General features: G+C 45.7%; 1 protein-coding gene across 2 annotated transcripts; it reads right to left on the bottom strand.

Moving 5' to 3' along the window:
• Positions 1-31,172: 31,172 nt before the first annotated feature.
• Positions 31,173-56,079, bottom strand: DUSP10 (dual specificity phosphatase 10). 2 transcript variants are annotated; one of them, XM_058801889.1, is made up of 4 exons: positions 56,031-56,079; positions 53,646-54,491; positions 36,377-36,754; positions 31,173-33,362 (listed from the first exon to the last, which is right to left on the bottom strand). In XM_058801889.1, the coding sequence occupies exons 2-4, from the start codon at positions 54,445-54,447 to the stop codon at positions 33,097-33,099; spliced, it is 1,446 nt and encodes a 481-aa protein (XP_058657872.1). In that variant the 5' UTR covers positions 54,448-54,491; positions 56,031-56,079; the 3' UTR covers positions 31,173-33,096. The 2 variants fall into 2 exon arrangements, with proteins under 2 accessions (XP_058657872.1, XP_058657873.1); XM_058801890.1 differs by lacking the exon at positions 56,031-56,079 and having other exon boundaries at positions 53,646-54,779.
• Positions 56,080-71,894: the final 15,815 nt, after the last annotated feature.

The following is a 71,894-nucleotide window of genomic DNA, read 5'->3' as shown; positions in this document are numbered from 1 at the left end:
CTTGAGTGAAAATCGTTCCTTTAGCAGGAATTGCGCTACAACAGACAGTATCTTAAAAACAAATAAAACTAATTCTTGGTTTCACATCTAGTCAAACATTAAGGAGGTTAAGAAACAAATCAGTCTTGCATCCCTAGGCTAACAGAGACGTTGTGCTTTATTCCTTTTCATAGCTCCCTCCCCAAACCCCAGGTTTTCTGGAGGTTTTTGGTTGGTTTGTTGGGTCTTTTGCTGGCTTGGGTTTTTTTGCCTTTTAGCCCTATTTCAGTAGAAAACTCCTTCTTCTCCATAATCCTCCTTGCTTACAGTTAATCCTTTTAACATTCTCTGGATCCTCCCAGCACTACCCTATCCTATTTCTCTTTCTACTTCAAATTCAGGAGCAAGCGCGTGATCCTCACTCTTTCCCCTCTCCCTGCTGACAGTTCCTGAAATGTTTTTCCTCTCAATGGATCCAGTGCTTTCAGCTTCCCAAAGTCCCCACCACACATGGAATTCAGAATCTCAAAGTGGTCTGGATTCAAAGGGACTGTAAAGATCATCCAGTTACAACCCTCTGCCATGGGTAGGGACACCTTACACCAGACCAGGCTGCTCAAAGCTCATTCTGACCTTGAACACATCCAGGGATGGGACATCCACAGCTTCTCTAGGCAACCTTTGGCAGTGCCTTACCATCCTCACAGTTCAGAATTTCTTCCTAATATCCAATCCAAACCTACTCTCTTTCAGTTTGAAGCCATCCCCCCTTGTCCTATCAGTACTTTTCCTTGTAAAAGGCCGCTCTCCAGCAGATCCTTACAGGCACTGGAGGGTGCTATATGGCTTCCCTCCAGCTTTCTCTTTTCCTGTCCACCCCAACCCACCTGCCCTCGTTTACTGAAGGCCATAACATTTTTATTGAGCATTTTGAGTTGCCAACCAGCCTGGGCAGTGTCTAGCAGTCTGTGTTGGAGGAGATAGAGCACAGCTTGGCATTGGATGCAGTGAGGGTGCCTGAAGGAGCCATGCAGTGGGAATGCTTGGCCAACCAGATCAGGAGCAGGGCACACCAAGCCGAGTACATCACTGGGCTTGTGGAGCCAAAACACAACTGGCTTCTAGAGAAGCTTAAATGCCTGCTGGAGAGCTGATAGGCTGGAGCTGGTAGTGCTAATGGCAGGCCTTAAAATACACCCCCCTGGGAATCCAGACTGCATGGCACAATCGTTAGGACTTCTCATTTCCAATGGAGTCATAAGGTGTTTAATCTATAAAACATGAGATTATATCTGATCTCATGAAAGTTTTCAAAGAAATCTTCTGGCAGTTCCAGCTGTTACTAAAGTGCTTCAGATTGGGTTTCATACAGAATTTAAGAGTAGAAATACACAAACAAGCTCCAGCCCTTCCAAGGGAAAAGGCACCTGCAGTGTCCTGTGATAAATGCTGTCCTTCAGCAGTCTGAGCTTCTCCTTCAGTTCCTGCACATACAATACAAGCTGGGACTGGGGACTGTGGAAATATAACACAAAGCAAATTTTGGAAAGGTTAGGAAGGGGCAGGTAGAGTTTTGCACCCCAGCTTCCCCACAGCTGGTAACATTGGAAGCAGCCAAGCAGATTCCCCACTTCCCTGTAGCTCACTGGAGAGCATAATGAGGAGCTGAAATAATGAAACCATTGGGCACATGTGAGCTTAAAAAAATACCTCTTAGCCTGCTCAATCAAGCGGTATTTTAGGCACTGGGATACAAAAACTTGGCCCTGTTTCCAGTTCTGCCACCCATCTGCTGTCTGAAGTTGTGACTTCTTTCCCCACTAGTGACATTTCTCTTCTCTCTTGAAAGCCCTCAAGTGCTGATAACAGCATGCATTGAGAGCTATGTACTGATAACTGGAACAAGAGAAGGAAAGAAAGAGAGAGAAAAAGAAAGAAAAGGAAGGAGAGAAAGAGGAAAGAAGTGGCGGAAGGAAGTGGCGGAAGGAAGGAAGGAAGGAAGTGGCGGAAGGAAGTGGCGGAAGGAAGTGGCGGAAGGAAGTGGCGGAAGGAAGTGGCGGAAGGAAGGAAGTGGCGGAAGGAAGGAAGGAAGTGGCGGAAGGAAGGAAGGAAGTGGCGGAAGGAAGTGGCGGAAGGAAGTGGCGGAAGGAAGTGGCGGAAGGAAGTGGCGGAAGGAAGGAAGGAAGTGGCGGAAGGAAGTGGCGGAAGGAAGTGGCGGAAGGAAGTGGCGGAAGGAAGTGGCGGAAGGAAGGAAGGAAGTGGCGGAAGGAAGGAAGGAAGTGGCGGAAGGAAGGAAGGAAGGAAGGAAGGAAGGAAGGAAGGAAGGAAGGAAGGAAGGAAGGAAGGAAGTGGCGGAAGGAAGTGGCGGAAGGAAGTGGCGGAAGGAAGTGGCGGAAGGAAGTGGCGGAAGGAAGGAAGGAAGGAAGGAAGGAAGGAAGGAAGGAAGGAAGGAAGGAAGGAAGGAAGGAAGGAAGGAAGGAAGGAAGGAAGGAAGGAAGGAAGGAAGGAAGGAAGGAAGGAAGGAAGGAAGTGGCAGAAGGAAGGAAGGAAGGAAGTGGCGGAAGGAAGGAAGTGGCGGAAGGAAGGAAGTGGCGGAAGGAAGGAAGTGGCGGAAGGAAGTGGCGGAAGGAAGGAAGGAAGGAAGGAAGTGGCGGAAGGAAGGAAGGAAGTGGCGGAAGGAAGGAAGGAAGTGGCGGAAGGAAGTGGCGGAAGGAAGTGGCGGAAGGAAGTGGCGGAAGGAAGTGGCGGAAGGAAGGAAGGAAGTGGCGGAAGGAAGGAAGGAAGTGGCGGAAGGAAGGAAGGAAGGAAGGAAGGAAGGAAGGAAGGAAGGAAGGAAGGAAGGAAGGAAGGAAGGAAGGAAGGAAGGAAGGAAGGAAGGAAGGAAGGAAGGAAGGAAGGAAGGAAGGAAGGAAGGAAGTGGCGGAAGGAAGTGGCGGAAGGATGGAAGGAAGGACGTGGCGGAAGGAAGTGGCGGAAGGAAGTGTCGGAAGGAAGGAAGTGGCGGAAGGAAGTGGCGGAAGGAAGTGGCGGAAGGAAGTGGCGGAAGGAAGTGGCGGAAGGAAGGAAGGAAGGAAGGAAGGAAGTGGCGGAAGGAAGGAAGTGGCGGAAGGAAGGAAGTGGCGGAAGGAAGGAAGGAAGGAAGGAAGGAAGGAAGGAAGGAAGGAAGGAAGGAAGGAAGGAAGGAAGGAAGGAAGGAAGGAAGGAAGGAAGGAAGGAAGGAAGGAAGGAAGGAAGGAAGGAAGGAAGGAAGGAAGGAAGGAAGTGGCGGAAGGAAGGAAGGAAGTGGCGGAAGGAAGTGGCGGAAGGAAGTGGCGGAAGGAAGGAAGTGGCGGAAGGAAGGAAGTGGCGGAAGGAAGTGGCGGAAGGAAGTGGCGGAAGGAAGGAAGGAAGTGGCGGAAGGAAGGAAGGAAGGAAGGAAGGAAGTGGCGGAAGGAAGGAAGTGGCGGAAGGAAGGAAGTGGCGGAAGGAAGTGGCGGAAGGAAGTGGCGGAAGGAAGTGGCGGAAGGAAGTGGCGGAAGGAAGGAAGGAAGGAAGGAAGGAAGGAAGGAAGGAAGGAAGGAAGGAAGGAAGGAAGGAAGGAAGGAAGTGGCGGAAGGAAGGAAGGAAGGAAGGAAGGAAGGAAGGAAGGAAGGAAGGAAGGAAGGAAGGAAGGAAGGAAGGAAGGAAGGAAGGAAGGAAGGAAGGAAGGAAGGAAGGAAGGAAGGAAGGAAGGAAGGAAGTGGCGAGTGGCGGAAGGAAGTGGCGGAAGGAAGGAAGTGGCGGAAGGAAGTGGCGGAAGGAAGTGGCGGAAGGAAGTGGCGGAAGGAAGTGGCGGAAGGAAGTGGCGGAAGGAAGGAAGTGGCGGAAGGAAGGAAGTGGCGGAAGGAAGGAAGGAAGTGGCGGAAGGAAGTGGCGGAAGGAAGGAAGGGGCGGAAGGAAGTGGCGGAAGGAAGTGGCGAAAGTGGCGGAAGTGGCGGAAGTGGCGGAAGTGGCGGAAGGAAGGAAGGAAGTAGTGGAAGGAAGGAAGGAAGGAAGGAAGGAAGGAAGGAAGGAAGGGGCGGAAGGAAGGAAGTGGCGGAAGGAAGGAAGGAAGGGGCGGAAGGAAGGAAGGGGCGGAAGTGGCGGAAGTGGCGGAAGTGGCGGAAGTGGCGGAAGTGGCGGAAGTGGCGGAAGGAAGGAAGGAAGGAAGGAAGGAAGGAAGGAAGGAAGGAAATTCTTTCATTAGTATTTTGCCCTGTTGCTTTTAAGGCAGCCTCATCTTGAAAAAGATGCAAAAAGCCTGAAGCAAAATTGTTGCCTTAATCTGCAGCTAAAATATTTAGTGGGCAAAACCTCCAGCTGTTTCAGGAATGATTGCTGCTAACATCTCAGGGAAATCTAAAACAGTCCACCTCAAAAATACAAATTTTTAATCATTTGGGCCTCAGGCAATGCAGTCTAGAAAATTTGTAGCAGGAGCTGACAGAAAATGTCATGCTGCTCTGTGTAGGGAGAACAACTAAAAATAAAGTAATATCAAAGCTGAGACTACTGCGTCATGCTTTTTGGACATTGTTTTGATCCTCCAGTGCACCAAAAGTAAGGCTCATAAATTATAGATGTTATTGTGAGCAGCATGTAAATACCACAAGACACAAACAGGTTATTAGAAAGAAAGCAAGGAATAAAGATGGAAAAACATTGAGACAGCAGAGGGAAGCCTGTAAAATCTGTTCTTGGCTACAACTGCGTATACAGAGAGGTTTTAATTGGAAGAAGTGGCTTTTTTTGTCAAATAGAGTGCTGTGTTGTCATTGACATCCCACCAACAAATACAAATGCATGAGTCAATGCTCTGAAAAAATGCAGGGCAGATTAATGTGTCATTATCTCCTACAGACCTCCAAAATCATGCAAGTGATCAGAGAAGATGAGATCTTGAGGCCTCCCTCTCTAACACAGCTTTCTCCTTCTCCTTTCTCCTAGCATCATGACCATCCTTCCAGCACTGGGATCTTGTTTCAGAGGTGTCAAACTGCCACAACAAAATTATGGCCATATTGTTTACATTATCAGCAACACTTTCAACCATTTCCTGGCTCAAGGAGGCTGTATCTTGGGGCTCAATCTAGCACGTAGCAAGGAGAAGGAAAATCAAACCAGAAACCAAGTGTGAGACTTTGGTATATATGAGTGCTTTGACTCCCCATTTTGACCACAAAGGGACAGCTCAAACTGCTGATCTAAATCTACTTCCTGCCATTTCACAAAGCTAAAAGTATTTAGGAGTGACAGGAAAAAAAGGCACATAAAATTATAAGCTATCATTATTTAATAGCATTTTACTAAATAGCCTAATGATGAAGAGCCCACTTTTTTTAAAAAAAAATAAATTCTAAAAGCCCTTGGCTTCAAGAGAAATGAGCAACTGTTCTCTTGAAACAATGTCAAAACCCCAAGCTGTCACACAGGGCCAACTGCAGATGTTTTTAGCTAATAATACAAATTTAAATCTAAAAGAACAGATGATTAAAAAACAGAAATTTAATTTAGCCTTAAATAAAGGTGATTCAATTTTTCTGAGGATGCTAAAAAAGGAAAGCAATGCAGAAACTCTACATATATCTGTAAAATTAAGAAAATACAGCAGTAGTTGATAGATATTTCTCTGCTACAGAAATAGGTAAGAGAGCACCAGCTCCTATTATATGGTGATGAAATATGGTATCATATGGTGATGAAATACCCTCTGTTATAAAAATAACAGGCGAAGGTTAATGAAAGCTAATGTGGATTCAAGTTTTAAAAATAGTTGTCCAAAGAGTTGTTTAGATCACTGAAGCTGAATCTTAAGACCTTTGAAGATCCAGGAGAGGGCAAGAACAGTTTTATTGTACCAGAAAGGCACAGTTTTGACCAAGACAAGAGGATGGCTGGTGTGGGACTGGAACTGAGGTCACATCTCTTACCTTTCTGCAATAACTTCCCTCCTGGACCAAAGGACGATGACAGTACCGACCCACGTGGCTCTGGACCTCAGCAGATATCAGATCTCCAGCAGGCAATACAGGATCACTTCCAAACACAGGTGGGCTTTTGTGGCATTCTGAACAAATGGTCCTCACCCAGTGTTATCACTTTTTGTCAGCTGAAGCACAAACAAAATCACTCTTGATCCAGGGTTACAAATGACAGAGAGATCTGAGGATGAGGGAGGAAGCAGGACAGGCAGTGATGGCTGCTGGTCTGAACTGCTGGTGAGCCAAGAACCATCCCCTGCACTGGGAGAGGTGACTGAATGGCTCTGTACCCCTGAGGGAGGGACCAGCCCATGCTCACAGGGAACCAGCAACTACTAAAGAAGGCTTATGTGGATTGCATTTTTCAATCCACTGTGACTTACTGTGATCAGCATAATCAAAGCATGCAAACAGGGGAATATCAAGAAGCCAAATAGCCTCTCATTTGGCTCTGCTGCAGCTACTGCTGTGCTGCATTCTGCTATCCACATGCCTAGAAAGCAGTCAGAAAACTGTGACAGGTTCAGTGGATAATGAAAACAGTTAAAGCTGGAGGGATGTACACAACTTAGTCTGGAGCATTTGTGGGGAAAAAAACCAAAACATTACAAATGTTTTCCTCACAGTTTAATCACCAGTTTTCACAACTGTCATAACTAATGGCTCTTACATTCAGCAAACAAAAGTATAGTGGGAATCAACTGATGGAAGATGAATCTAGGCCAATTCATCCTAGAAATAAAAGGCATAGCAAGAGTGGAATGACTGATCATTAGGATCATGTATCTGATACCTTGTGATGGATCTTCAGCTGAGGAAAAAAACCTTTTCATTAAAAAGCTAGGCTCTAGACCAGTTCTGAAGTATACTTTGTGTTATAGTTAAATCTGGGCAATTTTTCTGACCTTTGCAACACCTTTGCTTCTGTATTATCCCATGACCTCACGGTAGCTCCACATGGATAGATGTTTGTACATCTGTTATATTGATTGCTGAAAGAGTTGCTTCTTGGAAGTAGAAGACATACACCTGAAAGCCAGGCTATATATTAACCCATCTCTAACCTATGATATTCCTCAGTGTGATGATGAAAAGACTAATTTGGTTTTCGAACTTGAGAAAATGCTGTAGATATTTATCAAACCTTATCCATAATCGCCACTGTCCATCAGTGTGGTCATTCTGAGGAATGGGTGGATAAACTACCTTTCAGGAGAAAAAGGGCTCACCACCAGCCTGCTCTAAGTGGACTGATTCTGAGAAAGGTACAGGGAAATGAGGATCATTTTGCAATTCCAGACAGGCAGAGCCCAGATTCAGGTTATAGTCGAGAACTATAAACTCACCAAAAGAAACCAAGCAGGTGAGCATCTATCTCCAAAAGTGCCACAAAAGGGTGTTGACAAGACAGTGTTGTCTCATTGCTATGGATTTGTCCATGGCAAATTTTTCCATACCTCTGTCCATGGCAGACCATGTCCCAGCCACAGTTTGCCCCTCTTTGGTCTGATTCTCCGCTGAAATAACTCAGCAGAGCATTTGCCTTTGGGTTGCTGCAGAAAATAGGAGGCTAAAGCTACCATGTTGTAGTGTGACGCAACATCCCACTTCAGTTATCCCAGTTCCTTTCCCAGGTGTGCCAATACCTTCTCCCTTCCCCTCCCCTTGCCTCCTGCTGAGAGCTGTCTGCTGTCTGTCAATCTTGGCATTCTAGAAAGGGCGTCTGTGATTGGCCAAGTTCAAAAGATGCCTCTCAGCCCTAGGGGACATTGGCTTATCCAAGTGTCACTTGCCCCCTGAGCCTTCCCCCCTCCTACCTGGTTGGTGGCACACCTACCCCTTCCCTCCCCCTCTCCCCAGGCTTAAAAGACACGGGACCACGTGGTTTGGTATTCTGTTGGAGCTGTTACAACATTCAGATGTCTGTGTGCCTGGAATAAAGCTCTGGATCAAACCCTCCAGCAGAATCCATCTCCTTTTCCCTTCACCATCACCTAAAGCCTTTCCACCAGAGGTAAAACTGAGTTCCTGCATGCCTGGACCTGTCCCAAGTGCCAGCTGCCACATCCAGCCAGCCAAAGGTGTCTCTGAGGTGAAACACCACAGCTGCTGCTTTTGGTCCAGCAGCAAGGGTCAGACGAGCCCAGGCACATTCCATCCGGTGATATTGGGATCATATTCCAATACTACCATATAATTGTAATCAGTAAAAAGAAATAAAAAATTCAGGATTATTAGTTACTTCTAAAGGGTTAATTGGAGATCTTAAAAATCAAGGTTTTGCGGGCAGGAGGAACAATCTAGAAAAGACAACTTGTGGCTTTATTTCTATGTGTGGAAGGGAGAGCAGTGTCTTTAAGGGCTGCCAGTTTAACAAGGATGTGCTCACTTATATGCACAACTCACTGCTACCATGGGTCAGGTATGGGCAGTGTGAATGGCAAGGGCAGAGATTTCATGTACACACTCAGCCTACAGCACAAAAGTCTCCTTGGACACTGCAAGCAAAGGGGAAGGGACAGTGGGTAAGTAATCACTGATCTCTTCTTGCACTATTAATTCAAGAGCACACATTATGTTGTTTTTTTTTCTTAATGAACTGTATCTATTTTCTGTTCCCACATATGTTGTTTCTTCTTTTAGCAGGTTGAATTCCTGTCATTCAATCACTGGGAGGGATTTGCCAGGATAGACCCAGCAGACATTTCTGTAGTCTGAAGAGGGAGAAGATCAGGATTCCAATCCCCATTTTATAGTGCTTCTGCTATTTTCAGAGACAAGAAACAGCTATATGATTTTCTAAGATCACTGCAAAGAGAACTCTGCTCCAAATTTTTGTGGAGTCTGCCCTGTTCAGGCTGCAAAATATGCCTTGTATATCCTCTGATAGTTCAAGTGAATTAAGTCCCGTTTTACAAATGGAAAATACAGCAGTCAGCAAAAAGGATGAAGCATGCATTTTTATATAAAGCTTAATTTAATGTCCTTTGAAACCAACGCAAAGCACTGCATTGACGTCAGAGAGCTCTCAGTCAGATTCATACCACTGTAAATGTAAATTCAATCTTTCCAGTAGTAGAACTCATGTAATAAACCCCATTTTTGATGTACTGAACAGTGCCATCAGGCTCCCCTTTGATCATCCATCAGCAATCTCCTTCTATGGAGATGATCTTTAAAGCGCATTATGAAGGAGGAAAGCATCATCGGCCTCAATTTACAAGTAAGAAAGAAGAGGCAGGAGGAGACAAAATGATTAGCAAAGCTGGCTACTATGTCAGTACATAAATGAGAACATAGCACATGCTTCCCGGCACCAAAATGGGCTCTTCTAAAATAAGTAACACAGATAAGAGGATCTAATTTACTACTGATATGTTAAACAATCCTTTCTCTTTATCTTCCTAAGCAGACCTTTCTGCAGAAATGAGCTCCAAAAGCTTCCAACAAATTCCAGTTGGTATCGAGGTCAAAAACCCCCCAACCAAGCAAAATGAACCAAGAAAAAGGGACTCTCCCCAAGTCATAAACAAAAATGAAACAGTTCAGAGTCCTTGTAAAATAAAAATGAAAAATTCAATTTTTTAGTTGAAAATTTCCATATTGCTTTGGTCAGGTTTGACTCTGTGCTGGCCTTATACAGGTCACAGGTGCAAAAAGGACAAAAGTTTGGTCCATTTTTAGTTTTAGGTGAAGCAAACACATGATTAACCCATTCTTTGGAAGTCAGATTCATTCAAATAAAGCCCTTATCTAATATTTTATGCACTATTTCCCCTGCTCAGAACCTACAGCACTGTCTTGCACCACTGACAGTGACTAGCAAGTAGCTTGATTTCCCTAGATTCCAATGGACAGCATGAAGATAGCAGTATCATATTGCTTGCCAGAGATCCTCATCATTTATGCAGAGAAAAGCTTGAGTAATTAACCTGTCTTTATTTAAGCACAGAAGAGGGAAGGAAAGCGGAGATACACAGGCACTCCAAAAGAGACTCTGTAAGGAAGTGTTATTTTTAATATAAAAGATTGGCTCACAGCGCAGTGTTCAAAGTCAGAAGGACTTAAAAAACGCCTTCTATTTCTGTGAGCAGAGCAGTCACAGTCAGGAGAGCTGGAGCCTACTGCTGCTCAAGCACCAACAGCAAGCCTGTTTATGTAAGCTGGCAAGCATTAGTGTACACAAAATCACAGTTTGTAAACAGGCAGGGAATGCTGTGGTGCCAGGGACACACGCATGCACATCCTCCAGCTCCTCTCCAGAATGAGTGGGAATTGCTGTGCACTGAACTACCTGAACTTGGCATTCAGAGGCGCCTCCACAAGTCAAATCCAAAGCTGCCAGATAAATGTTCCCTTGGATGTGTCCCTGCACATTGGAGTGACATCTCCTGGCAGGTTCAGTTAGACTCAAGTGCTGGCTATTACCTATGTCCTCCCCCTACAGCACCACAGCTCCTGTCCTTCCCCCTCTCCCAGGCCAGGGAGGAGAACGGCTGCCTCCTCGCAGCGAGCTGTGCTTGAGGCAGGATCAGTCAAGGCGCTTTCATATCCCAATCAAATTAGCCGCTGGGTTAATTAATATCTCTCTTTTCTTGTTTGGTGGGCAGATGTACCCCTTGTGGAATCTCCCTTGCTGGGGGATGGAGGCAGTGCCCCAAGCCCTCCCTGCTGCCCTGCCAGGCTCTGCAAGGGGACACAGGGCACTGCCATACAGATACCCAAACAGCAGTGCCTTTTTCCATGTTGCAGGACATATAGCACATGGCCAAGCCACTCCTACAGTCCCATCCCCCCCACATCTCCAGCAATCTGTTTCTCTAGGGTGCTGTTATGTTTATACCTAAAATCCAGTCCCTTTCCTTAGCTATTTCCTCTTCATCTAGATGACCACAAGCAATAGGATTCCTCTGTGTCAGAGGAAAACCTTCCTTTAGATTTTTTGTGCCTTGCCCCAAAGGGGGTCTCAGATGGCTCAGAGACCTGGCTGACAGCTTCACTGGCATGAAACACATGAGGATTTTTATGCAGCTGGCATCTGAGATAACACTGTCTGTTTGGACCTAAGGAGGTTCAAAATCTTAAACTGTTTTAAAAGAGGTTGTTCAGATGCAGCTAGTGGACTAACAAAGTCTGGGGAGCAGGCCTATGACCTTTTCTTGCTGGGTGGTGGTGATGGGGCCTGTTCACAGCTCACAGATGAACAATTCCTACATTAAGACAAAAAATTATAAAGGGCATCTGTATTTGCAGCAGTGCTTTCATAAGAACTGCCTGGAGCAATACTAGGATTGCGTCTCCACAGAATTTAGTAATCATCCATAAAATACATATGTTTCTCCCCTGGGACTCATTGAGAGAGCTGGGGGGAGATGCGGCTGAGCCTGCCCTTCTTGGTGGTAGGTGGGAAAGGGAACTTTGCCTACTGGAAAGGCTTGGGAATCACTGCCAGAGCAGGCTGTGATTTAATACTAGGAAAAACTGTATCCCCTCAGTAAATGTACTTGGACTAGATTTTATATAAGCAAACTCAGAAAAGCCTTACTCATTCTTATGTCACTAATCCAGGCACCTCATAATTTGCAGAGGGTGGGGGAAGGAGAGGAAAATCGACACACTGCTGCTTGCCAGCCACAACACAGCACTGATTTCCCACTGCTTGGATTTCATTCATTTTCTGTAAGACAACAGCAGAGTATTTACTAATACACAGGGAGCCACACACACCCCCTGCAGGCATTTATTGCCTTTGCTCATCAATAACTGCTGTGTCTAACTGGACATCTGTGCTCAGGCAGGTGGGGGGGCACAGTTTTCATGACATGCCTCATTTTAATGGTCATAATGAAATGAAAGCATGCCAGTGGCTGCTCTTAAGAGACATCATCCCTCTAATTTCTGTATTGTTGAAGCTCAAACATTTTACAGATCAGAATGTAGTGTCTTAATGTATCCTAGAGACAAGTCAATCTTCCTCTGCACCCCTGTGCCTTCCCAGCTCTTGCCAAGGCAGCAGAGTCATTATCTCCTCCGCTTTTCTATCCTTCCCTCTTCAAACAACACACTTCAGAGGCACTGAGTAATTCAGGCACCAGTCCTCAGGGCTGCCTCCTTACCCGCTGTGAGAACGTCCTTCTGAAGAAGAGCAGACAAATTCAGAGTGTCTTTAAGGAAGTAAGACAGCCTGAGTGCACGAAATGTAGGGTTTCTTGATCAGCAGCAGCACACATGGACCAAGCCCCACATACCTCAACACACACCAGACCAGCAGAATCCCACTCAGGGACTTGGTAAGCTTCAGCTTCATGAAGCAATGGATGTGTTTTTATCAACCACTGGCAGGACCCAAAAACTCTCTCTGCATGAGCAGAAAAGTAATCAGTTGCTAAAACCTTTCCCAGGGACCACATTACCCTCAGACACAATGACCTCATCATGCTGGTTGCTGGCTTTGTGGCTCTCCTTAACAACTCTTGCTTCTCTCACTACTCTTCCCTAGGAATGCTGCATTTCTCACACACAGGCATGTAATTGTCAAGGCCAAATCTTGACATCCGCTCTGTCCAAAGTTATTGCTCCACAAGCACACCACCATGTCATGAAAAAGTCCCAGCACCCACAAATCTGTCTCATTCCTCCTTAGGCCCTTCAAGACTTTAGGACCACAGACAGCAGGAAGGAACTGAGCAAATATATCCACCAAGCAAGCCAAAACAGAAATATTCACCAAAAAGTTTCCAAATGTTCTCACCTTTGGAAACCTTGGTATCAAGCTGGACACTTACCAGTTGTGGAAATTAAAAGAAAATGTCCTGACCTTTCTGCTCTATCACTTCTTGTTTGGTCAAATGGTCTCCCTGCCTCTTCAGCAGGGAGCAGTCACCAACCAAATTTTGTTTTAGTGACTTTCACACAGAGCTCCCTCTAACCAGCATCTGCCTCACCCATGCAGGGTGGGAAACGCCTGTACATGTCCTGTTCACAGCAGCACTTTCACACAACACCCACAGCATTCCAGCTGGAAACAGCAGAACCTCCTCCCTCCAAGGAAAGGGGAAGAGGAATGTGAGAACTCCTCACTCTCAGGTCATATCCTGTTGTAACCCTCCAGAAAAACCCAGTGTAAGTTCAGGGGAGTTCACCCTGCATATTTACCTGTTTGGTCTCCACTAAGCAGGGGAAGATGTGGACTTGGGATCATGAGAACCTGAAGGATGGTGACAAATGCTCCCAGCTCTGCCCAGCCACAGCCAGAAAAAGAACAAGTGGAAGAGGAAAAAGTCACTTTGGACATCCTCTTGTTTTTTGGTGTATGATCAAACTCCCAAACCCAGCCCCAGTAAGTCACCCACTCCTGTCTGTCAGGAATGTTTCACCACAGCTGCTGCTTTAGCCACAATGAATGCATGAACACTGACACCAAGTTTCATGAGCTTTAGCTGTGCTATGATTCACACTTTCCTGCAATTATTGTAATTTAATGATATTGTTATATTTTGATCCTATCTAGTTAGATAAGACAGGGCCTTATGATGAGACTGTACCTCACACCAGTCGATGACTATTTAGTTTTAAGTGACATCCAGCATTTTAATCCACATTTAATTTCAGCTTTACTCCAAGCTCATATCACACTTCTAATGAAAGGCTGGATTCTGGTCTGCCTTTGGGGCTCCCGGTCTGTTGGCCTGGGGCACACAGACCCCTGGGAGCAGAGGCAGCACAGGAGCCACATCTCACCATTCTTTGTCACTGGGGTTGAAGAAAGGAGTGTCTGCAAACTTGGCAGGGGACAGCAAGCTGAGGACATGGTGACACAGACTTCAGTAACTCTCCATTAGCACCTCATATGTGCATAAAACAGCGTCTCATCCTCACTGCACACCCCCCTTTGCGAGGGAAGCCATCAGGAATGTCAGGATCTCTTGGGAAAACCCACCATTATGTTAGGATGAACTAGGACATTTCTCACAGTATCTGGTGCAGACATTTTCGGGCAAGGTACAGACGTCCTAGACCCAAGGCTGTTTCCAAGTCACCGTTTAAGCTCTGCATAACAATTCCATCAACCCATCATTTCCTCTGGTGGAAACTTTCATTCCCAACTGCCCACTTCCACTCTTTCCAATCAGTTAGAAAATGCTATTTCTTGAGCAATCTCAGCCATAACCTATGTCCTCGTAACCAAGTCCCCCCTTCATTATTAACAAGGGACAGATGTGCAGAGAGAATCGTGGTCCTGCTTATTATCCAGAAAGCTACTTATTCTTGAAATGTCTTATTCTTTAAATTGCCTCTTTTGAGGTATTTAATTTAATTTTTTTCACCCCAGCTTTTATGCTACAAAGAAACAGTCTTCTGTCCTGCCTGGCAGCAATTACTATGGCCCAAGTTTGCTTCAGGATTTATGAAAAGGCTTCTATAGATTCTGGCAGCAGATTTATTTGTTATTTTTATGGAATACTCATAGACTGCAAGTGATCACTGCAAGAGTGTTACTGCTAAGGAACTTCCTTCAGGCTGGCAGCAGCTCAGTTTCCCTGCCCATGCACACAGACCAGGAACAGCAATGCTTTTAAACTGAAACTGTGAAGACTGAGCTGTCAATCATCAAATTCCTTACAAATAAAAAAAAAAAAAAAAAAGAAGAAGAAAAGAAGGAGGAAAAAAAAAAAAGCATAATTGAATAGAGGACTGCAAGTTCCAGCCCCCATCTGGGATTTAGTGATGATTAAATCCATGCACTGCTGGCACATTTTTCATATGCCACAGGTATCTCTCAGCTTTTGGGAAAGTACCTGGCTGGACTGGATCTGAGAAGTGACCTGACAATACAGAGGGACTTACCCTGTCACCCTTCTGCCAGGCCACACAGTCAACAGGAGACCCAGAGTTAACACTCAAACTCAACACCAGATTGGTTCCATAAGGACAAATTTAAGACTATGCTGTCCACTAGGGAGGAAGGAGACCACAGAATAAAGATGCTTCAGAAATGAATTTGTCAGGTCAGAGTAGCTTAGAAGTCAGGCATAAGTTTTATTTCTTTCTGATTAGAAGTTAATTTAAGTTGTTCATTGGAATTTCAAAATCCTGTGTTGCCATCAGGACTGTAATGCATTAAGTATATAAAAGCCTCAACACAATTAAGGTTAAAAATGCTGTAAAGTATGTTAATAAAATAATTACATTAAATAATTAACTCTTTATTTGTGTTCAGAAAGAAATCCTTTAAAGGCTTACTGAATAAAATTAAATAATAGAAATAAAGTTAGTCAATCAGCCAGCTAGGAGGACAGAAAACAGGCTGGCAAAGTGCTTGTGGAGGATTATTTCTGTGGCATTCAACCTCAGCGTCAGGTAAGGAGAAGTTGATGAAGGAAGAAAGCTGAGAAAGTGCATAATAAACAGGATGAACTTCCAGTAGTGGGAAAAATACATTGTCAGTGGATTGAGGTGGGTCAGATTGTGAGCATGACTGATGCTCACCACCAGCCATGAAGTCAGTGACTACAGGAAAATGATAAAAAGCTGGTGCTAAACATGGCAAGGCTTAAAATCTGGATTTATTAGTAGCCACTTTCAAATAGACAAACAGATTTTTGCTCAAACTGCCAACATTAGTGAGTAATTTTGAAGGCATGGGTACAGAGAGGCAAATGTATTTTGTAATAACTCCAACACTGTGATTTTGATAACTGGATTGGAATTTGAACTTTCACTGATTTATTTTCTGGGTTATAGTGGGGCTGATAAGGAAGAAGAAAGGGCCACCTTTTCTGAGAAATATTGCATCCTGCCTGGAACAGGATAAGCAAGTGGTCAAAACATAATAGGGGGGAAAAGGGGAAAGGAGAAAGATCCTCATCTCAGAATTTCCATTTATAGCACACAGGACCTGGGGAGAAGAGCAAGAGGAACCAGATGTGTGGAAAGTGAATAAAAACTTACAGGTCCTTGAGAGCTTCAGGTTCAGGCAGCACCTGCAGGGCTTTTGAGATCAGACATTTGAGAGGGTTTCACTTTGCAGAAGCTTAGAAACTTTGGGGACGTTCGCCCCAAAGCAGTAAAAACAAAAATCAAACATTTCAAAAAAGGTTAAAAATTTACTCAAACTGCTAATTGCAAGGATTCTTTTGAGTAAATTAGGTTGCTTAAAAGCTGTGATGACAGGTCCATAAAAATTTTGCTAGCAACTTCCAAAAAATGCCACAAATCTCTACAAAATAATTCAGAGGAACCAACCTTACTATCGTCCATGAAAACCAAAACTGCACATACAAGACATAAAATTCTGAAATTTTAATAAAGAAAAGTTGCTGAAAAGTTATTTAAAATAATACTTTTTACCTCATCAGTGGAATTATCTGCGTGAAATGAAACCAATGTCTTTGATACCTGCCCTGCAGAAAAGGGGTAGATGCTTTTATAAGAAATAAAAGGTAAATTACCAACTAAATAATATATATCTCTGAATTACCAAAATGTTAAAATCCCTTTGAACCATAATTAGCTTGCTTCTAACTCAACCTTAGATGGCAGGTTTTCACAGGATAATGGTCTTATGATAATTATGAACCATTTTTCTCTTTCCAGCACATTTTGGGCTGATTTTCTCACAGTGTGTTGTGGGTCTTTCTACTAGCTTTTACTGCTTGTTCTTTACCACAGAGAAAACTTCCACATGTTGCTTTCTTCCCTTACTGACTGTGTTATCAAGCATCCTTTAATTCAGCACCAACCACCCCTGGTGAATACTTAAACCCCTTTGCTTCATCTCTGAATGTTCATGCTCTAATAAAAAGCATTCCCATCCCAACACCTCATGCAGCACATCGGGCATTTTCAGGGTGAATCCAGAGAGCTGCACCACGGCAGGAGTGGAAATAGACGATCTTTAACAGCCCTTCCAACCCAACCTGTTCTGTGGTTCCATTAATTGCTCCTAAGGCCTCAGGTTCTCTTGAAGGACTTCCAACCTGCCTTCTTGCACCCACACTTTCTGCAAGCAGAAATGAGCCCCGAGATGTATACTATGGTAGTAGAGATGAAATGCTGAGAGTGAGAATTAAGACCATGCTTTACCACATAAATGCCTGCCTGCTTATCCAGAAAGAGAAGCAGAAACAAGAAAACCTCTACTGGCATGGGTGTAAGGTGACATTCCCAGATCAGGGAGACCAGCCCCAGCTGTCACTGCTGCCCTGGCTGGTGGCCAGCCCTGAGTCAGGAGTTGTTTCAGGAGTTCACATCCCTCAGAGTGTGGGCACAGCATTGCTACAACCACAGCAGCATCACTGGCCTGTTGTTTGCTTTTGATACTGGCTTGGAGTTGACAGTTTCCATGGCCTCCAGCTGGGCCAGATCCTCACAGGGATACCAGCAGGGAATGTCCAGCTCAAACTCAGTCTCAGCTCAACTGCAAATCAGAAGTTCACTTGTCAAGACTGCAAACACAAAACTTCCATAAGTCCTTCTCTTACACTTTCAGGGAATCAAGTGAAGGATTTTCCCAGTAAGCACAGCTGAGTGCTTCTAGTCTGAGTGCTCCCCCAGAGAGGATCAGACAAGCATTAGGAAGGAAGAAAAAAAATACCTGCATAAAGTTTGTTTTTAGAAACCATCATCTAGAAGGGAAGCTTCACTTCCCTCAAAGTCTGGCAGGCTGAAGAGACTGAAGTTTTGTTTGGGAAAGCCTGAAACTCTGTGGAGTCCCTGTAAGTCAATATTTTTTTAGATCTCTTATGAACATGAGAATACATCATGGTTTTCTATAAAGAGAATTTCACCTTCATGTTAAGACCCAATTCAGAGATATGAGTCTATTTGTACCCCTTTTGCTGCCAGACAGTCTTGGTAGAACTGCCATCATCCTCCAGGCAAGGCACAGAAGCCTTGCAAGTGCTGTCCACCACTGACACAGACATTTTCCCATTTTCCTTTCCCACCCATAGCCCCATGAAATCTGATTTAGCAGCAGCACAATTGCAGAGTCCATGCTGTGGGGTGAATTGACTGAAGACAATTCAACACCGGAGACCCTTTCTGTGTTTTCGCTCTCACCATGGCCAGGCTGGGCACTTCACACAAGCGAAACCTTGAATTCCTCTGGAAGAGCAGCAACCATATTTCAGGATGTCAGCACACCACTCTGACATCCTTTACAGACCTGGATCACACTCATGGCACCAGTGCTCCTGCTGGTGACCCACACCAGCCCCTAGCCAGGCACCTCCACACCCTCAAGGGACGTCGGAGACTGTGAAACAACCAAGGCAGGCAGACAAAGCTTCCCTCTCTCACATTTACTATTTGGGATTATGATCCATTGGGAAATGTAAGCATACCTTATTGGAAGAAACACCATAGTTTCAAAAACCACCTACACCAAGCCATTTAAAAAAACTGTTCCTTCCCAGATGACCAAAAAGTTTTGAGGAAAGCCAAAACTTGTTGGTCACTTCTTTTGACCAACAACTTGATTTCATTTTAGACGTGCATTCAGAAGATGAAGCCCTTTTAGGGGGTGAGCAATTGAACAGTTTCATTACTACAAATGTTAAAGTGACATGTTCTGACCTTATCAAAAGGTTCTTTCCAATTATTTTCTAAACAAAACTCTTAAGAGAATTATGCATTCTATGCAATTTCTTGCTGTTAATGAAATTAATAATTTTCCTAATGAAATTGAAATTATTTTAATCTTCCTCATGAATAAAATCCAAACATCTTATTCCAAGCACCCTTATCAGTTCAAGTTAAAAGAGAATTACCTAAGAATACAATGGAAATAGATTAAATCAGCTTCAGATGTTCATAAAGGGGTGCTTAGCCTTGGCACCTACCCAGCATGGAAAATTTTAACCTCAATAGCTCAGGTTTAGTCAAATTACGAGGAACAGACACCTGAGCCTTCTCATGGTAAGTGCAAGGAAGCCACAGTGAGACAGAGTGAGCAGGGCAATGACAAAGTGCCAAGTCCCTTCGTGAGGAAAAAGAATTTAACCTTTATGGCAAAAGGGCTGCAGGGGAGACAAGATGGACCTCAGGTAGGACAATCTGCCAGTGGCTGGGCATCCAGACTTGTCTCCCAGCATTAGGATGCCTGTTGGACCCAACCATCTTTCAGCCAGTGGGCCCCAAGCCCATCCTGGGAAGGTGAGGATCCACCAGGTTCTCAGACCTTGAATGGACACACAATTACTCCACTGCCTTCTCCAGGTGCCTGATCTCAGCCCAGCTGTCACCACTGCCCAGAGCAGGGACTAAGGGGGACTTCTGGCCACGCAGAAACTCTCTGCCTCTCTGGTCACTGTTTCCATCTCTCTGAACCAGGCCAATATCATAAACAAATGAGTGAAGCAAAAGTAGTGGGGTTTGCTCCAGCCCAGCTCCTAGGACTCATTTCTATCCCTGGTCTATCCTAGGACTCATTTCTGTCCCTGGTCAGCACCTCACCTCAAGAGCTCCTGCTATCAGCTGCCAGAGGTGGCTTTCCCAAATCCCCACCATTTAAGAGAGATCTGTCACTATCCCTCAAATCTGGGTGATGGGGACTCTCACTTCTGTGCCAAATTTTCCCTGTCCGTGCCTTCCTCTGTTTCTTTTCAGCAAGGTGATTATGTCTTTTCCACCCTTCAATCATTAAAAGCCCGTTTATTTTTTTTTCACTTTAAGGGTGAAAAAGGAAGCAAAGAGAAACACCATCTCCAGCTGAAACAGAAAGGAGAATTTCAATAGGCAAACCATCATTATTCTATGGTGTGTAGCCTGGAATGCTACCGGAGGCACCTGGCAGAGAGAAACGTAGCATAGGAGAGGTTGAAGAAGCAATAATACTATAGTAAACTTCCTTTGGATGTTAGGTTGATCCAGAAACCCTTTTGCCGAGTTTCCCCATATGTGACCCTTACTCTGACAGATTGCACCAAGCCATGGTTCCTCCGCTTCCTCATGTACAATGTACAGTCACCCCAGCAAAAGCAGGGCAAAGGAACCAAGAGTTTATTTACTTAATTCCCCAGTGGTTTGTCCAGCCACATCCAGCCCAGCCACCTCAGGAACTCAGCTGGGAGGGCAGTTAGGTTGGGTGGTTTTCAAGACGCTCTTGGCAAGGTGGTGAATGGAGAAGGGCTCAGCTCTGCAGGTGCCCATCTTGAGATGTGCTGGCACTGACCAAGTGGTCTCAGCCAGCTATCAGCACTCAGTGACACATCCCACCTCAGCAGTGTGCTGTAGGATGCTGCTAGCTCTGCAGCCTTCAAAGCCAATACAACATGCACAACTAAAATGAAGGAAAAAAGATGAGGAAAAAACTCACACCTTCAACAGGCATTATTAGCCCGTCTCCAAAGCAAATCTCCTGCCTGCATATTTAGCAACCTGCACACCACCCTCCGAGCCACGGGACATGCCAGGGCAATGGGTCACCCCTCGCCAGTGGCAGTTAATGGTCAGACTCAGTCTCAGAGGACTTTCCCAACCTCAGTCATTCTGTGATTATCTGAGCGCCTGCACTGCAGCACCTGCCAAAGCAGCGCTCTTGCTCAGCCTAAGGTCAGGGTTGCACAGACATGTGTGCACCCTGGCAGCCTCCTGAAACACCACAGAACCCCTCATGCCCTGGGTCATCTCTGCCGTGGATGGTCAGCCCAGCCAAGCTGAAGCCCCTTTGGGGCTGTGCTGGAAGCCAGTCTTTTCCAAATACGTCAAAAACAGAAGGCCAGGGCTGGATGCAGGTTTGCTGAGATCAGGGCTATTCTGGTGCAGACAGGCTATGTGCTGCTGATAGGGAGGATTAATGAGCCAGGCTGCTCATCCATTGCAATTAGAAACAACACTATGACTATTTTGGTGCCATTTCTCTGCTGAGCAATCAAACAGCTTATCAGTTCCTTCTATATCTGCATGTAATCACAGCTTTGTTAAATATAGGAGGGTAGCAGCCACATATAGACGCTGCTCTGCCCCTGGAGCTAAGGTGTGGGGGACCACTTGCTAATGCTCATACAGCACTAGAGAGAAAGTGAGAAAGGGGTTTGGTGAGTGGCACTAATAAGTGCCACTGTGGTGAATGGCATGGTGAATGGGGAATGGCACTAACAGTGTCACTTTGTGGCAGCTAAAGTTCCTCTGGCATTTTCAGTGCTCACAGGACAGCTGGACACAAGGAGCACCTAATTTGCTCCAGCTGCAAGAAGGCCCCAAGTGTCTGAAGCTGTAGCTAATCACCACATTTATCAGCATAAGAAATGGTTTTGTGACATTAGTAAAGGAAGAGGGATTCTAGCTCCTGGGCTCTGTCCCTCACTCTGACCATGGAGATCCCTCTCATCTGCCCCAGCTGCAGAATGGGAGAAACAGCACCTCTCTAAAGGATGAAATCTTGTCTCCTGCTTCCATGTGGTTATTTACAAGTGTGGGTGATACTTCAAGGCAGAGAGGACTTCTAAACAAACCAACTCCTTTCTTATGTCCAACATACTATGTTTCATACATCTCATATGGAGCAGTAAATGTTTCATCTGCCTAGATTCCCTGACAAATTATATTACATACATATTTGTGACTGTGCATCCAATCGTCAATATGCTTCAAAATTCAGGGTAGGAAATGGACTCTTCAAACTTCCTGAGATTGTTACTGTTGCTACACGCATCAGAGTTCAGCTAAGGTATCTGGAAGAAACAGCTCACCCAGGGCACTTGAGTTTCCATCCCAGGTACTGTCACAGATCCCAGCCCAGAAAAGCTAAGCCCAGAGGAGTTTCTCCAACAGAATGCACTCCAGCAGGCGAACAGCCAGACTCCACACCACACCATGTCCTGATGGTCACCACAGTCCTCACCACTCAAGAGGCACAGCTGAAAACTGAGGAGGAAAATAATCCATCAGTGTGCCCCTCAGCACCTGTTTGCCTCACACTGGAAACGAGTCCCTACAAGCTACTGTCAGTAACTGCAAAAGTTCAGTCACAGGTGTTAAAAGGTTACAAGACAGAGCAAAACACTGAGGCAGATGCACAACACTGCATCAGTGCTATATGCCTTTAAAGAGCTTCCAAATGGGTACTAGCAGGGCAAAGCTTGGTTCAGGACAGCCAGACCTTGTTCAGATCTCTGAAAAATATGAACAGCTCCTTAGCCACCTGCCAGTATCTGTTTTTCATACCAGAATCCTCTTCCATCACCCCAACAGATTTTAACAACCAACATGCTCTCATTGAAGCTGCTGCCAATGCCTCCGAGTAGACATTCCGTACCTGCATGTGTCCTGGACCAGAGAGAGATTCTACAACCCAGCAGCCCTCTACCCAGAGTCCCTGCACCACAAACAAACCTGTGCCCATCTTTATAGCAACTTACTATGCTCTACAGTGTGATCTTCTTTAAATGCTCCACGGGTGTCTGCCAGAAGTGCAACTCGATATGAAGCTTACAAGTGCCAGACAGCTCCTTCATCCCTCCATGACAAATAAATCTTCAGGATAAATCCATGCTCTCCAATGTCACTTCTTATATATAGACAATCAAAGAAACTAAGGTACAGAAGTGGGAAGACAAGGCATATGAGTCAAATTATATTTAACCTCTCATTTAGCGATTAATCTAACAGAAATAGCTTGCTACATTTTTAATTTTACTCTCTGGTTCACATTAAAGTTTTTTCAAGCATTTCTGTACTGTGCTGAACTCTTCTCCTCCAAGATACAGCCATTCTTATCCTCAGGAATAAACCTTTAGGTTATTTTTCCTTGCCAATGAAATTAACCCAGCCCTGAAGTAGGAGCTCACAGGCTCCTGGCTCAGTGTGACAAACTCCCGTCACATCCCGAGAAGACACTGAACAGACGGGCATCTCACAGGGCAGGATTTAAGCCAGACTGGATCCAGCCAAATTCAACAGGACCTCAAACAGCTTCCAAGGCCAGGGAATGCATCTCTACATACTGCAGGATACAGGATACTGACTCCATAAAGATGCAAAGAGCAGGGCAGCTCAGTCACCAAGTCAGCAGTAGGGCTCCTGACTGCTCCTTGGGTAAGTTCTGCTACTGTTCCTCACTCCAGCTCACCTGAGAGGCTTGGCCAGCACTAAATAGAGATGCTCAGCAGGTGATTGAAATACTCAGTTTTGCCATCCCAACAGTGCCCCTTGTTTCTAATAAGGAGGCAGTTGCAAGCTGGAATTGCTGCAGGACATCTTGAGCTCTGGGTTCCCAGGAAGAGTTGCCGCCTGATAATGACCAAGTCACACCAGAAGTCCATCAAGATCATTGCAAAAATTCACCCTGCTGCAATGCCTTAAAAATGACTGACTTTAAGTTGCTTTCCTTCAGTCTGAGGAATCACAAGACTGAAAAAGATGCAGAAGACAGCTAAAGCAAGACAAGAAAGGAGCTTGCTCCTCCAGCTCATGCTCCACTGGGACAAGGGCCAAACAGAAGGAGTGGAGACAGCAGAGGCCAGAAAACCCCTCAGCAAAAGGAGCTCTGGACTGAGCAGAGGGATTAATACTGCACCCAGCAGTGGGAGGATGATGGGGGCTGGAGCACCGAGGATCACTCTTGGGAACACAACAGGACCTGAACTCTGTTTCCAGCAGCTGTATACTCACTGGGAAAAAAAATGGCCATGATTATCAGCTACTGATCTCAGCCTGGCCCAAACCATTTGAAATCTGCGTATCAGTAACACCTCTGTGGTACCTACAGGAACAGCAGACAAACAGGCCACAGGAAAGCAGATACCTGCTAAGGAGCCAGCCCTCAACTACTAATTATCTCTCTTTGATTTCCTCCTTAGCTCAGTCGAGACAGAGCAGGCTTTATTTCAGTTCTCCCTACTGAATCAGCATCTTCAATTCCCAGAGGCTTTTTTGTCCTCCTTGCTGAATCAGCATCTTTATTTTCCAGAGACCTTCCTGCTGCTTAGAGCACACATGCCAGGAGTCAGCTTCACCAGGGCTAAGCAGGACTGGAGGGCAAAACACCTCCTATCTGCCTTTTCCCACACCCCTTGTGGCTCCTCAGCCTTGCAAGCTCCTGCCTATGCTTTTGAACACACCTCCCTGCAAGGAGTCCTTGGCAGAGCTTGTGACTATAAGACACCAATGCAATTCCCACACATTTGCTTCAGCTCAAAACACTCCGAGTCTGTATCTGTCAAGAGGGTAGGGACCTTTCATATGTCTTTTTCCAAAGGATGCTGGCACATCTGTGAAAGATAAAGCCATAGGAAGCCTCAGAAAAACATCTGCCAAGACAAGAAGGGGGACTCTGTTATCCCCAGTGTGATCAAGAAGAATAAAGCATATGAGCTGCTTAGCGTGGAAAGTAAAACAATCTCTTGGCTCTGGAAGTCCAACCCTAAAGTCAGGATAGCTTTCAAGATGGACTAATTGAACAGTTTCAGCTTTAACAGAGCTTTATAGCAGATCTCACACATGGCTGGGTGTCGGGAGTTTAGTTCAAGCATGGCTTAAAGAAAAAGGCCACGAAGCCATGCAACTGAGAGAAAAGTAACAGGTAGCTGTGAAGCAGTTTCAAAGCAGTTTCCAGCCTGACTTCTATAAACAATTAGTCTCTCTCAGGCATCATTGTATAAACAATAAGGTTCTCAGGCAGTCTTCCCATAACAAATGTAACATCCTCTCTGGGAAAAGATGGCACCCTGGAAACAGATGTGGAAGTTTTGGGAGCCGTTCATATCACAGTGGGAACACTGGTTTTGTTTTATGTAAACAATCAACGGTATTGTAAAACAAAAGGAGTGGTTAGAGTTTTCTCTGTTAGCCTATCATAAAGCTGTATTTTGGAATATGCATGAAGTTCGTTAACACTGTTATTTAAAGTGACTGATCGATCAATAAATTCGGAGTTTGATGCACAATGGTCGTTCTCCCCCTCACTTCAACAAATTGGTGACACCCGGATGTGATAGCGGACACCACGACGATCACGGCCACCACGGGATTGCGAACACCAAAGGATAAGTGAGGACTGGTTCAGGCTCCGAAGCAGCGGAAGCGGCAATAAGCGCGAAATTAAAGCGGAGGAAAAAAGAAAACCGCCGATACGCGCTGTGCCCTGGTCACCATATAGATGGGACCAGCTGATACGTGCGGCATAGTCTGGGAAAACGCTGCTAGGTGAAAGTGCGCACTTAAAAAGAGGTATGGAAAGACAAGACGCATATGAACTTTTTATTATGTTTTTGCAAAAAAGGCAAATTAAGGGAATAGACTTACGGAAGGAATTGCAAGGTCTTTTGGCTTATGGTCTGGAACGGGGAATCTTTGTGAATCCCCACACAGTTCACGAGTTAACGGAATTGCGTGAATTCGGTGATTTATTGTCAGAGGCTGCTTTAGAGAGTGGTAAAACTGCCAAGAAGCTAAGCAGGCCATGGCGAGTGATATATGGTGCACTGTTTTACTGTCTCTCTGAGTGCAAGACAGCGGCCGCAGCTCGTGGCGCTTCCGAGTCTGTGCTACTCCGAACTCGGCACGGGCGCTCTGCCATGGGGAGCAGCCGCGGTGAGCGACCGCCTAAAATGCTGCGCTATAGCGGCGGGAGCGGAGGCAGCGGCAGGGAGAGCGGAGCCGCCGCCGTGGGAGCCGAGGCGCGCCGCCCCGGGAGAGAGCGAAGCCACCGCGGGGGGAGAGCGAAGCCGCCACGGGGGGAGCCACGGGTGCAGCGGTGCCTGCAGCGGAGTCAGCCTGCCGGCGAGTAAACAAAGAGCCCAGCGCAGGGGGGGGTTTTCGCCCGCTCCGACACACGCGCCGCGGGACTGGAGCGCTTTTTGCAGCGGGAGCATTTCTCCCTCCCCCTATAGCCGGCAAAAGCTTCAGTTTAAGACCTAACAGCCTAATGGATGTAACTTTTGTCAACAAAAGGAAATGATCCCTGTTGAAATTAAGAAACAAGTGATGGTAAACAAGGAAAGTTAAAGGCACTTTAGTTCTTCCTGGCAGAGACTGAAACAGGAATCAGCGTACTGTATGCATGGGTCAAATTTCGGCCGGTTTGGCTTGGCATTGGTTATGCTGTCTTGAAATCACCTGTATTGGCAGAGACTTTAACATCAGAAGCCCAGATGGCTCAGTCAGTGGAATATCAGACTCTAGAATTATATTTTGAAAAGTTTAAAAATGTTAAGATATGTTAGTCTGATTGTATGAGTGAGATGTTGTGAGTGTGCTTTTTGATATAGAAATGCTATAGCAAACACGTGAACAAAGTTATTTTAGCTTAATATTTTAGAATCAGGCCTGTAACTAAGTTATAGTAAATGCTATATTTTATGTCTATAGTAAGTTTTATCTGTTATTAAGTAGTTTAAGTTAAATTAAATGCTAAATACTATTAAGGTTAAGTTTGTTAAGTTTATTTTCTGTTAAGTTCGAGGTCTGTTAAGGTTAAATCATATTAGGTTTAAGATAAGTTAGATTCTGTTAAGTTTGATCTTACATTATTTACAAATAAGTCTAAAATCAGTTAAATTTTGTTATAATTTTGTTAGAATTAAGAGATTTTACATGTAAGTTCTGTTGATTTAAAATTCTATTAAGTTTAGGTAAAGATAAGTTTAAGTAATGTTAAGTTCTATTAAGTTTAAATATTTTAAGTTTAAGTATTTTAAGTATAAGTGCTATTAAGTTTAAGTGATGTTAGATAGATTTATGCTTTTACGATAGGTGTTTGTTTTATGACTTGTGTTCAAAGTGTTGTTGTGAACATCAGAGAAACCTTGCTAGCTGAAAATACTATTTAGTTATTAGAATTGCCTATTCTTATGTTGCAAAGAGTGTAGCACAGTTAGCCCATAGAATTTTGAAGCCAGTTAAGTTCTATTAATTTGAAAATAAGTCTGCTAAGTTAAGTATTTTAAGTGCTTCAAGTGCATACTACTTTCTCACCACTCCAAATCAACAAAGGACTGAGAATCGCCCAGCTGATGCCATTTCAGCCAAATGACTAAAGGATTACAGACTATAAAACTGATTTTGAACATTTTTGAGAAACCCAGGGAAGAGGTGGATGTGAAAATCTCAAGGACAGAAAGGATCGTTTTCAGACTTGCCATTCACCTCCTCTCCAGGTTCACATAAATGAAAACAGCTAACGGCTTTCTTTTCTTAGTCCAATTACCACCTACCGTGCAATGCCTGATAAGGCCGGACATTGTGGCTCAGCTGGGGGTGGTTTTAACCCTTTGGGATAAAACGCTGTTGCCGGACGACCGGGGAACTGATTGACATTATTGAATCATTATCATCTTTCCATATAAAAGGACCGGCAAAAGAGAACTGCCTTGAATGTCACAGCCCACATTGTGCTGCTTGGGTTGCACTGTGTTGTGGAGGTTGTGATGAGACCTTTTGGGTGGATCAGTTGTCACTTTTTCGTTTATGGTGTGATACCTGTAATCATAGACATAACTGGGAACATAATTGGGAGTGGGCTCTACCGAACGAAACAGGACTAAACACTGCCTCAGCTTTAGGTCTTTATGAATCACATGAGCAGAAAATCTTGGCTTATTATCGGTGGGAGGTACAGTGTATTTTGAAAAGGGTTAAAGGTTAAAAACTGATAAGAAAAAAAAGGTCAAAGTAAAAACAGAAAAATGAGGTTTACTTTTGTTATATTGCTAGGTGTAGTAGTAGCTGAAGAATTAAGGGTAATACAGTTTAATCAACCTAGAGATAATGTATGAATAACACTTGCTAGACAGATTAATCAGTCGTCGCTTTGTCTCAGCATTGCCAGTATCGTCTCCTCAAGAATTCTGCAGTCTTATTAATAATCGTGCTTTATGTATGCACAATATGGTAAATATTAAATTGCCTGCACAGAAAGGGTATACTGCCAGTCAGAGTGATGGCTACCGTCAATGTCTGTTAATTCAATCACTTAATACTCCTTTGCATTCTCCACCTGAGGAGTTGGAGCTTTTTGGAAGTGCAAATGCTAGCATGACCAGCACTTCCAACAGTGGATGGTTTAGCTTTGATTATTCTAATCCTCAAAAGATGAATCCATATAAACAAACATGGGCTACTCTAGATTCAGCTCTAAAGCCAAACATAGTGTCTAAACAACTCTACAGCCATTGTAAAGGCTCTAGCATCATGACACCTAAGAAATTACCTACAGGAATATTTCTGGTTTGTGGAGATAGAGCCTGGAATGGAATACCAGCCCAACCTCAGGGTGGACCTTGTTATTTAGGCAAGTTATCACCATTCCACCCTAATATATTTGTGTTAATGCAATTAAGTCATAAGACAAGCAGGCAAGGGCGCAGCTTACATGACTTGGACTGTAGTCCAGTGGGGGATCCATGGTTCTGGAGTAGATTTAAACAAGTGATGGTTTCAGCTTTCCTACCATGGGGTGCTGCAAGCAAAGCATTGACTCTGGCAAAACAAATAGGGTGTTGGGCTGAAGGTGAATTAAATAGAACTTCACAGATATTAGATATGTTAACTTCAGATGTACAAAGTGTTAATCACGCTGTTCTACAAAATAGAGCTGCTATAGATTTCTTATTATTAGCTCAAGGCCATGGGTGTGAAGAGTTTGAAGGAATGTGTTGCATGAATTTATCTGATCATTCTGTATCTATTCATGCTAAGATAAAAGAGCTACGGCTAGGGCTTAATAAGCTTAAGGAAGAAGAAGGATTAGGTATTGATGAGTGGCTTAAAAGTTTAGGATTGGGACCATGGCTAAGAAACCTTGTAAAATATGCTATAGGGATATTAGGTGTACTCTTATTGCTTTTGCTTATCTTGCCTTGTTTCTGTAGCTGTATCCAAAAGATGGTTAGTAGGATGATAGAGAAAATGTGGCAAACTAACCTCCTTTCTTTTAAAGAAAAAGATGGGGGAAATGTCGGGAGTTTAGTTCAAGCATGGCTTAAAGAAAAAGGCCACGAAGCCATGCAACTGAGAGAAAAGTAACAGGTAGCTGTGAAGCAGTTTCAAAGCAGTTTCCAGCCTGACTTCTATAAACAATTAGTCTCTCTCAGGCATCATTGTATAAACAATAAGGTTCTCAGGCAGTCTTCCCATAACAAATGTAACATCCTCTCTGGGAAAAGATGGCACCCTGGAAACAGATGTGGAAGTTTTGGGAGCCGTTCATATCACAGTGGGAACACTGGTTTTGTTTTATGTAAACAATCAACGGTATTGTAAAACAAAAGGAGTGGTTAGAGTTTTCTCTGTTAGCCTATCATAAAGCTGTATTTTGGAATATGCATGAAGTTCGTTAACACTGTTATTTAAAGTGACTGATCGATCAATAAATTCGGAGTTTGATGCACAATGGTCGTTCTCCCCCTCACTTCAACAGCTGGGTCACCATTTGTAAAGAGAAAGTAAATTCCCAACAACAAGCAGCACTTGCTCACAATGTCTGCCTTGCTTTGTAAGATGGATCTCAGGGAGCCACTCACAGGACCTGGGCAATATTCTCAGAAACAAGAACTCAGAGGAGAAATGGAAAATTAGTTATTAAGGAATCAATTTTCCAGAACCGTGCCTATTTTAGCGCACTTCACACAAGAGCACAATGCTGATGGCCAAGCAGGGAAAAGCAGGTCTTGGTCTCACTGACACTCATGTGTGAATAAAAGGCTATGTGAATAAATGGAGTGATTTTCCCTTTTTTTTAACCATGCCTTATCTTGGAGTGGCTGAGGAGGGTGTCACAGCCATCTGTAAGAGCAGGGGATGGGTGATCAAGCCTCAGTTCTGTCCTTAAAGTCATAAATACCTTTCTGGTGTTCCTGTGCCACAGCAATAACAATACCTGTTTAAACCCTATCACAATTCTGGCCCCCATCCCTTTAGCCTTGCTTCCTCCCAGAAATGAAGTCAGATCTTCTATTTTTTTCTGGGTAGGAGCATGTAGTGCTCAGGCAGAGGCTTTTGACTGACACGCAGGCGCATATTTGCAGTGCATCGTACTGGGTAACAGAAAAGGATCCAAAATGTGCACACAGGCAGGACTCCTCAAACCCTTACCACATTTCTCCTGCCCTTAGCATAAAGATGCTATGTGATCATTTACTAGCTTCAGTAAATTCTGCCTTGTTAAAAAAATCAGCATTACCCTCCAACCTGTTCCCTGGTGAAGCAGTTCTCAGGCTGCCATTTCCCAGCACTGCCTTCACTGGGACACAACCCTCCAGAGGTCCCCTCCAAGGAATGGTCTGCACAGAGGGGTCTGATCAGCCCACCTCCACCATCAACAAACTCACAGCAAACTCTGCTCACTCACAGCCTTACATTACCCTGCTCCACATTTCCAAGACCATCACACTAGAGAATAAAACCAGGCACTGCTCCTCAGGGTGACAAGAACAAGCTGACAGGGCTCCTGCACCAGAAACTCCAGCTCCACACCCATGCATGGAGCAGCAGCAGCCAAACTGCTGAGCCTGACTGAGGCAAACACATCAAATCCTCTGCTACGACGGAACTCACTCAAGGCTGCAAGAGCTACTCATTGGCTCAAATAAGAATTAAACACCAGTACTTACATGGCTGCAAACTACATCCTAATGCACTCAGCATGCAGTGGCTGAGGCTGAACCAAAGAGAGGATGTTGTGAGTCGTGTTGGTGCAGCACAACCTTCCTCCCTGTCAAAGTGCTCGAACAAGAAAAGCAGTAACGTGGAAGATGACTTTGAATCAAGTCCTCCTTCCCTTCACGCTGGGTCCCAAGAATGCAGCTTGCACACCTCTGGTGAATAACACAGTGTTTATGGCCACAAACAGGCTGCAAGGATCAACTTTTCAGCCAGCCCCCAGCCCTGTTGCTTCTGCTTTTGGTTCTCTGGTAAGAAAGGTTTTCTAACCTCCTCCCTCCTACCTAACCAGGGGCACCTGCAGCTCATGGACAGCTGGAAGAGGTTGGGCCCAAACATGGGGAAAGGGGGGAGGGAGGGAAGGAGACCAGCTTTGCTAAGGGACTTCCTTCCTTCCCAAAGCAAAGGCTCCCAACCAGCAAATGGCACCCTCTCTGTCCAGCCACACTCTCCCTTGGCTCCAGGAGCAGTCACAGTTCAAGAAGTTTTGCTTCCTGGGCAACTATCGCTGCCAAGGATGTTTTCAACAAAAGGACCAATAATAATCATAGAAAAGAAAAAAAAAATTAAAATTCAACTCCAGTAGAAAAATAATTTAATAAAGGGATAAGTTTCAAGAAAGTATCAGTATAGTAACAATATTTTAAGTAAAATGTCCACAAAAATATACATGTCTAATGTGACTATACATTAAGTTTTCCAACAGATCCTTTTACACTTGGTTCAGTCCATGTAGGTTTTCATCTAGGAAAAGCCTTTACTGCTATCCGCCTTCCTGGGACAGATCAGTTTGCACAACAGAATCACATGGAAAACGTTTTCTAACTCCTTTAAGGGTCATACAAATAAACTTTAAGAGGTGGTAACAATCCAGAACAGATCAGGTCATACCATATCATTAAAAAAAAGTGAGTACAAACAAGGAAAGTGAGAGTCAGCTGCCCAAGGGACACAGGCAGAAACATCAGCCCTACAATACACACCACACAACACTGACACAGCTGGAAAAGGAGGGGCATGAAGGGAAGAAGGGCAAGAGGGAGGGGGAAATCCCAGGAGGACAATTCCCAGGAATTGTGGAACTGCTAAACAAGGGAGTTATAGAGAAGCCAGGGAAAAGCACATGTGACCAACATATGTCTAAAAACTGGACAATTTTGTAACATAGAAGATAAGCTAACTACAGGAATATGAAAAGGAATCAGTGGAGATTGTTTATTTCTTATTTTTCCAAATGGCTACTGAGCTGTAGAAATAACAGGTCTGTTCCAAAAAGCCCTTACCAATAGTGCTAATTCAGCCGAACCAGAAAGAAAAACCTGGTTACAGAGAGATGGAAGAGTACAGCAGAAAGTAAAGAAAACATGTTCCACCAGCAGAGGACAGGAACGCAACACTGAAGGGGAGATGCCAAACAAGAGAGATCAATGTTGTCAATGGGAGAGGTACAATGCCACAAAAAAACAAACCAAAGGGAACAAAACAAAAACCCCATCCCATAAAAGAAAATGGAAAATGGCTAAAGAAATAAAAGGACACACACTTTCCAAAAGATTTTTTGTTTTATAATCAAATTTCTTTTACATAGACAACTGAAACACACCAATATTTTGTGCGAAAAATATTTTTAAATAAACTTTGCTTGTTCTACATTTTTGTACATTCTGATATACATATGTAACAAGGTTTATGGCACTGTAACCAGGATCAAAATCATACAAAGGAAAGAAATAATTGCTCGCATTTATCCTTTCTGAATCAAGCTGGCTGCTGTTGCACTATTAGACTTTAAAAATTATTACCTTATTATTAGTGGGCAGCCAACTCTTAATTGGTTTGAGCACTCAAAACAAACCCCAAATTATTATTGCACAAGAAGCCAGTGAAGGCATATGGCATAGAATGATCGAAGTCCCTTACTGTTAAAATTTAACACCCCAAAATAGAAAAATAGAACTGGAACATGAAACACGCCAAATAAACTTTGTTTTCTTCTTTAGTTTGAGTCAGGAGTGTGAAAAGTGCCTTGCAGACTTTTAAGCTGCTCTGATTTCCTTTGCATCAGTGAGCATTTTGCACGGTCTTTGCAGAACGAAAGCCCGTCTGTTTCAGGGAGGTTTTTTCTGCTTTGTTTTGGCTATTTGTGTTTCATCTTCAACTTAGGTTTCTTCAGTCTATGAACCTGCACAGACTACTTAGCCATAAACTCTACAAGTAGCCGGAGAGGAGGGAAAAATAAAACTTAAAAGGAAAAAAGCCCAACATTTCTTCTTCCTGTTGTTTTTATTTTAAAAAGTACTCTTTTTGCTCTGAAGCCTCCCTGCTGTGACGGTGTCTGAGAAGGAAATCACAACAGCATCCCAAACCCAGCAAAGTTCTTGGATCTTTTAAAAACCTTTCGTTACAAAAAAGGTTTTTATTCACAAAAAGTTTGCCACAAAACTCCCCTTTGAAAGCTAAAAAGAAAACCCCACAACCATCCATCACTGCCCCAAATCAGGTGAAGAACAGGTTCCACCTCCTCGCAGCGTGGCCATCACACGACGGTCTCGACACCGATCAGCTTTGGTGTGAGGATTCGCGGGGTGACTCCATTGTTCAGGTCTTCTTCGAACTCCAGTAACTGCCCCATAAAGTTAAGGTTGGGGGAAATGATTGGTCGTTTTCCTTTGACAAATTTATAGGCATCTGTCATGGTCATGCGTGTGTGCTTCATTAGGTACGCAATAACGATGGTGGCAGATCGGGAGACACCGGCCTGGCAGTGGATGAGGAGACCTTTTCCACACTGATGAGCTTCCTCTGCAAACAAGACAGACAAAAGAAAGTAAGATTTCTGCCCCTTTGTAAATCAGAACAAGCTCAGTGCAATTAAGAGTAACTTAATGTGAAAAGTTTCTTGATTTGGAACTTTTCATGGTGTCTCTTCCCCTTCCCATCCAGCATATCTTCCCCCAAGGTTTCAGAGCTACTGAATGTGAAACCCCCAGTCCACTCTGACACTGAAAATCCTCACATCCATTCTCTGCTCTTTATTAGTGGAACCATGCATTGAGAGATGCTGCTTCACTGCCAGGGAGCATTTTGTGAGGAGGGCAAGGTCCATGATGAGGCATCTCAGGCTTCATTTCCACCTCAGTTGCAACACCACTGCGTTATGTCAGCAGCTCAACCTCCCTGTTTTTCAGAGCGGGGAGCCACTTCTAGAAACCAGCTATTTTCAGATTCAATTCATAACAATACATGTGTTTCAACGCCCTTTCCTCTGAAGCTTTACAAAAGTACTCTTGAAATGAGCTTCAGTGGGTGTCTCTGCAAAAGGAGGAGCTGGATAGACACACACACACCATTAAGATTCATCACTTACAGGGAGGCACCCTGGCCAGCATTTAGGGGGGATAGAGTCCTTCTAATCACATGCTAACAGGACATGAGAGAGGACAGTCACTACCATACCATCCTCATCTGCCACAGCTTGCTGTTAAAACAGGAGATGGAACTTCCAGGAAGTCACACTTCCAACTACTTCTTTTATTTCAATCCACAGGAGGAACATGAATTTAGTTTGCAGGTTTTGGCACGAATCCAACCCCACCAAGAGTGCAGTTCAACCCACCCCACATGTTCAACCTGTACTGTGAGAGCATAAATGAAGCCAACTTCCCTCTAGACATTTTTGCCAGTTAGTATTTCAGAAAGCTGAAACTCTCTAACGCATTTTGACACACATTCCCAGAGATGATTTCACTTCCTATGGCTTTAGTCTTAGCTAAACCTGGGGTTGGTTGTGGTTTTTTGAAGACATATTTAAAGAAACATAGGCTAACAATCCACAGTTTAAACATTTCCAAATCTTCTCAAATGCAATTTAAAGTTTACCCTGAGGAAGGGAAAGTTTTGTCCGGTTACTTACCCAGCTTGTTAATTTGAGAGGGAAGAAAAATTCTCAATGGAGATATATTTGTTTATTAAAACAAAGACAGACCCTCAAGATGTAATTATTAAAAAGGAAGTAAAATGGGTTTTGAAAGGCTTTCTAAATCTTTCCAGAGCAAAGCTGCTTTCTCTGCTCTTGGTAAGGTCACAAGCCAAACACTATCTTTCAGTGGTTTTGAGAACTCCAATCCTGCAATTCAAGGGATGAGGGGAGCAGAAATCTCTCTCTTGTACCTCAGAAAGACCTCAATGGAGCTTCACAGTCTCTTTACCTTAGCTTAGCCTATTGCATCTCCTCACCTTGTTCAACTTGAAGTTTAAGGTTTTACTGGATTTCTTGATACAGCTGTTTTCCTAGAGGATCAAAGGAAGGTTTCCTTTTTTCTGCCCTTCACCCAAACAAGTGTTGACCTTCCCAGGCACACAGTACCCAGCAGCTTGGGAAGCTGACAGCACTACTGGTACTGCTGGGACTGGGTTAAGAACACAAGGGAAAATTTGAGTTAGAGATCCTTCAGTACTTCACACTGTAGAAGACAAGCCCAAAGGCTCAGTGTGGTAAGATTCACCTGAACTGCAGCATAAGCAGTGATTTCTCTATTCGCTCCACTAAAGCAGTGTGGCTGCAGAGCACAGGCACCAGCACACCGTGACACCCTGCCAGACACAGACAGGCAAGGCTGAGGAGCCCTCTGCCTTGAGCTGCCAGCCCTGCCCAGCACACTGCAGGGGCAGATGGGCTCACAGAGACCTGCTGAGCCTGGCCCTCCTCCCTGCTCCCACAGCTGGGGCCCAATCCCTGCTGAGCCTGAGTGCACCTGAGCGCAGAGCCAGCACAAAGGAGGGCAGGGAGGAACATGGCTCTGCACCTCCCTGCCATTATGGGGTCAGTCAAGGACCTACACTGTGCTGCTCACACAAACACAATTCTTCCTTTGTCTAGTACTCCTCCATCAAGCCTGAAGTATTGGTAAAGGAATTAGCTCAGTCTCAGCACAAGAAAATAGAATTTTATGTCAGTGGTTCCCTTGGCATATTTCAGAAAACCTCTTAGGACACATACTTGTGCTAGCAAAGCACCTTTACTATGCCACAAAAGCAGTGTCCACAAAGACATCTAGAGGGGCAAGGAAAGGTCCTCAAAAGCTTTCAGTACCACATGCTGAAGCCCTCTCTGACCAGCCCTGCTTGAAGTGGCCATCTGGCTTTAGCCTAGCTGAGCATGGCGCCAAACTTGGCTGAGGGCTGTGCTGTGCTGATTGTAATGAGGTCCAGAACAACACTGCTGGGTCACTTCTTCAGCAATCTCCACAACAAGCGATGTGTCTGTGGTGACCTCTCTCACACAGCCTACAGGGTTTAGAGGCTTATTAATGCAAGTTTTCATCACTATCCGCTCAACCACGCATACACGCATACACTCTGAAGCTACAAATCTAATGGTGGAACAAGCCAAGTGTGAAAGTTTGTCAGTTTTCTCATTGAGTTAGCAAAGACTGAGAGACCATTAAGAACAGTCACTACGAAAAACTGGCTGAAAGCCACTGTGTGGAAACTAGGAATTCAAAGGAATCAAAAAGAGGGGATGACAAAAGTCTCAATTTTTTTGAGTTTCCTGAATTTAGAAGCCTGGAGGTAGGCGTTACTATCACTGGATAAAAACTGTAACCTCAGGCTATTTAACCAGATGGGCCAGAGATGAGAAAGGACAGAAATATGACGTGCCCAGCATTTCTGACAACCCAAACTAAAGGAAATGTGGCCTTAACCAGCCTTCAGAGTTGCTGGCAAAGCATAAAGTTCACTCTCAATTGTTATAACGGGTAAAAATAATAACAATGAAAAAACAAACAGAAGTATTTCCAGGGAAGGGTAATTACCAATGAACTCAAAAGCCTCTTCAAAATACTGCCTGAGATTCTGCTTGTTGCTGTCAGTGGCTGGGAGCCGCTTGTAGTTGAACATGCCTTTCTCATAATGGTACAGGGGCAGGTGAGTGGTCACGTTGATGACGTAGCCGATGTTCATCCTCTGCATTTTCTCCAAGTCCTGAGCGTCGTGCTCGTTTCCGAGGAAAAGGAAAGGCAGGATGGGGGTGAGCTCAGCGTTCTCAATGTCTGGCGTGGTGGGGATGGACTGAGGTAGCACGGGGGGCACGGCGGAGGCACCGCCCCCTCCTCCCCCCTCGGGGCACTCCTGCAGCTGGAGGGAGTTGTCACAGAGGTTTTCATGGTTCTGCCTGAAACCGCTGAGTCCTCCTGGGAAGAGAGATCAAGCAGATACATTGGTTAGATACCCCAAGATTCCTTCAGAGCACACAGTGGGGCCACAAGGACTGGAGCTGGTTCTGCTGTCCCCATCACTGCTGTAACAGTGCCACTGGGCTGTCGACAGCAAGGGTGGCATGAATCAGCAGCAGGCATTGTCCTTCCTCTGTGCGGTGGATGGTGCCAAGGAACAACAGGGCTCACAGACAAACATGCCTCTGTGCAACACCAGCCTGCTGGGGCTGCCTCACCTACCAGCCCATGCGACAAGGAAGGTGTTCCAAGAAAGAAACTTGACCAAAACTAAGGGGCCAAGGGGGCTATCAGCACACTAGAGCAGAGCAGCAAGCCAGATGGGACAGTCTTAGCTTTACCTATCCTTTAGCAGGACTGCAGGGCATCCCTCCCACCCAAAAGCTCTGAGGGGGATGGGAGCAGCTCACCCCAGCATCGCTGCAGGGAACAGCATGTACCCGTCTGTGCGCCCAAACAAAAGAAAACCACTCCTTGTAACCTAACAGCAACTGAGGTGCTTGCTTAACATGTGGCAAACAGCTCTCCTTCTGCTGCCCCAGCCACCTGAAAATATCTAGCAAGAGTTATTTTTAGGACATTAAAATGGATTGGGAAATGGATCTGAGGGGGGAGGGAGAAGTCAGTTTTTCAGTGAAAGAAGCTCATGCCTTCCCTGTTCTATTGCTGGCTTTTTCAATAACCATTACCCTCCCCTTACTTTTTTCTTTTTTTTTTTTTTTTTGAGGAGGGTGGCTTCACAGAGCTGGAGCAAGCAAAGTGGACCTTCTTTCTACACCTCATTCTGCCCTGACATCAGCAGCAGGCTTCCCACCTGCTCAGTTTCCATGGCGATCCCACAAAGCACACAATGACATCAGCTGGCATGACATCAGCTCTTTGAGTGCAAACAATACAAGAACTACTACTTTGTGCAAGGCCTTTGGTAGGAGGCAGCAGCGTTCCTGGGAGTCACTGATGTAATGCTAACAGGTGGCTCCTCTGAAAGAAAAAGGCAGAAAGAGGAGAAACGCAGGGATGTGTTCCCCACCTCACACACGTTGCTGTTGTACCGGGATGCCTGAAGTCATGCTCAGCATCAACACGAGCCAAGTGCTCAGGCTCAATTGCACTTTGTTAACTGCAAGCCAAAAAAAACCCAGGAGAGGGGAGAGCGACTCTGAAGTTACTAGAAAGAGCCTCACTAGCCAAAATAAATGCAGAATGTCACCCTCCCAATAATGTTATTCAAAAAGAAAAAAAAATAAAGAGAGAAGCTACTTGTCTTTTCCATGCTCTTTCACAGTGATCCAGTGAAGGCATTAAAGTGAAGCAAAATATGCCTCCACTCAGGCTCTGGATCAGACACAGCAAAGGGTTTCAATGCCTACTGTTGAGGGCCGCAATTCAAATGTCCAATTCAAGTGTCTGTGACATGCTCAGGGTGGGACCCACCCAGGCCCATTTCGGTGCCCTGTGCTGCATTTCAAGGGCACAAGGCACTCAGACTAGTTACAACCATCTGCACTCCTGTAATGAAAGTGTCCTTTTCCACATCCAAACTCGTGTCCTTCACGCACTGCTAGCAACGTCATTTCCCCGAAATCCTTGAAATGCCTACAAAATGCAAAATATTTCCCCTGTCTCAAAAATGTGCTTGTCTTCAGCTATTTCTGCTGGTTATAGTACACAGAGCAAACAGATTTGCCTTAAAGATCTCTATTATTTAAGTTGTTATAACAGGGGATCAGGCTAGAAAGAAGAGCAAGGACAAAAACTAGAGCTCAACTGCACCACCTGGCCTCAACAGGGCCTGAAAAGTCTTCTCAGTCCACTCAGGAAAATAAACAAGATGATGGTCCCCAAGCTGAAGATGTTTGAAGTCTCATCTAAACCAACAGCCCCAGCCTACAGTCTAGGCTAAAGACTAAACCCTAACCCACATTCCCATCTTTCTTAATGGGCAAGCAATCCATTCAACTTGAATACTCCTGTTTAAACAATAGCTAAGCATGCTGGGATTCCCAAGAAATCCCCTGAAAAAGATTTTTTTTAGTGACCCCAGAGCCAATGCTCATTTTCCACCTCTCCTGCTGACCTCTGGGAATAAGCAGCCATAGGTGGAGGTAGAACCCCACTGGTTCCTCACTGAGGTGGGGACACACTGATGGTGTGGCAGACACCATCTCACTTCACCAGCTGTCTTGTAAGACACAGCAGAACATCAGGGCAAAGGATGGGAAGGGACCCCAAATACAACATACAGAAGATGCCCCAACAAGTGGAGTAGCCAGACATATAATACCTTCATTCACAATTTTTTTACAGACATTTACAGACATTTGCCAGTGTCACCATTCCTAATGTCAATTCACATCCCCCACTCATCTCCTCATGTGAGAGGAGAGTTAAAAAGTCAGTTCAAACAATATTTAAAGCAACCCTCAGAGCAAATGTTCCTGAAAGAACACATTACTGGGGAGAGGATTACTAACCTGAACTGGCTCAGACATGCCAGCCTGGGGAGGACTGGACAAGAACACTGGTACCCAGGAAATGATGCAGCAAGATGCAGTCATGGCAGCAAGCTGAACTCTAATCGAAGAGCAGGAGCTTAGCTTGTATCTGTGCTGCCATATGAGTCATGAAGGTCCCAAAATGGACCCAGACACCCCCTGAGTGTTGTTCCATTCTCAACACACACCATCCTTGTACAAACTGATTTATAAGGCACTAGAGTAATTTAAGTGGCACTCAAGCACGTATAATGCTCAGGCTTTTCTTAAGTTTGAGACTACCTCCCAAAACAGGTCCAAGCAAAGTTAATAATGATCAGTCCGAAAGAGAGGAGTGGATTTTCCACACGAAGATAAATACAACATACAAAGTATTCAAATGCATCTGCTGCTATTTCGGTTCATTTCAAGTCTTCATTTAGGGAGAGTAGAAAAGGTGGGAGAGAAGAGGCTGTTCCCACACCAGAGGCCAACACAAATCTCTTGCAAGCCTGGTCTAAGAGTTGATTCACTAAACTCAGTAAGGTGCAAGACACCAGTGCTACTGACCACAACTCCAGATCACAAGGAAGCTCAAGGCATGGATGCAGAGACACAGCTTGGGGTTGTAACAAAAACTGTTTTGTGATTGACCCTGCCCAAGCCTTTCCAAACCTGGGGAATGAAGGAAGCACTACAGAGGGCAGTAACAGCACCTGTGGCCAAGAAGCACAACTTAGCAGAAGCCTCTTACTAGCACAAAAGCTGCATTTTAAAAGCAGCTTTTCAGATGCTGTTTGCAATATGGGAAAAGCCTTCATCATATAGAGACAACCCAAGTAGAGAGGAACCATAATATATCCACCAAGAAAGCCCATGGGAATGCCTGGCAGTCTGTTGGAACCACAGCCACAGAGTCTGGACTCAGGAGTGTAGCCACCTTCAGTGACCAACCAAAATGCCAGCAGGCAGATGAGCCACTGATGGATGTCCATTTCAACACTGCCCTGCCTGCAGCCCATCTCCCCTGGCTTTAAGCACTCCACAGAGCTTGTAATGACTAAAGCATGAGCAAGTATGCCCAGCCAGTGGGATGCAGTCTCTGCATGGGCACGGACAACATCCCAAGTGCCTTTGCTCTGTTCCAGAACGGCTGCTGGGCAGGTGTTCAGAGGGTTGAACCTAACCAAACTCAAACAGAGATGGACATACAAGGACACTCAGCACTCTGGGCAACCCAGGGTATTTCTTCCATGAGGAAATCAATCAGTGAAGTGGAATCTTTGCTGGCAGATGGCCTCACATGGCATTTAGCAGAATACAACAGAACACCAAGGGCTCTTTGCTCACCACTGATGCAAGACCCAAGTTGCAGAACCCTTCTTGCAGTTGTAACTGCATGACATTTTCCAACATCCTGCCCTGCCAGAACAGTTAATAAGTGACAACAGACTTTGGAGTGTCTGAGACCTCAAAAATTTTGGAGAAGTTTAAGTCAGCACCTGACGTGCTCCAGCTATTCCCACTCATTTGTTCAAATTCTCTGCAGTCATCTGCCCATAAACATCTCACTTAATGCTCCTCAAACTCTCCCATCAGGCAGCACCCAAGCAGCAGCTGCACACAGATTTTCCAGCTCCAAAGCCACCCAGGACCCCAGGGCTCACACCAGCACTGCGAGACCAGGTGAGCAGCTGAACAGCAGCCAAAGAAGCTCTGAACAAATTAAAAAAGACAAGAATCATGGGTCTGACAATAAATTCATGCTTAACACAGTGTCTGTCACTTGCCATCAGAAAAGGGCAAATACGATGCAAAACAAGCACAAAAGGTACAGTAAGAATGAGGCAGCCAGCTTTTTATGAGAGACTATGGCCTTGAAATAGCATCATCTTCAAAGAAATCCAGAGAAACAAATTTATAAAAGTGGATTGGCTGGTTGGGGATTTGCTTGTTTGAGGGGATTTTTTTGTGTTTGTACCACAGAAGCTTTTTAGTTTAGGGGTTTTGTTGTTTGCTGTTCAAGAATATTGAGAATTTAAGTACAAGGAGTACAGTAACACCTGGCCTCCTCCTCTGTCTCTCCTTCAGCCACCACTGCTGCACTCTGGCTGCATTACTATATGCAAACTAGGATTTGGGTTCACAATATGCTTTGGCACATTTGCAATATGTTTCCTATCTGGAAACAGGTTCTTGCCCCAAAGTTAAGGAAGTAAATGACCTTGTTTCCAGTGGGAGAGCTTAGAGAGAGGCAGCTACAGTCAAATACCCTCACCACAAAGCAACACCTTTGCATTACCTCATCGGTGCGGATATACTTTGTTCTGACCGTGGCAGGTACTGGGTGTTCCCGCTCCCTCTGCAAACAGGAACATACTTTTATACATGACAGACTGCAGATGTGGGAGCCACATTTAGACTAAGCACGTGGTCTTAGGAGACAACCAGACCTTTTATATGGTTTTCAAAGCTGTCCAGGCAGATTTCTGGATCTGCTCATCCTTGATTACAATACCACAAAGCTATCTTGGAAAAAAAAGGGGGGCAAAAAAAAGAAAAGCAATGCACACACAAGCACAAGAAGAACAGAAATCCCAGGACACTGGGAAGTATCAGTGAAAGAGATGTTCAATCTGTAAATTCCCCCCCTCTCGTGTTGCTGGGCTCTTGTGGGGTGCACACCAGAGAATCTGGTGTTACCACAGTTCTGGTCACCACAAACTTTAGTTGCTCAGTAGTGAAGCCAAGCTTTAAAACATCCACTCAGCATGTGCCCTGTCAGTACCATCACAGCAAACCCTGCGGCTGTGTTTGAGTGAATTTAGGGCTGAAATGTCACAGGGAGCATTTGGGGTGCAGGACAGAGACACTCAGACAATTGGTGTGTATCTGTTTAAGACAATGCTTTGAATTTGTGCAATACAGCCTGTTCCTTTAAACCTGTGACCTCATTTATTTACAATACTGCAGAAAAGCACTGCCAGAAGCAACAGCTGATGACAGTCTCATGTATTTTTCCACTAAGACAACAATTAAACTGCTCCTGTGTTATTAATGAACAGATGACTTTGTGTCAAGTTGATTCAAAGCACAGGATGCCTCAAGGTTAAGCAAACATGACTCCAGCACGTAAAAATAGAAGTTAGGTATTGTCCAGATGCTTCGCCCATCCAGTGCTCTCCTCTCTCCTCAGCCTCCTGAGCAGGAGGGCCCAGGTCTCACAGCCAGCCCCACCATGCTCCCAGTAGTGTGGAGGTGTGGAGAGGTCCTGCTGCAGGGTGGCACACTGGTCCTGCTGAGCCACCCCCACTGCAATGCCACCATGCGGCCTGCTCCTGGGCCATGGGCCTTCCACCAAGGCAGATGCTGCTGTACAGGTTGAAGCAGAATTCTGCCATTATAGGCCCAATCCACTCCTAGGATATGGTCAACAACCTAGACCATCTCTTCACACCACCAACACAGCTAGGGCTGCAGGTGTAGGTGTGCTGAGCACCAAGGAAACTGTCAGGGAGGGCATGGAGGCACAGGGGTTGCATCCATTGGGCACAGGGCCTAAGGCCACCTTGCAGTTGTAGATGCAGCCATCACAACTGGCTCACAGATGTTGCTGGAGTGATTTTAGCCATAACAAAGATGGTTCCTGGTGTGTACTGGGGATTATGCTCTGTCCATCCTGAGGCACTGAAAGAAGGGATGCTCAGATCTCAGAACAACACAAGACACCCACTTTCCTTGCCCAAGCAGGGCTCTGCTTCCCAAACTTCTTCTACAGCAACAGGGCCAATCCAAGCAGATCACTGTAGGAGTGTTCCTACTCTCCAAGCAGATGGCCATCTCCTCACCACAGCTACAGCTGAGCAGTGCTCAAGGCTTGCCCTCACTGCTGTAGCAACTTTGACATGGCTGGAAATACTGTATTTGCCCACACTGCAGGAAGAACAACTCCCTTATATCCACAGGGGTGGGGACCTATTGGACCACACTCAGCCAGGTGACATTAGTGAACTGCTCACCTGCCTGTGGGATGTTCAAGGAAACCCTGTCGTGGGGCTTTCCCCGTCACGCACACAGCATTCAGCAACAGATGTGCTGCAAAAGATTAAGCTTTGAGCAAACATAAAAAAGTAAAAGTAAACAGCACACACAAAGAACAGCTTCCACCTCGATACACTCAATCTAATCTAGTCTCTCCCTTGAACTGAGCTGCCAACAGCACTTCAAAAAAAAAGCAAAACTTCACATTCCAAAGAACTTGCAAGGTCAGTTTTTTTCCGTGTGAGAACTATCCTGAGAGGTCAGTTTGTACACAAATTCTGGCCTAGAGGAATCGCGAGGACATCCTTGACACAATGGCTTTGAGGTCCCTTTAGAAGTCAAGAGTGCAACGCCAGATAAAGAGGAAAGGTTCCCCCTCAGCATCAAGGGACATGCACACATGTTTGCATGTTATTTCTAATTTTATCTCACTATGGTTCTCACCCCTCGTCACAGCACATCCTCTCTCACTGGCTTTTGAGGTCCCTGGCCTCATCCACTTTTATTTTTTTCCTCTGACACCATCACAGCAAAGCTGGCTCTACCAGGGTCACATCCTGGGGAGGCAGGCAAGAAGCCATCCAAAACCCCACTCCCTGCCAGACTGTGCCAGAGTTGCTGGCTCTGTCCAGCTCCATTCTAGTCTCCTCCCATCCCACCACCACCCATTTTCAACCACACCATCACCCCCCAGGAGCCTCCCACACCTCAACACATGACTTGCTTTTTTCCACCATCAGCTTTCACCTCTTCACTTTTCCTCTTCTCGTGACTACTAGATCATCTAAATCCATTCCAATTAGAAAAAAACAGTCTTTCTTCCTTGACCTGCCACTAGAAAACCTTTCTTGGATTTCAGTTTAACTCTTCTTCATACTTTTTTTGTCTTAAATTCAGGGGTTTTTCTCAGACCCTGAACACCCAAGCAAACCCACATATCCCATCCATATCACCCCTTTACCTGTCAGCTTTTCCAAGAGATGCTACTAACCTTTGGACTCATCAGCCTGTCCAGAAGCCATCCTGAATAATTTGGGACCCCCTCTCTGTATTCAAGACCGTGGTTCCAACTTGTAACTGGAAATCTGCCCTGTGTTACGGGAGTGCTGAGTCTGCTTATTTCAAAATAAAAACTCAAGTATTCACAGGAAAATAAGCTAGCTTTCTTCAAACCACTGTGTTATCCTTGGGGAGCGGTCAGGAAGGTGAAAGAGAAGGCCTGATCTGAATTTTGGTACAAGGATTAAACCATACAAGAATGTAAATAGGAATAAGGCAGTAAACCCCACATCCCAAACACACTATGGTGACAACTCCGCAGCCACCAAGGAGGACTGGACGTGCCCTCCCTGGAGGGCAAGCGTTTATAGCAGAAACTCAAAATTAGTCACATTACAAATTCTCATGGCAAAAGTATGTGTTCCCATGGGGATGCAGGCTAACATGAAGTCCAATTAAATAATCACTGGAAATGTCAGCATAAACCCTGAAAGAACACATACTTCTACTGTGAAATGCTCCAACTGGAAATCATATTAACAAAAAGGTCATCAAGAAATGCTAAAGCTATGTACAAAAGAGGCAGGGGAAGTGAGGGAGGAGGGAACAGAAACTATTTTAATGCAATACAATACCACAAATGGTTTTATATTGACAAAGAGCTATGGGTCTGTTTTCCCAGACAGAGGTAGAGCTGAGCAGATTTGCCCAAAACAGCAAGTTTCATTTGTTTTTTAATCGATTATCAGTTCCCTCCCCAACCATGACCATATGCACCTCTCAAGCAAGAGGCCTGGACAGAGCCAGCCCAGGAGCAGGACACGGGCAGCTGTGGCTCAGCACGTCTGAGGAGGCAGAAGGGTCCCAGCACTGTGTCAGACACACACAATCCTGGATGCGTAGGAGCAGACCTTTCTGTTTAATCCAAGCGCTTTAGAGAACACTGACATTTTCATGCTTCAGCCACCCATTTATTCTCTTTCCCCTTTTAAGGGCAACCTCTCCAGGACAGTTTCTTTCTAAAGAGAGAGCAGGCTGCTTTGTTTCTCCTGAGAATAACACAGGCTCTTTTCCAGTCCAAGCCACTGCTCCTCTACATCAGAAACACCAGCACCATGCACATTAATATGAAAGGAAAACAGGGTGCTGATATAGCACACTCTCATTTGGGAGTACCATCCATTCCTGATGAATTTAAACTCTTTTTAGACTGAAAAGTTTCTACCTTTTTATCTAGAAATAACAATATCTGGCTCTGATTTGACATTTTCTAGCAAGGTATTGCAAAACACATTAAGGAAAAACAAGGAAAGCAAAGGATGGTTTCTTGACATATCTCAGTGCCACAGAGTCCAAATTAAAAGCAGCACACTACTGGAACTAGCATGGTGTATGCTAGCCCCCACTTTGGCAAAAGCTTCAGGGCCAGCTCGGCTGGCACATACATCCCAGTCTAAATGGTCAAGGAACCAAGGGTAGCCCCCAAAAACCCCACAGGCAAAGAGAAAGTTGACCAAGATTGCATCCATATTCTTCAGACTCAAGGCAAAAAGGAAGCAGGGAGAGGGTGAAGAGAAAAAGGCATATTAACAGAATCCAGAGCTAAACAGCAACAAAACAAGTAATATTTCCAGCTAGATGAAAATCAATCCTTGTGTCCAAATAAAATAACTCCTTGTCTCCACTAATATTTCCCAGGAAACATAAGAACTCTGTTGTCCCCCAACAGTGATGATGCTCTGCCTTCCTGGACTAACACATATGAATTTAAGAATAATTTCATTGTAAACAATCAGAGTGGTTGTGTACCTAAAATATGCCAGCAAATTTTAAGCAGCAGCAAAAGTCTTATTTTTAGCTCTCATCCACTGGACAGACAGATTCCCATTACCTTAACAGAAAACAAGAATAATTAAGAGCCCAGCATCAACATAGTGCAAGTCAACTGCTCCAACAGCAGCTTTTGCTTTAAAGCATTAGTGTTCAACTGCTTACATAAGGCTTAATATCACATTTTGGCATAATGAACTGGAGACAATCAATTTGACTGGTATGACAGAAGCTTGCAAGTTTTCTTCTATTTTCTTTAGGCCATTGTAAGAAAAAAAATATATATGATAACTATGTGTGGACAAAGAGTAACATTTGTTCTTTTTATTACCTTTAATTAGAAGCAGCTCTTCTCTGTTGCAGTGAATCAAGTGGGAATTTATCCAGACAGCCTGTAGACTTTTTAAAGCTAGGGCATAGTAAAGGAGTTGGAAACAAATGTGTTCACATCTCTATTATTATTCTCTTAATTTATATTTTCCAATTTACTCCTTCAAAGCCCTGATCTTGTAAGCAGGGTGTTGCATGCACACAAAGCAGCACTTAACCCTGGCAGGAGCAGTGGTTCCCAAACCCTCCCACCCAGTAGGAGCATTTCTGTCCTCCAGCAGCAGATTGACAGATTTACATTCCCTCCTGACCCCACCATGCCCAGACCCTCCGGTGGGCACAGCCCAAGGCAGAAGCTCCCACGGCAGGAGCTGTGGGTGGCTGTACCTGGGCTGACAAAGGGTGGCACTGCTCCAGGCAGCAGCAATCAGAAGCTCGTTCCTTCACGTCAGAGGGATGAGGTGGCACCCAGACCTACAAGGTCCCGGTTGCTCCCTGCAGATTGCCCAGTTTAGGTCTCTCTGCACACACTCTCCTGGGACAGGCTCACTGAAACCAAGTGCCAGGAGATCAGAAGCTTGTGCCCCTTCCGGATCCCACTCTTTTTACTGGGAGCAGAGCATTCCTTTGAAAAGGAGGCAATTCCCTCACCCAAGCAGAGAAACACATGAAGATGAACCTCTATTTAAAAAAAAAAAAATCCAGGAGGCAAATCAGAGCCTAAAATTTGCAAAATTATGTGCAAAAATGCACAATCAAGGGAAGAAAGAGGGTGCTCCGAAATCCATCTCCCACTTTCTGCAGCAGGCAGCTGTGCTGTCCCAGGGCACCACTGCGACTGTGGATGGAGCCAGGGTCAAACACACTTAACACCAATGGCAACGAGAGAGATAAGCTCTGTGTAACAAATGGCACAAAGGGCATTAAAAAAAAAAAAAAAAAAAAAACGAAAAAAACAAAACCCAAATCAAACCAACCACAACAAACCAAAAAAAACCCACATCCAAATCAGATGAAAATAACTTCTCTACACCTCATGGCAAGTTTGTTGTGTTGGCTTAATCAGGGCTCCCCTGGCCACAAGACTGCCCTGCTATCTAGGCCCAGATTTATCCCTCTAGTCCAGTTCCTCCCTTCTTGTACCACATGGCGGACAGACTTGCTTCTCCATCTCTTCCCCTTTCCTTCCAGTCCCCAAAATGCTGCTCTAGAACTAGGTCAGAGACCACCTCTGGGTAGAACACAGGTCCATGGGGAATCAACATCTTTCTAAGCAGCAGAGGACACACCAAAAACAACCTTCAGAGTGCTCCCAGATGTGAGGCTGCCTTCACCATAGACACTGATTGAAGCAAAGAGTTTCCTGTACTAAAAAGTCACAAGATATTTAAACAAAATGAAATAACAAAACTCCCAAGCTCCACTATTGAACCACAGAGCATTCATCAACACACTGTGCAGAGACCATGAGCACCCCTGAATCTCCCAGCTGCAGAAACACGTCCCCTGAATCCCTCGTGCCTCCTGCCCACAGCAGTCCCCATTCTGCCCTGTCACAGGGTGTCCTGAGTGGCACTGCCAGGACTGGTGGCCAAAGCCAAGAACACTAGTGCACATTTCAGCTTTCCCACAACCCTCAACACTCACTGGATCAAGAGTAGGCGAAAAGCCTGCCAGAGCAAGCTGAAGCAAATACAATATTCAAGACAGCACCTTGATCCCATCTCCTCTCAACCAGACTCTTTGCAGCCTTTACTTTTCCATGAGGCAGGGAAAGGTGATGTCCATGATAAACACACTGCTCTTCTTTAAGCCCCAGCTTACCCAACACCTTTATGATAACAACAAATTAACTTTTACAGTACAGAGGTGTTTAAAAAACTGCTACAGACTGATTCAGGTGAGAACTTAGACTCAAAGCTTCAGAAAAACAGCTGCTCACAGTAATTCAGGTCAGCCTTGTGATTTCTGTAGCCAGCACTCTCCCAAGCCCACCAGGGACTTCCCAACAAGGCCAAAGCACCACACAAAATCTCATCTCACACACAGACGGACAAGGCACTAGGTTATCTTCAGATTACCATAATCTATTTATTTAAATAGCATGACTTGACAGCCCTGCAAGCTGATGCTGAATGTTTGAGAGGTGTTTCCCTCCTGGCTGGCTGGTGAAATTGCAAAGCAGGGAAACATTGAGATGTCTGCATGCTGCTTATATTTATAGCATTTCTTCATTTTTGAGTTGTTTGCATAAATAAAAACCCCTAAATATAACGGGGCTTTTCACAGAGTAAAAAGTCATAGCCTAAAGACAAGGGACGGGCCCCCTCTTCAAACGCATCATCAAGCCAAGGCAATCTAAAAACTTCTGTGCTCATAAGTGTAGTGAAAACTTTGGCTGCTGCTTTGGAAGCAAATCACACATGTACAGGTGTAAAACACTTTTTTTTTAAATAGCCCATCTGTATTAGTTAAGATCCAGACACCACTCAAAGCTCAAACACAGCTACCCTTCCATCCCGAGCCTCTCCAAAAGGTTCTGTTCACCTTGAGAACAAAAAGCCAGAAGACAGACGAGCACACCATCCTAGAGAGATTTCAGTGGAGGAAATTCTCTGGCAGGGCAAGGCTAAGGGCAGCACATGAGGCATTCAGCTAATTATAATCCAACATCTACCTACCAGGAACATCATAGGGAATGTTACCCCAGTTTATACAGAACTGGAACCAGATTTTTCTTTACAAGCATCAGAGAGGTTTGCCTAATGTAACATTTTGGTTCTTTATTCCATGGGTATAAGAAACTGGGGAGCAAAACCTGGGGCGGGGGGGGAATCTCCTTTCTATTCCTCTGTTTCCAAGGCACTGCCATTGCTCTCATTCCAAGGACAGTTAAAATGTGATAGGCACCATGCAAGCCAGCACAGCAACCTCTCAGATGCCATAATCTCAGAGAAAAAGCCACATTTACCATTACTGTTGAATAGGCAAAGTGTAGAGGTACCTCTCCTCTGCATAAGTACCCTCAAAATATGTCAAAGACCCTGGTCTCCAGCCACACCATCATCCTAATTTATCTATATGCAAAAGGTAATGACACATACAAACAATTTTCTAGTATGATGGCAAAGAATATTATTTATTCCAGTAGAAAGATACTTTAAGCACCAGCAATCAGAGTCTGAACACTGAAGGTGAAATCTCAGCCCTGACAGAGCTAGCAGAAGCTTTTCCCCCCGTGAATGATAGGGCCAGCTCTCCTCTGCAGCACAGAGGGAATAAATTTCATTTTTAAATGTTAAGTGACTCATGTGAAGTGTCCTGTGTTTTTAAAACTACACATTTCCCTATTACAACCATGACCTAATACTTATTCAGTGGAGATCTCTGGTGGAAATAAGTGCCAGGCACATGTTTTGTTGGTCAGCTGGATTTGTTGACCATTACATCAAGTTTTACTTTCAAATACACTTGTGCAGTGTAATCCAATTAGGGTTTAAAGCAACACTGACACTGTTAAATTCTACAATTAATCAAAGTAATAATTAAGGTATTTGTACAAGTGACCAGGTCAGGTATTCCAAAGGCAGCTGATCACAGTATTTACATGAATGTAGAAGAATATAAAGCAAATAATTATTCCTTTTGTAAGGAATAATTACTTGCTTACAAAGCCCCTCTGTAGTTGTTTCAACTTTGCTGATATGTGACTCTAGGTTGGTAAGAGATCTGAAACTATTCTTAGACCATGGCAGAAAGCATGAAGTGGTTTCTTGGCAGGTCTTACACTCCCCACTATAATGAGAGCAAGTCACTTCATTTATTTCCCCGTCAGATGAGCAGAGAGAAGACTGAAAGGCAGAGCATAAATAAACTCCTCAGACTGTGAACAAGAACAAAGAAACGACCAGGTTTTGTGGAGGAACCAGCTGGTTCCTCCCCATCTCTTTTGCAGAAGTCCAGCCATGAGTTTACAGCATATAGTGGGAATTAAAAAGAAAAAGCCAAATCATATTCTTGACCTCTGCTTTTAAATTCCTTGAAGTCAAACACAGCAGCCCTTACAAACTAAACACAAGACTTAAGCAGGTTCACAAAGCTCCTGCTGCTGGGTCTTGAGGAAAAGGAAGAACAGCAGGATGGAGACAATGCCACTGGACCCTGGTCAGGGAGACAAAGGCAACTCCTCTTGTGTTAAAAGCTGCCAAGATGTGCTGGCATAGATGCTTCAATTTTTCATTTTATTTTCCTTTGGAGATTGAATTTAGCTTGTGAAAAAAAAAAAAAAAAAAAAAAAAAAAGCTGAACTCCAAGCTTAAATGTTTCAGTCATAGAAAACTAGTACTTTTCATCTGAATGCAAATGAATTTCCCACTTTCCATTTTGAGGTCCTAGGAACAATCTTAAGCATACCAGCCCCCAAGACTCAAGGAAACTTGTGCTATGAGCTGAGGTGCTCAGGGAAGGCAGAGATGCATCACTGTTGGGTTTGCAGGAGGGAAAGGGGCACACCCTACCAAGGAGGGCCAGGGCTGCTGACCCAGCCTGGGGTCACAGCACCATGTTCTTCCCCTCCCCAAATTCAGCTTTGACATTGGCCTCAAGCAGAAGGGACACTGGGCTCATATCACCGCCCCCATCTCCATTCCAATGCTAAGAAAAAAACATAAATTAAAAAAAAAAAAGCATTGACAAAAACTGAGGCCTTTAGTTTTCAGCAAGCATGGAATACCATGGTCATGGTCATGGGGTGTTGGGGGAAATATGACTTCTTCCTATTTTGTTTATAAACAGATTGAGCAGCAGCTTTAGCCAGGACAGCTCAGGCTGTTACTGCCCGTGTACCAGGACTACCAAATACAGGATTCTTATGGGCTTATTTTTTGTAAAAATAGACGATTTATGCCTGTCTCAAGTATTGCTGTGCCCTGTGGCAAAAGAAATAAGCAAATCTTTCTTATGAGCTTAAATCAAAATTATGCATGTGTTATATTTATGACCAAAAAAATGTTAAGGGAAATAGCAAGAAGAGGCATGGATAGAAAGGGAGGAACTGAAGTCTTAAAATCTTTCATGTCACAGCGTACACGAAACCCTCTCTTGTCACATCGCTAGTTTATACACTGGTCTGCTACATTAAAAATAAACCACACCATCTCTTTTTAACTCGTGCCTAATAAGGCGCGCTATACATACATTTATCTATAGATCACGGCGCGGCCTTGGAAAACAGCAGAGGGTTTCTGTGCTGCTCATAAAGTCTGGGGCACCTCCGAGCCGCTGGCGGGGGGCGGGCAGAGCTGTGGGGCAGAGCTGTAACCCAAGCCCCGGCCTGGCGATGGGACCGAGAGCGGCCGCGGGGCTGACAGCAGCACCAAACATGGGCAAGGGGGCACCGCAGCGGGGACGGCCCTTGGACAGCCCGGCTAGCAACCAGTGTTTGCAAACACAACACGGGCATCAGATGGGCCCGCAATAAATTAGCGCCGGGCAGCGGAGAGCGAGAGAAATCACTCAGAGTAACATAGCCAGGCAAAGAGGGCTCCCCGGCCACCCCCAGTTTCGTTTTAGCGCCTGAACACAGGGACGGGGACGAGCCAGCGCCAGGGCGGCTGAAGCACGACGGAAAAAACGCTACCTTGTCAAGTGAAACTAAATAACGAGTGCCTCCAGCGCCACGCCCCCAGCTCGGAAAGCCAGCCGCAGCCTCCCTAAATGCTGCTTTATCCCATGCTCAACTCCATCCGACCCCAGCTGGAGCCCTCCTTAAGAGAATGGGAGTGGAGTTGCGGTGATGGCCAACAGCTCAGCGCTGCCCAATTACTGCCCTGCAGCTTCATCTCAGCCAGGATCTCATTCCAGGTACTAAAGAAGTACCATGCGAGGCTCAGAGAAGCTACAGTGTTTTCAGAGAAACACAGAGAACACCTTCAGCACTCTACTTTTCTAAGGATAGGAAGGCTTGCAGACTACAACCACATACCCAGCTGCAAAGGCTGTACAACAGAAGGATTACCACCAGAAAGGCACAACTCCAGTGGCAGCTTCACTCTGCCAAGCGCCTCATCTCCTCCTTCCACATATGAAGGGCATCATCGTGACCCCCAGAGACTCAATAAAAGCATACTGGGATCCTGTAGCAAGTATCAAAACAAGCCCAGCATGATCACACTCTTACCAGGAGCAAGGGGACAGTTCAGCAATTTCAAGCTTCCACAAGATACACAGAGGAGTATCTTACAGGATCCCTAGATCCTACAAAGCCATGAAACTCAGCTGAAGAAAAGGGATAAAGTACCAGCCCACTGCATTTTCCTGCCACACTGTGCAGGTTGGAAGTAGCAAGCTGCACAGAAAAATTAAGCAAATTAAATACATACAGTATGAGCTAAGCAGCAAATCCTTCCATAGTTCCCCACTGCCACAGCCAGTCTCTGCCAACCATACCTCCGAATGGCATAAGCACCCAGGGGAAAGGAAATTTAATCTAGAGGACAGCATTGTTATAAATAGGATCTGGAGAATAAAGTGAAGTGTCCTTGGATGATGCCTTAATTGGTGGGGTTCATCTCCACCAGAGCATTAAGGGATAAACCAAATTCCATATTAAAACAGGAGCCTTTACAGGAAAGCCATATACATACATAAGCACTCATACACAGAAACACACCACTTTCAGATCACTCTTTAAACAAATAATTTCCTCCTGTCCATTATTCAGACCCTGTATCACCAAAACTGGGCTTGATTGCTCAAGTTGTGCTGACTGGTCCATGATACAATGCCTCAGACCAAGTGACCTCCCTCATCTTTCCTCCCCCCTCCTTCTACTCTCCCACTGTCCATCTCCAGCGCCTAGGAGTCCAGCTTTACATGGACTAAAATAAGGTTGCTAAGTAAAGGTCAGTCTGACAAACTAAAAGAGAAGTATCCCCTCCTGGACCTCTGCTCCTTGAGCTGTAAATACTCAGAATAAGCACTGGGGGAAATTCTTTGTTTGCACAGACAGACACCAGGAAGCACATTTCCTCCTCCTTACACTTCTCATCCCTCCAGCTACACAAGGACAACATCCAGAGAAAAGCAAGCACCTCTCTGCTACCAGCACCATGATTTGTCCATGGAAGGCATTTGCTTTTGCCAACACACTGTGTCTGGGCAACGAGGAGGATTACCTTTTAGGACTAAGGGCTCCTTGCCTTCTCGCTTGAGTGACTCCAGCACTATGTGGAGTGGCTGGGAAGGCATCACCCTGCTTGGCTCATTGGTATTCTCATCATAAACTACAATTTCTTTGGAAAAGATTCTCTTGAAGGAGTCCTTGCCTTCCCGGCAGGAGATCAAGTCCAAGACTGTGATCTTGCCCTGCTGGAGCCTTCTCCGGCTGATCTTGTCAGAACAGTTAATGTGGACAGCCCCTTGAATGTGGCTCTTATTATACTCCATGAAGGGCCTGCAGTCAATGATGACAGGACCTTGGTTCTGTTGGTGGCTCTTGCTGCATTTGGTCATCTTCTTGGCCAGATCATTGGGGTAGATGATTTTGATGCTGGTGAGCTGCTTGGTGCTGCCCGAGACGGGGCTGCCCACACTGCCCAGCGGGCTCAGGCTGCCGGCATTCTCATTGCTGTTGACCATTTGGTTGGCAGCGCAGGCGGGGGAGGCTCCGGCGTGGGCGCTGCTGGTGCTCGCTTGAGTTTGGGCCTGAGTGTCCTTGTCGTAAGTTGCCACAGTGCAGCAACTGGCACTGCTGCATCCACAACTCAGAGAGCGTGCAGAGCCGTTGGATGAGGGCATATACGTGAGATTAGCAGTCTTTGTGGACACAACAACTCCGCCGAGCAGACTGGAGTGGCTCTCACCAGCAGAAGAAGCAGATTCAAGGAAGCTGGAGTCTAAACACAGGTTGAGATCCTGAGGTCTCACTGGCCTCGAAAGTGCCACTACTACCCTGTCATCTAAAGGAGATGGAGGCATGAGGAGGCTGAGCACTAGCAAGTTAAGAAGAACGCAAGATCACCCTGAAAAAGAAAAAGCAGAAGGGAAAGAAAAGGTGATGAAAACAGATCATGAAATCACATAAACCAAGAGATCCACCAACTTATTTTGCCGACACTCATTATCCCTACAACCCCTTCTGACAGTTACCAGCTCACAGTAGCTGCTAATAAGCCTTTTCAGTGCTGCAGAGAATGCTTCAGCTATCTGCATGTGCGCCCATAGCACGCAGAATCCACACGAGCAGCCTGGACTGTGCAGTGACACCCAGGAGAAGGCATTTAGCTACACGCAGACGGTACTGAGCTATTCCAAAACCCCAGGCTGCAAAGCTCACCACTGATAGCGACAGAGGCACGTTCCCTTACCCCGTTGCTCACTGAAAAGAAAGCAACTACTGGGCTGAGTCCACTACAGGGAGGAGCGTGCAAGAGCTGAATAGCTGAACGTGTCAGAGGTGATATGCAACTTTTCCAGCATGCTGGAATAAAATTAGCCTGTGAATAAATTTTCTGAGACAGTTACAAACTTGAACACATAAGGCTAAACAAAAAAATACCCAATAGAAAACAAAAAAAAATAGCTTCTGTAGATCCTTATAAGCGTGCACCTTGCACTTCCTTCCCCCTGTTAGAGGTGAATCCAATCCCAGTTAAGCCCTTAGCTCCAGGCTCGGGAAGTCTGCTGTTCTCCAGCAGTCCGCGAGGTAAATTCCCGCTCCCCACCACATTTCACAGCTTCTTCAAAGAGCGGTCCCCGCCGCCCCAGGCAAGGTCACTGCCTGCCCCACCTTTGCCTTCCCATTTGCTAAGACGCAGCACGCAGGATTTGAATTCCCCCGTTTCTACTCGGCAGACAACGAAGACGACAGGAATAAAACACCCAAAGCCAGCCCTGACAGTGTGTCACCTTCACCAGCAACTCTGGGAGCAGCCGCAGCTCTCCCTGAGTAACCCATCCCGGCACCAACTTCACCAACTCCACCAAGACCCCGGAGCGGGGCGAGCACTCGCAGCTCCCGCTGGCCGCCCCGGCAGGCTCTGCACCGGGCCGGCTGGGGCATGTCCATCCCGAACAGGGGATGGCGGGGGGCACTGCCACCTCCAGCAGCCACCGCTCTACGTAGCAAACCCGCGGGTGCCTCCGGAGCGCGGAAAGGCGCCGCGACCCGCCCGCCCGGGCACGGCGGAGGTGCCGCGGCTGGGCAGAGCGGGGCCAGCGGCGGCTCGCTCGCTCCAGAGCCTTCCCCAGCCCGCTCTTTTTCCCAACCCTCCCCTCGCCCTATTTAGGATAAGAACTAGGATAAGGGCGCCCCGAACGCATTCGCCTGACGCAGTTAAAATTATTTAATAAACGAGGAAGACAACCCAGTTACCCCAGCGAGGGGAGACAACGAAAGAGCCCAGGAGAAGAGAGAAGCTAAAGTTTTGCCCGCGATCGCAGGGAGCCGGGGCTACCGCCAATCGCGCGGCGGGCCGGGCCGGGCCGGGCCGGCGCTCCCCGCCCCGGCAGCCCTGGCGCGGGCTCCCGCGGCCCCGCTCCGCGCCGTGCGCCGCACTCACCGGCGCGCCGCGCTCCGGCCCGCTGCGCGGAGGTGGCGGCGGCCGCCGCGGGAGGAGCCGCTCGTGCCGGTGCGTGTCGCGCGCGCTGCCCCGCGCGCCGCCCGCCCCGCGCTCCGCGCGCCGCCCGCACCATCCTCGTTACTTTCTCTTTTGCTACCGCGTAAATGTACGGCCCGGCAGGGGCGGGGCCCGCGCCGACGGGCGGCCGTGCCGACCAATCGAAGCGCGGAGGCCGGCCCGGAGGCGGGGCGGTGACGTCATCGGTAGCCAATGGGGAGCCCCGGAGCAGCCGCCCCTCCCCGCGGACGGGCGGGGGCGGCCCGCGTGCGCGGCCCCGCGGCAGCGCCCCCCGCAGGACAGGGCGTGCCCGGGAGCGCCCCGCGCTCGGCCGTGGCCGCGGCCCGCGGGAACGGGGGCCAGGAGAGCATCAGCCCCGCTCCCGGAGTGCGGAGACAGCGGGCAGTGCTACCCGTCCGCCCCAGCCCCGCCGCAAGAGGCTCGGCAGTGAACCAGCGGCGCCAACCCGAGAGGATGCTGTGTAGATGCTTTTCCAAGCAGTCCTTCCCTGTCAGAAACAAGCCCTCCTGAGGTACTTGGGAGGAGAAAAACCTAGCAACCACATCTGCTCCTGGGTCAGTCCACCACGCATCAACCCGCCAAGGCAGAGACAGCGAAAGTGGCATCTCCATCCTACCAGTCCCACCCTGACCATGGCAGCACTGGAGAGTTTCATCCACAGCCCAGCATACAAACCCGCTGAGCTACAGGAGGAAGGTTGAAGTTGGGGCAGACAAGAAAAAGCCCACGCTAACTTCTTGGGAGCAGAAGAACAGTAATTTCCTCACAGAAAATCATTAAATCACAGGGAGGGCAGGAGATGTGCCCTACACTGCCCGGAGACAGCCAGGCCTGGAGGTCCCTGCCTGCCTGAGCCCCAGATGGTGCGTTATGGAAACTCAGATAAAACCCAGCTTTGGCACATTGTCCAGTAAAGATCCTGAATGTCCGGATTAGATTGGATTCTCCCAGTCCAGTCAGTGTAAAAAGGAAAGCAGCACAGGCTGGAGGACAAGATTTTGAGAATAAGCATGAATCCCTTTCATCCTTTCTGTCAGAGGCTGACATGGGCAAAATAATGACCTCTCACCCTTGTTGTGTGAGCACTACAAGGTGAGAATTGATTTTCAAGCCACATGGATCAGCTCCTCACACACACCAGGAGAGTACCTGGCAGCAGCACAGGATTTCTGCGCCCCTTCCTTCCTCGCTGTGCAATCTGTTTACACATTTCCTGGTTCAGCAACCACATCTCTTCATGTCCAGTCCATCACATATCAATCCACCAAGTCAGTGACAGGGAAAGTGGCATATCCAGAGCAATGCATCCTCCCATGTCCTTCCTAACCATGGGGGTGACAAAGCATTTCACCAGCTGGGAATGCCAACCAAGCTTTGAGCTACAGGAGGAAAGATGAAGTTAGAGCTGGTAAGAAGTTGTCAGCATGATAACACTGAATCTAAATTAGCCCCCAAAAATTTTGGTTCTGGGATGTATGCAGATAATTCATTTTTCAACTGGGATTTTCAAGCTGTAACTACCAATCCAACTGGGTCAATTGCAAAAAAAAAAAAAAAATATATATATATAATGCAGTAATATCATCATCCAGCAACTCAGTTTAAAAAATTATGAAAACAGAGAGGAAGACTTTAGAAGCCCTGAATACTTGATTTTGTTTTTATTAATAATTCTGAGGTAAACAGCAAATCCTTTTTCTCACAGCCATTCTTTAAACAATCAGTTGCTTCTCCTTAATGTTCCTTGTGGGACAGCAACTCATCCAGCACAAGCTGAGGCTTTTGGTTTCCAGTGTTGTGATACCACAGCAGGGCACCAGTTCCCCTGCACACTAGGAAGGAAGGGGAAGTGGGGGAAGGCTCTCACTTGTAACAGCTTCACCTCCAACAATCTGCTTCTGCTGACAACAATGTGGGGAAAGACTTCGAGCAATTAAGTCAAAGAGTGACTTCCCCCCACAAAGACCACAGTCTGGAGGTATTACCTTCTGAATAAAATATTCATAAAATATAAGTCCCCACGCTACCCAGCAAAAATGGAAACCAGCCTGCTGCATGAACAGCTGCCCTCCGCAGTGAGGGAGCAAACAGCTCGATGGAGAAATGCACTGGTCTCACTCAGACTCCACCAACACTGGTCAGTTCCCCAGAGGTGCCACCGTGAGACACTACTGGAGCATTTCCATGCTTTCTATTCCTCTTTGTCCGTGGCTGGCTGAGGTTGGCTCTGGGCTCACAGCAGAGGAGGGGTGGTTCATGCTTCCCTCCAAACCTCCCTTTCAGGCCACACTGGCACTTGCGGAAGGAGCTTCCCATGGGCTCGTGTTCAGTTCACCACCTGAAATGGTGCCCTCCACCCGGGCAGCTGGAAACCGTGTTCCTGTTTGTGCATCTCCCAAAGCTAGACATCTCCTAAGGCAAATATTTGCTAGAAAACACTTAGAGTCATTGATTTAGCAACCTTTAACTTTCTGACAAAACTTCTCAGTACAGTACTAACCATGTGCACCAAGAAAATGTGTTGGGACTTGCTTTTGGAGGAGCTCTCACAGGAGAGCTGTGCAGAGGTTACTCACAGCAAGCAATGCTCCCTTCTGAAGGATACTCTGCCTTTGCCAAGTTTTCATACGATACAAAGAGAGGCCAAATGTTATTTTGTATGATATTTTACTTAACTTTTAATTTTTCTAAGAATGTTGACAGTAAGTTGCTATTCCACCCCAGTTTCAGAGGATTTCCTACACGACTTTACTGACTTCATGCTTAATACATTTTATTAGGCTATGACATAAGATTGGCCTTATTTCCTGCTCTCAGAAACCACAGCCTGCTGTGACTTTTGTTCTGAGCATATTCAATGAACAGCTTTCTAAATGATTTTGCTCTCTGTAATTCAACACCCAAAACAGACAATACTTATCAATTCCCTAAAAGCTAAACTTCTATTTTCTGAAAAGCACACAAGAATACTTACTATGAAATCTGGAAGATCTTAGTTAAATTCCCACTTTCAGCAGTAGCAACACATGGGATTTTGAAATTTATTTTCCTCAAATGTTTTTGCCACCATGGTGCACTGGCTCAGACATTTGAAGAAAACCACAGGCAAAGTGAAATCATCTCAGAATTGAAGCAAATCCTCACAAACTCTCACAGTATACTAATTGCAAAAAATCCAATCAAACCTATTCAACCTCACAAAAAGGGTAATTGCTAAAAGCACATGCTGAATATTTAACAGATGTGAAAAACAAGCCATCACAATTCTTACCAACCCCTTAAAAGTGCTCTCAAACTCAACAGTCCCTTCTTATTGAAATATTTCTTGCACATCAACCATTCTTCTACTCTACAATCAGGGATGTTTTATCTTGTTTAGGATTAGAAAAATACCCAGAACATAATTGCCTTTATCAACATAGCCATGCACAGCACCTGCCCTGCACCTAAGTAGAGAAGAAGGTGTGCTGTCCTGTCCCCTGAACATTCAAATCTCTGGGGTCATGCCTGAAGAAAGAATTTCACCTGTTGTACATATGACTGCAGAATGGGGCACTCCAACGTTGGCTGCTCTCTGGGGTAGCATTATTCTGGTTTTAGGAGCACAGTAACAACCAAAGCCAGGAGTTCACAGTAACAGGCTGAGTGTAAAGACAACAAAGGACAGACCCCTGTCCCTCCTGAGACTGTCATTTGAACACAGCAATGCAAGTTCCCAATTTTACCAGCAGAAATGGGAAGCAAGAGGCTGAGTGACTTCTCTAAAGCAACACAACAGCTTACACAGTGGAGTAGAAAATTGGGAAACTGGGGAAAACAAAGGTGCTAACCAACACAGTATTTCAACTGCAAACCTGTAGCTCGCACTTCATCAGGTATCACATGAACTGGCTAAAAGAAAATGTCCTTGGGGGCTAGACTGAACATCTATGTGTTCACTACTTAAATTTGCCCATTTGTTTTTTTAAGCAATCTTTGATTCTTGTTCGGTTTTAATACATGCATGGTGTCTTTGTTTGTCTTTGCTAGAAATGTCAATTCACTACACAGGCAAAGCTGAGAAACCACTGTTAGCCATCTTGCAAGAAAAGGATGTCCCCCCTTCTCCTTTCTTTTGGAAGCCTGTTTTAAAGGCACCTTAGTAAAATACAAGCTTCCCTCCTAAGTGATCATCTGATATGAGAAGAAACAACCTGTTTTAGACAAACAGTTCATCTTCTAAGCAAGGGGGTGGGATTGAAACTGTGCACAACATGAATTTATAGGGAAAGTGAGAGCCAGTAGTAAACATAAAGATGCATCCTGGTACTCCTGTGTGCTTTTTATGGCTTATCCCCAGTGGGGAAGCTGCTATAAAATTACCTAAGTGAGAAACTGAAATGTAACAACTCTGGCACTGTAACTCCACGTGGATGCTTCTGCTGCACAGTTACCAGCCTGTGTGGGTTTGGTAAGACACAGGTGATGGATGCCAGGTGTCCCTTCCCTGGGACACACCACAGGAGAGTTAGGGCAAGGAAGTCATGGTGGTGAGCAGCATCCTTCAAACAAAGCAGCAATACAAGCAGTCAGACAGGTGAAGTCAGCCCACGTCTCCTGACCATGCCTGCTCCAGTTCAGCTCTGAGTCTTTGCTGTGGAGCTGTGCTCACATACTCACCCCACAGCCCTTGCAGGCAGCCCTTGTGCTTGGTGGCAGATGACAGCTCAAGACCACCCTGCAAATACCTTGAGCTGCTGCAGATGGATGAGTTAATTTGATGAATTAGGGGACAAGCCAGCCAGGGGGAGTTTGCCTCCAGCACTCCATCAGCATCCCCCTGACCCTTCTGCCAGCAGAGTGTGGGGATGGCTGCACATTCGGAGGAGTGGGAAGTGGTTCAAAACCTTTAAGGTGCTGGAGTGAGATGATGTGTGCTCCCAGCCTTGTTTATACAATTTCATTACACAAATGCAGCTACAGATTGACATTTTAATTCCTCTATATGACATTTACCCAGGGCTTCAAAAAAAACATATTTCCACTTACCTGGCTGTATGTTCTACCTTTAAAGCAACAGAAGAATGATTAAATAGGAGTTTGCTTCAGTAAAGACATCTAATTTTTCAAACCTGCCTGGGTCCAACCTGCTCATTTTTATTTAAGGTTCTCTTATTATCTCTGGCTGCAGCATGGCCAGGAATCTCAGCAGGACAGACAGAGATTATTATTTTCTTAACAGTCCTTTTATCATTGTGATTTTCCCATTTAAACTGTGTCTGTTTGAGTGAACAGGCAGTTACTGGTCTCCCCAGGGTACTTGTGCCTTAGAGAGCAGAAGAGACTCTGGTTACAAGAAATCTTCAGGTGTGTTCCTGCAGCCTCCACACCACCAGCATGAAGCAACACATCAGGAGCACACCAAGAGCACATCAGTAGGACAGGACAAGGCAGGCACATCTGTGCTGCCCGGGAGGGAACAATGGCTTGGGAGGAAAAGAGTATGAAAAGAAAAAGGAAACTGCTTTCTGAAGGTCTTGGAATTGGCTCTGTTGGAAAATAAGTGCACAGACAGTCACTGCTGTGACAATCGGTGTGAGCTGAGAGTGCTGCAGAGCTATTGACACCCAGCTGGGTCAAACTCCACTCCCGTCACACCCAACGCTCCCAATCAATGCCGTGAGAGCAAACAGTGCCTTCCGTGCACAGTGTCCCATTCCCAGAGGCACATATCCGATTGTCCTGGCCTGGCAGCTGCAGGCAGACGTGCACAGGGCAGAGGACGGCAGGCTGGGCTGACACAGTGGGACTGAGCGCTTCTGGGGACCCTTTCCGGACCCCAGCTGAGAGAGGCTCTAGATGTCGTCCTGGGCAGACCTAAGCCTTCCTACCCCCCTGCAAAGCCAGGTGACAAAGCCTTTGCTTCTCATGCCAGGAACGATGGCTCTCTGCCTGCTAAAAGTGACAACTCTTACCTTTGGTGTGCTCTCCCTCCTTTTTTTCCTTTCATGAAGCAATGTGGCTCCTCTCTCCTGAGCCACAACAGTGAGAATACTCTGTCTTGCATATTTCTGCCTCCACTCCCAGAAACAAAAGGGGAAGCAAGACAGGAATATGACCTTTATGACTTCTCTGCACTTGGAAGTGTGCCAGAACAGATCATCAGAGATGCTGGTTTCAATTGCCACTGTAGCTGCTTGAGCATCAGCCCTGTATAGCTCTAATTTGGGAAGGGTAGCTCCTGGTTCTCATCCTCCAGAGCAAGCTTTCACATAAGTCCTTCCACCTGGACCACAGTTTTGGTCCTGCCTGCTTGCCTGCAAACACTAGTCAGGCTCTGAAGTTCAGGGGTGTGGAAAAGTGCAATGCAAAAGAAGCCCTCCCAGACAGCAGATTTGTGTCAATACCAGAGCCGAGCTCTCACCAGCCTCACTCATTGACATAACTGACCTGACTTTCGGGGGTCAAATAGCAGCCCAGATAACTGGCATTAGCTGCCCTGATTTGCAGGCAACTTTTTAACCCAGGGTTTTGTGCCTGCATCACCTCCAGCTGCTGCTCCTGCCTTGCTGCCGGGCCTCCACTGGCCCAGTGAGACAGGAACCAGCAGAAGAGGCACAGATCCCCCTTCCTCTACCTCTCCTTGTACCAGGTGTGTTCTTGAATTTGCACCAGGCCCTGTGTCAAAGCAGCAAAGGGGTGCAGAGCAGAAGGGACCCACAGGCAAACACCACCCATGCAGGCAAATCATCAGCTCTGCTCCTTTGCTCAAAGACCACCTGAGCCTCCTCAGCCTCTCTTGAGGCATGAATGGCGTGGCTCACTCACTTGATTAAGCAGGTGGAAGGACACCGGGCTCCCAGCCCTCCCACCAGCCCACAGAGATGAGGGTGTGGAGGACCACACAAGCAGGCTTCAAGGAAAAGCACTTCAGTCAGCCATATGCAGCACTGCACTTTGGCATTTGCAGGTGTTTCAGAAGAAACTAATTGAATTCTCATGAAACCTCCAAACATTTGTCCTAAGAGAACATCCTCACTTATTTGCTTATGGAAAATGCTTTGTACTACAAGTCACTGCATTTGGATTAGCATTCAGTGCCACTTTCTACACCGCTCCATTTCTGTCTGTATTAGACAGAGCTGTCAGCATCTCGCCTTCAGTGAAAAGAATGTCAATATTCCCTGGCAGCAGGCAGGGGAGGCTCAATGCAAAGCCACAGTTTTAACAGTTTAACAAATGTGCAGACTTGCAAACCTGGAAACTTGTTCTTGGCCAAGTAGATGGCTTAGCCCAACTACTTCCATCCTTCAGTGCAGCTGCTGCCAGAGCAGAAGGAGAACAGGCCCTCTTCTGACCAGCATACCTTCTACACTGATGGGAACAGCTCCTGAACCACACAGACCCTCCCCATGGGCTAGCAAAACCTTTCTTCAAGTATATTTTCAAGCAACTCTTCTTCTCCACCCTGGGCCTTCAGCAACTTCCCCTCCATGGGATAAACAGCTTCTTCCTCAGCTTGATTACAGCAATCCTAAAATTGGAACTGAGGAGCTAACAGGAAGAAAGAGCTGGGCTCTTATTGAGATCAATTCTATTTCTGTCATGTTGACTGAAATAGACAGTTGACCTTGTTCTACTTATGACTACCTCAGTGCAAGCCACATCTTGCTTTATCACCAGCATGGGGCGAGCAGGTACAGCAGAGAGTTCTCGGCCCCCTCTGCCTGTCTCACAAATCCCATTCCTCCCACTATGGTCAAGCAACCAGCGGTCACCCCCATGCAGCCAAAGCCAGGCAATGGGGAGAGTGGAGTTCATGTTAACAGGCTCCAGAATTTCAACTCATTAGTGAATGAGCAAAGTGCTCTGGGTCACAGGACAAGGTTTTCTCTCTCTTCCTCCACTTCCCTGAGACAGTGAGCAATATTTACATTCACCGTTTTCTTCATGCTGATATGACAAACCAGTTTAAGTGCAGAGGGTGCTTCCCTTGCCAGTCAATTGTACCAAAGGCTAGTGAGGCCCACTGGAGTTTACACAGCTTTCATTAAATAAATTTTCCCTTTGAAAGGGATGAGATTTTAATTAAAACCATCTCCTGCCTTCAAAGAGCTTCCCTCCAACCAGAAAACCTCTCCTCACTTCCTTCTGCTCTTACAGCTGCCAGCTGAGTCCCACAGCCTGCCTGGGATGCCCCTTAATTTTGGCCCAACAGCTGTGATGCTGGGGGGCTGCCAAGACTTGCCAGAGTGGGTACAGAAGGCCAAGCTCCTGCTAATCCCTACAGGTGAGGTGATGCAATATGGGACACCAGCTCACATGTTGCTGCTGCAAAGTTCCTTCCTTGATAGATCACCACCACTTTTATCTAAGTGTGATGCTCTGGCCTTGCTGAGCCTCTAAAAATGTTGTTGTTCCAAGGGGAACAGCATGTTCTCTCACTAATGTGAGGGCCTGAATATATGTATTGTTATGGAGAGAGTCCCTGTTAAGATCTATGTATTGTAAGATCTATGTGTGGGTCCTAGTTACTCCAAATGAGCTACAGCTGCAAAGTCCTTAGTTGGGCAGCAGCTGTGGCTTGTGAAGGTAACTGGAATAAATAGGGGTGGGTTGAGAGCCCAGGAGGAGCTCCTCAGAAGACACATGGAGAACTGTGCTGCAGAGGGGAACAGCTTGGTACAGTATGGGACTTGAGAAATATGAAGACAACATGAATGCAACTCACTATGGTTTAGGTGTCCCCTCTTCCTTTGTGAGGTCAAATGTACCAAAGCCACCAGGAGATGAGGGAAAGACATTGATGGCTGAAGAGGGTAAGAGAAGATTACAGATCAATTTGGCTCTTGCCAGGTGAGCCTGTCTCTGTGAGGCATGCTTGTAACCAAACTTTATGCTGGCAGACTACACTCCTGCCATGTAATTAAGTAATGGCAGTGAGACAGTGGTTGCAATTGTTAAACATTTTATGGCAAATCCTGCTTGGTTTACTCATGAGATTGAGGGACTTCTTAAGGGACCTCTACCCCTCTGGGTAGAAGGAAACTGGCATAACGTAATCAAGGCAGAAGAGGAAAAGGGCTTCCTTGTGCCCCCTTCTGAGAGCACAGCAAGTAAATACAGGTCTTGTGCAAAATGCTTTTTCTCACTTAGCAGGGAGATTACCCAGCTCAGGTTAGGCTGACTGTTCCTAATAGGAAATCGCAGTGCCCTTTTCTTATATAGCAAGGTACTAAATTAGGTTTAATGTCCCAGGCATTAAACCTTTAGGTTTAATGTCCCAGGCATTTCTCATAACTTCTGTTTTCCCATGCTGACGATCCTGCAGCTGATGGATTGTGAAACCATGGTGCAGGGACACACACAAGAGATGTCAGCAATCGAGATTACATACTACGGGCCTGCTTCCCCAGCCCACTGAGGATTAGCACCACACCTACCATCTACTTAGATACCTCCTTGAGAGATTAATGAATTGGTTGGTCCAATAAACATTTTCACCCCTGTTACTTGCTGAAAGCAATTTGGCATGCAGCCATTACCTAACCAGTCCTTTTTCTCGGTCCAGGCCAATTCTTGTTGTTCTTCTGACCTCTGATGAGCTCCTTCAGTCTTTGTAATTATCCTGTTCTCACTAGGCAGCTACATAGTTGCTCCTGAGTTGGCTATAAAATCCCTGCCCGTACCAATGGCCCTGGCTCCATCCTAGAAGAAGCATTTTGCCCTGCTGCAGGTGCAATGTATTGGAAAGACATCTCCTAGTGAGGTGTTCATGTCCCAGCTTGGGTTACATAGCTCTGCTCTGCCCACAGGAGTCTCTCAGTGGAGCACTGCTGCAGCTCCACTCCACTGGCTGCTACTGGGGTAGGTCAGCTCAGCTGTTGTTTCCATGTTCAGCAGCAAACTGCAGATGTCAGGAGCTGGATGGGCAAGATTTAATCATAGCCCCTTCCCTGCCTCAAAGCAGGGATGGGGCTATGATTAAAGCCTGCCATATTCAGGCAGCTGTGGGATTGGCTGTCACTAAGGATCATCACCCTGCAATACCCTATTGCTCCATCACCTCACTATGGTGCCCTTGGCTCATCCTTTGAGATCTGGCTGCAATGAGGCACTACAGATGAAAACTGTGGTGGTGCCAGTCATCCATGGCTGAGGCAGCGATGCCCACACCACTCTCACGATGAAAACCACACTGACCCCCAGGATTTCCTCCTTCCTCATCACTGAAAGGCAGTTGGGTGCCTCATCTGCGTGATTTGGCTGCCTCATCTGATGCAGATGGTGGTTTGGTGCCTCATCACCTCATCATTTTGCATGAAGTCATAGCAATGGCTCTTGTCCATCCTGAGAGCATTGTCAGCATGCTGACCAGTCCTCTCTGCTGACTGCCTGAAACAGGGAAAGAGGACCTGGCACGCACAGAGGGTGCCATTCTCCAGAAGTGACCCTGCAGGCTCCAAAGTGACCATTTGAGAGATAAGATCCTGTCCAAAATGGAGCATCATTGGTAGCTCAGAGATCCCAGGTGACTTAAACCCAGACTGTTTAGGACATAAAAGGATGAGAAGCAATCCCAGAAAGAAGAATCCAGGGCAGCCCCAAGACCAAACCATTAAGTGTATGCCAGGACATCCATCAGAATTTCAGTTCTATGTGAATTAACAGCAACACACTAAGATGGGCCGATGGTATAAACAATGCCTGGTGGTCTTCATCCTTGTGTTCAAATTCTGCTCTTCCTCCTAGAATGTTGATCAATTTTGCCTTTATAAACACGCTCAAAGAACACTGCTTCCTCTCCTTCTTCTCCAAAATAAGGCCATTAACGACAGAGATATAATATCTGCAGAATAATAAAAGTACAGAAAACTTGCAGGACTTTGTATGTTATTTATGAGATGGTGACTCAGCCTTAAAATGCTGTGGAAGCCAGTCTAAGTAGCTGTAACCTAGCAGAAGAGAAAGGTTCTGATAGCAAAAGCAAGTAAAACAATCAGCTGTACACCAGGACACAGCACTGTGCAAATATTTCTGGGCTGTGCTAATCAGGCAAATCAAGCAGATTTCCTTGAAAATAAAAAGGATTTTTTCTAGATGAAGGTGTACATTTACTATTAGTCTGATTAAAGTAGTTTTCCTAATTTCCAGACTAATCCTATGTGGCCAGCAAGACAGTAAAGAGCAGATTTTTTTTCTCCTGCCCAGATGCAGCGATACCATGGTGAACACTGTCATTCCAGATATCATACAGGTCTGCTCCAAATCCTGTCACAGGACTTTCAATCAGGATTTTAGTCCTCTTCCTTTCTAGGCAGTCATACCATCCAGATGAGGCACCCAACTGCCCCTGCCTAAATTAGACACCGCCTCCTGCATCACTGGAGTGCTCTGAGTCACCTCCCTGTCCACTGCTTATCCCTGGAGATCTAAGAGGAGATGCCAAAGTCAACCATGTGTGTAATTACTCAAGGTTTTTATCAAAGGAGTGTAAAAATAAAAAGTGATTATATAATGAAGTGAAAGATTCTTTCTTGATGAGTGTTGAGTGTTAATTAAGTCATGGTCACACATGTGACCATGTGGGAGCTGGGACCAGATTATTGTCTTCAGGTAGGACAACAGACCCACGCTGGTCTGCTGGGTTATTATGAGATTAATGTTCCCTGATGAGCAGTTACCACACCGACCCTCACAGAGGAGATTGCACGCTTCATCTGGTGTAAGGTACCATAGAAGGCTTGGGTTGGCAGGGACATTAAAGATCATCAAGTTCCAACACCTCTGCCATGGGCAGGGACACCTTCCGCTAGACCTGGTTGCTCAGAGCCCCATCCAATCTGGCCTTGAACACTTCCAGGGATGGGGCATCCACAGTTTCTGTGGGCAACCTGTGCCAGTGCCTCCCCACCCTCACCAATTCACTCACAAGAGAGTCACCAAAGAATCTCTTCCAAATATCTCATCTAAACCTACCCTCTCTCAGTTTGAAGCCATTCTCACTTGTCCCATCACTACACATCTGACAAAGAGTCCCTCTGTGGCTTCCCTGTGGCCCCCTTCAGATTCTGGAAGGGTGCTATGAAGTCTCCATGCAACCTTCTCTTCTCTGGGCTGAACAGCCCCAACTTTCTTAGCCTGAATATCCTGGTGGCCCTCCACGTTCCCATTCCCATTTTGCTTCACTGCTTGACCCCATAAGCAGTGATCAGGCACACCTGGTGTTTCAGAAACACCACAGAGGATCACTAAGCAAAAACAGTTGTCCCAAGAAGTATTTCCCAAATATCACACACATTGACAACAGCAGCTACCAGATCCCTCTGTGTCAGCACAGGCATAATGCATATTCAAGATTTATCTACTCTATTTCTTTACTTCCTACACTGCAGGATGACCTCTTCAGAAATAAGCACTCCAAAGGGACTTTTCTCCTTGTATACCAAAGATGTACTTCCCTGCCCACATGAGAAGCTTCACAACACAATTAACAGTAGCAGCACTGTTGGGAGGACAGAAAGGGATGAGAGCTGGACCTTCATTATCCTTTTAAGGGCACACCTCATCACCTAAACAGGTTCCAAAAATAAAAATGTAAAGGATTAGAACAGAGTTTGCATTATCTTCAAATTTTAAAAAATTCTTTCTGGTATCATGGCCAGACAGAAGCCAGCAAATGTCACAACCCCAGCTGAGTGTCCGGAAACAGAAGCAAGCACAGCCAAGTCCACCACTGTGTGTTTGTGTGTTGCTGTCACTGGCACACATGGAGAAGCTCTAGGGTACATTACATTTTCATCCATACAGCTGCCTGCACATTTTGAGGACAAAGCCCTGAGTTTACACCTGGGTAACTTCCTATGAAGGTCTGTGCCCTGCACCTGCAAAACGTACATGTAAGTCTGTGCCTGCAGCTAACAGAGGGGGCAAATCTATTTGCTACTAATTTTGCCAAGAATGAGAGATCTTCACTATAAAAACCATTCCTTCTTTGTGTTCAGTTTTAGAGATAAGCAATTCAAGATCAGTTTTTAATTCTGAACTAATTTTAATGGTTGAACCGTAAACACTCAAGCAACAGATTAATGGAAATTCTCATAAGACTTATCTGCAGCAGCTCTGCCAGCTGCTGCTCTGATGCTGCTTCTGACTTCTGAATTTTCTTCCTTTTTTTCTTTTTCTCAAAAGTCTCTGCCTGTCACCTAGTTATCTGCAGAATGAGCAGAACAGGGATTGAGAAATGTGCAGTAAAATTGTTTCAGACCCATGGAGGCTCTGATAATGAATCTCCAAAGCTTTCCCTGCCAGTGAACACATTTTTAATCCCAAGCACAGCCAGAGCATTGCTTCTCCTTTGCCCTCATCCTCCCACCACTCTCTCATCAGGGCTTCAAGACCAGAAGAGAATCCCAGGTTCATCCTCTTCTCTGGCTGGCTCCCTCCCAACTCTTCAATCCCACCTTCATTCCTAGCAGGGCCTGGGATAGTACAGGGCACCTGGCAGGGAGAAAGTCTGCTCCGGATGAGGGTAATAGTGATGTTCCTACCTCGAGGTTTAGCAAAATCAGCAGCCCTTTGTATACTACTCGCTGTGGTAGTCTGACTCCACTGCTCATGATTAGCACTCATAGTAAATGACAGGGGAGTGAGCAATGTCCTCTGTGTTCAACATGGAGCAAACACAAACAATTAGTGCTCAATACATAAATAAGAAATTACTTCATCGGGCAAAGATGTATGTAACTGCCACCACAGGCCATATACAACGGGCCTCTTCATCTGTTCCATTTGTCACTGTAAATACAAGTCATCTCTCATCCACAGCATTTCTTAAAAGACTGCATTGTATTATAGGGTTATACATCCTTTCAAAATAGATGAAATAAAAGCTTAGGAGGACAGTGATCTTATGGATATTTAATTCATGACTAACATTTTTCTGACAAATTGTGTAAATAAAACTTTAGCTTGGGCTCAGGAGAGTGATGGGAGCTTCCAAGCATTCTGTCATCCTGGCTGGCTCAATGTCCTGCAGCCTGGCCTGCTGGGGAGCAGCAGGGACCTTGAGCCACTGCTCAGGATTAGGATATGCACATTTCACTAAGATATTCCAAAAAAACACTGATATCAGGAAGAGCTCAGAAATTTTAGTCTCAACAGCAAATTTTGGTGTGAAGATCTTAGTGCACATTTGAGTAGGGAGTGGGAAGAGGAAGGAAAAAGGAGGTTGTTTTAATATAACTGCTTGTTCAGCCCAGTACAAAGAAAAGATTTTGCAAAACTCAAACCGAGCACACTGGAGGATTTGGGAACATGCATGTGTAAGCAGCCAGGAGGCTTTGTTTTGATTTTTTTTCCCTTGATATTGCTGTCATCATTGCTACAGTTGCTGAGGTCAGTATATAAAATGGGGACTGCAAGCAAAAAGGTGATAAATGCAACATTGTTCCTTCACAATGTCATGGCTTCAGACTTTTTGGCCATTAAACTTAGTGAGCTCTGAACAACTCTGAATATTAAATAATTCCAATTAACATTGTGCACATAGGCACAATTGCACACACAAAATGCTTTTGGCTGATTCTCTCCATGCCACACAAACAAATCGGCATTATGTGCAACCCCTGTGACCAACTACTTCATTTTGAGCCTCTGACAGCAAAGAGATCCAGCAAAAAATTGACTGAACCCCTCAGTGAACAACCAAGGAACAGCAACAATATCCAAGCCTTGGCAAATACTTGTGAAGGGAAACTCCTTAGTGCTTTTGATTCCTTCTAACAGAGCTGTTAGGAGCAGTCTCATTAGCCTTCTAAGTGTTTCCTTCACTCTCTTAATCCCTCTCTCCTGCCTCTTGGCCTGGAGACTCTCTGTGAAAGGAATTTCCATGTGTTAATTATATCGTGTGTAAAATGTGAGGCAGTGAGCGTGTGGCAGAGTGTTATTACTCTGCCACACACTCACTGCCTCTTAATTTTTCTGGGATACTCCCACACTCTGAGAAGCACATACAAATTTGGTGAGCTAACTTCAATTCACGTACTAGCTACTGAGTGAAAAGGGCTGTGACAATCTCAGGTAGTTTCAGTGAGCCATTCCCAAATCTTTGGGTTTGATCTTTCCCATTACAGGAGCTTTGCTCCTCCTCTGTGACTTTAACCCCTGCTAATGAAGAAAATACCTGGGAGAAGAGTCACACTGGGTCCTAAATGATGAGGTCACCCCTTTTAATCAAGGGACAAATTTTCATCAAGGGACAATATTGCACAATTTGCAATCATTCACAGCAGTGATGACTGGAGTTCATCAGTCATGGCTAGACTTTAAGGAAAAAACATTCATTATCAAGCTATGGAAAAGAGAAACAGAAGGTGACTCATAAGCTTGAACCATTCAGAAATCAAAACTGCCACAGGGGTGGTAATTACACTGGGAAGGTGGTGAAAACTTTCAGTGACTACCTTCCTACCTGCATGCAGCTCACCAGCACCTTGCAGAGAGAGGATTTTCTTTTCTGAGAATAACCCCTGCTGGGTGCAAGGAGCAAGGTTTTGCTGAAATGCCACCTTCAATGGAAGATGTAACATCTTCTCAAGGGTTTTGTGGTGCCACAGTTTCTCAGCAGTCAGGTGGATGTGCCATAAAACACAGTTGTTCCCTAAGGACACTGCAGTCCCTCCTGAGATTCGAGAGACTTCAAGAACTCAAGACTCCTTGAGCTGCAGAACTACTTCCTGCTGGTACAATACTGCAGCTCCACAGCCTCCTGAGCACATGCTATGCATGAATACAAATTCACAGGCA

The sequence above is a fragment of the Ammospiza caudacuta genome, chromosome 3, assembly GCF_027887145.1.
Source record: "Ammospiza caudacuta isolate bAmmCau1 chromosome 3, bAmmCau1.pri, whole genome shotgun sequence".
In the NCBI taxonomy this organism is placed as follows: Eukaryota; Metazoa; Chordata; class Aves; order Passeriformes; family Passerellidae; genus Ammospiza; species Ammospiza caudacuta.
This window is presented reverse-complemented; position numbering and strand designations above follow the sequence as displayed.

Coding starts and splice junctions, on each gene's coding strand:
- DUSP10 (XM_058801889.1), bottom strand. CDS start 54,447: ATGCCTCCATCTCCTTTAGATGACAGGGTAGTAGTGGCACTTTCGAGG. Junction 36,755..53,645: donor GGAGCCCTTAGTCCTAAAAG/GTAATCCTCCTC, acceptor CTCTCTTCCCAG/GAGGACTCAGCGGTTTCAGG. Junction 33,363..36,376: donor AGAGGCTTTTGAGTTCATTG/GTAATTACCCTT, acceptor TCTTGTTTGCAG/AGGAAGCTCATCAGTGTGGA.